At 36.7% G+C, this 72,089-nt stretch overlaps 2 protein-coding genes, 1 long non-coding RNA gene and 1 pseudogene across 8 annotated transcripts; all 4 read right to left on the reverse strand.

Moving 5' to 3' along the window:
- Nucleotides 1-1,438: 1,438 nt before the first annotated feature.
- LOC141408022 (taste receptor type 2 member 46-like) lies at nucleotides 1,439-2,701 on the reverse strand (annotated as a pseudogene).
- Nucleotides 2,702-13,280: 10,579 nt separating this feature from the next.
- Nucleotides 13,281-16,418, reverse strand: LOC141408023 (uncharacterized). The gene is made up of 2 exons (XR_012420034.1): nucleotides 16,367-16,418; nucleotides 13,281-14,958 (listed from the first exon to the last, which is right to left on the reverse strand). It is a non-coding gene; the product is annotated as an uncharacterized lncRNA (long non-coding RNA).
- Nucleotides 16,419-16,990: 572 nt separating this feature from the next.
- On the reverse strand, nucleotides 16,991-19,178 carry LOC102136592 (taste receptor type 2 member 64-like). Its single transcript, XM_045364753.3, has one exon. The coding sequence runs from the start codon at nucleotides 19,046-19,048 to the stop codon at nucleotides 18,149-18,151; it is 900 nt and encodes a 299-aa protein (XP_045220688.2). The 5' UTR covers nucleotides 19,049-19,178; the 3' UTR covers nucleotides 16,991-18,148.
- Nucleotides 16,991-45,339, reverse strand: LOC135964332 (taste receptor type 2 member 46). 6 transcript variants are annotated; one of them, XR_010579289.2, is made up of 5 exons: nucleotides 44,228-45,339; nucleotides 42,276-42,387; nucleotides 41,519-41,655; nucleotides 33,596-33,737; nucleotides 16,991-18,171 (listed from the first exon to the last, which is right to left on the reverse strand). XR_010579289.2 is itself a non-coding variant. In XM_065523763.2 (2 exons), exon 1 carries the CDS (start codon nucleotides 45,194-45,196, stop codon nucleotides 44,273-44,275), a length of 924 nt encoding a protein of 307 aa, XP_065379835.1. In that variant the 5' UTR covers nucleotides 45,197-45,339; the 3' UTR covers nucleotides 18,035-18,171; nucleotides 44,228-44,272. The 6 variants fall into 6 exon arrangements, 2 of the variants coding, with proteins under 2 accessions (XP_065379835.1, XP_045220686.2); XR_010579286.2 differs by having other exon boundaries at nucleotides 41,519-41,732; XR_010579287.2 differs by lacking the exon at nucleotides 42,276-42,387 and having other exon boundaries at nucleotides 41,519-41,732.
- Between the last annotated feature and the right edge of the window lie 26,750 nt (nucleotides 45,340-72,089).

Consider the following 72,089-nt stretch of genomic DNA (forward strand, 5'->3'; position numbering starts at 1 on the left):
CTTTGTTGTATTATTCTGTTGTAAACATGTCAGTCTCGTTTGTTAATTTTGATTGCTGTATAGTATTCCATTGTATAAGTATGCCACAATTTGTTTATCCATTGGGAGGATTTATAGACATTTGGAGGACTTCTCAACTTTAGCTATTGAAACTCAGTGATATGCATGTGTATGTATATGTATTCTAATAAGAGTGAAAATACTGGATGTTAGGATGTAATCCTTCATCTTAATCAGATAATACCATACTCGGCTGAAATGATGGCACAGACTTATAATTTCAGGAGTAGTGTATGAAAATTCCCATTGTGTCATATCCTTTCCAAAATAAGTAATGTCAGGCTAATATATACATTTTTATATTTATATAAAATATTATTAAACAATATTTTCCAAGCCCTTTTCTATTCTTATTCAAAATATATTTTTACTTCAATAAATTACATTAATCTTTTTCCATTCTATGACTGTTATTTCATATACACCTATTAATAATGCTTTATGAATGTGAATATGTCAACACACTTCCATTTCATCACTGACAACAAGCTTACAACGTTAGGGCACATCCTCTAATTAACACATAGATTTCATAGATGCTATTTTAACACTTACAAAAAGTTTCACTGAATTATTTTCCATAATTTCTATACTATTTTCACATTGACAGTATTTTTTAGAAAAGGGAAGATTGGAGTTCTCTTATCTGAAGTTCAGAAGGAATTTGATAAATGGAAGATAAGGATATCATTAGCAATTCAGGGGCTTAGAAGCGCCTTAGAAAAAATGCAAAAATAATTTATATCAGAGCTCAATTCCAAAAAAAGCTTTTCTATAATTCAAAAGCTGGAAGAAATGACTTTTTTAACTTCATATGAAAGCCGATAATCGCAATCAAGATCATGATCATGATTTTTCATCCCTTTTATAGAAGACTTTTTTTTCTAAGCTATTCACATACTTGTATTAAATCTTATATTCTTCAGTACTGTTTATGGTAGACATAGATGAAATTTACTCTACATATGCTTCTCACTCAAATTTTATTGTGTGCATTGTTTTCTAACAACAATTCTGTTTGCCTTTTACTAAACATAAAATAGGAATTCATATTGGAATAAAACCCCAAAGATACATCCTCATTATTGATTTAGAATTGAATGACATTATTTATCCAAAAAGTTATAGGTTAAAACAACGAATTCTAAGCACACTGTGGTATATTTGTGTGGTTCAAATAACAACAAAAAGAGCAATATTTTCCCTGAGATAAGCTGTTAGTTCTTAATAATTACAAATAGACATAAATTCTTCAAATGAAATAAAAAATACATGCATAAAATAAACATGGCTTCATAATTTTGAGGAATTATTTTCTATAGTTTGGCATTTTTTGTGAAAAAACAATAAAAAGCATGTTATTGTCAATGTTCTTCAGTTTTTCATACACACATAAATACACACACACACATATATACTTTTCCAGAATAACATTAGGTAAAAGACTTTTCTAGGTATATATTTGGAAATTATTTACATACATACATTACAGAAAACCCAGTAACAAATATAAAATGTTTCATACACCTCCATTTAGTTTCCTGCTAGAAGACACACAATGCCCCTCTTGTGAATCTATGGAGATGAAGGCTTCTGTCCTTTCACCCAGTACTTTACATTCCTTAAAACTGAAAGAAAAGTCTGCTTTAGTGTCTTGTTTCCCCAAATCAGGATGAATAGGTGGGTTGAAGGATAGCTGAATACAAATAGCTTGGCAGAACATGAAGAAAGGTTTCTTTTCCAGCCTCCCAGAATTCCAAACTGATAGGATCATGGACAGAAAGTAAATGGCACATACCAGGAGAAAACAGGTCACAATTTGCAAAGCTTTTGTGTGGACCTTGGTGCTGGGATCTTGAGATCCTTTGCCATGGACCCACATCTTCTTGAGATGTTTACACAGAGAACAGATTAACAGCAGAAAAGATATCAGGGTCAGAGTGAGGGGTACAAAGTTTGCTAGCATGGTTACAGTTGTATTTGAAAGGTACATTGCACTCTTCAATTTGATCTTCCAAGTCATGTTTCCTTCATATTCTTTTGTCCGTACAATCTGATTCATGTTCATCACAAAAAGTTGACAAACCAAAAACAGCAAAGGCCCTAACAGTGTCACCAGAATGACACTCTTTACTCTCCTATTTAAGTGAAGAAAATAAGGTTGGAGAAAGTGGCAATTCTGAGCAAATAAAACATGCTGAGGCTAGTAGCAAGCCAGTTGCTGAAATGGTTGGTCACTACCCAGACATTATAAGCAGTACTTCTTACTTCTACACTATGAAAAGCTAGATTAAACTCAGTTGCATACCAATGTAGTGATAATACCCAGAGCAAACCAACTCTGGAGACCGCCAGAGCAGTGAGAATTTGGCCAGCAAAGGAGATCTTTTGTCTCTTGACCCACTCAGTGGAATTTATCAATGCTATGAAGCCATTAGCAAAATTTCCAATAACAAATATAACCACTATTAGAATGGAAAAAGTGATGGGCAGAAAAGTTATCATGTCTAAACAGACAAAAAGAAATTTTTTAAATGCCAGTGTAATATCACTGGATGTGATTGCTTGAATATCCTAACCTTAAATTCTATATGCACCTGATTTGTGTATCTCCTGTGACATTCTTTTTACTTTTAACTGTTGTGACCAGTGTAAAGCCAGAAATCACCATGACATGCTAACGGATGAGTTTAATGCTCTCTTTATGGAAAACATTCTTATTTTCAAAACGACTCAAATTAACTCATTCATTCACTGTCTGTTCTTGTTATACACTGGAATTATTCACACTGAAGTTGACATGAAACCTGAATTCTCATTTGCTAGTATGCAAACAAGGACATATTCACTTTCAGTGTTTGCAATTTTTTCTTGTGTAACCTCTCCATCATTTGTCTTTAGCAACTTCAGCTGTTAGGAAAGTTTTACAACCCAATACAGAGATCATATAGTAAATGCCTAAATTCTTAAAGGGAGCTTGGTCATAACTAAGATCATCACCTATATAGTCTTTTTTAAATGCTAGATATAAATACACAGAATTTAAACTTCTCTTATCAAAAGTATCTAAGATTTACTTGAGAAACACAGGCAGGCCAGTACTCCATAAGATCTGGTTGCTGCTAACACTTTTCTGTAACTTCATTATTCACAAGCTCATAAATACACGCACAAACACACACATGTGCACACCACTTATGAATGGAATGAATTATTTTCTTGTAATTTCCAAAATAAAAAATGCATTTCCAGGAGGTTGTCCAGCTGAAATTAGTCCTATTTTCTCACTCAGGGTTTTCAGCCCATGAACAATATTTATTTATCAAACATATCTCTAATTCTTAGACCTTTGGTAAAGTTTCTTTCAAGTCTAATGTTTAAATATTTATTATTTAATTAAAATATTCAGCAATTTTATAAATATTCCTCACTACCAGACTCTTTGATATATATTCTTTCAGCATCCTCCCATCACAGGAAGACTGACTACCTTTCCCCTGAACTTGGAGTTCAATCATTTAACTTACTTTGATGAACAGAAAATTACTACACTTTGCATAAAGATTTGAGATGGCTTTCATACTGGGGATTCTTCCTCTTTCCATTTACCATGAGACTATCACTCGGCTAATACACTGTTCCCAGAAGGAGAATGAGAAGTTAATGAAGAAGGATTGTCCCCACCTGATCCAGATGAAATTGGCCCAACTCTAACGACCTCCAAGATGCAGAAGTTGGCCCACCACAAATCACCGGAGACATTCACCAAACCCAGCTAAGAAAAATGAAATCCAAAACTTGTGACATATAAATATCTAATGTAGTTTTGGAGGTTTTCCTCTTGCAGTAAAACATTAACTGATAAAAGAACTCTGTAAAACCAAGAGTGTGGGAAATATGAACAACCTTGTTGTGTCAGGAATTCGGGAGCTAAACGAAAAAATCGATGGTGAAGGGCAAAGGTTTATTCCTGTGAGGTGGATAATTAAGGCTAGAAGAAATCCTTTGGAAAAATCTGGAGGTGACAGATAACATCATCTCAAATTTCCTCATGTTGCAACTAAATAAGAAAGTTCTTACTTCAACTCTCTTAGAGTTGTTTAAGAATGTATACAAATAGTTTATTTTTTCCCTCAGTATGTAATGAGATGAGTAATAGTAAATTTCTATGAGATATTTCTCCTAATTTAAAATTTTTATATGAAAATTATAATACACACTTAGAAATGAACCAAAACAAAAATGGGAAATACTGCAGTGTATCATAAGCACTCAAGTAACCATGATACAGGGCATAACGTGCAGGTTTCTTACATATGTATACTTGTGCCATGTTGGTGTGCTGCACCCATCAACTCGTCATTTACATCAGGTATAACTCCCAATGCAATCCCTCCCCCCTCCCCCCTCCCCATGATAGGCCCCTGTGTGTGATGTTCCCCTTCCTGAGTCCAAGTGATCTCATTGTTCAGTTCCCACCTATGAGTGAGAACATGCGGTGTTTGGTTTTCTGTTCTTGTGATAGTTTGCTAAGAATGATGGTTTCCAGCTGCATCCATGTCCCTACAAAGGACGCAAACTCATCCTTTTTTATGGCTGCATAGTATTCCATGGTGTATATGTGCCACATTTTCTTAATCCAATCTGTCACTGACGGACCTTTGGGTTGATTCCAAGTCTTTGCTATTGTGAATAGTGCTGCAATAAACATACGTGTGCATGTGTCTTTATAGCAGCATAATTTATAATCCTTTGGGTATATACCCAGTAATGGGATGGCTGGGTCATATGGTACATCTAGTTCTAGATCCTTGAGGAATCGCCATACTGTTTTCCATAATGGTTGAACTAGTTTACAATCCCACCAACAGTGTAAAAGTGTTCCTATTTCTCCACATCCTCTCCAGCACCTGTTGTTTCCTGACTTTTTAATGATCGCCATTCTAACTGGTGTGAGATGGTATCTCATTGTGGTTTTGATTTGCATTTCTCTGATGGCCAGTGATGATGAGCATTTTTTCATGTGTCTGTTGGCTGTATGAATGTCTTCTTTTGAGAAATGTCTGTTCATATCCTTTGCCCACTTTTTGATGGGGTTGTTTGTTTTTTTCTTGTAAATTTGTTTGAGTTCTTTGTAGGTTCTGGATATTAGCCCTTGGTCAGATGAGTAGATTGCAAAAAGTTTCTCCCATTCTGTAGGTTGCCTGTTCACTCTGATGGTAGTTTCTTTTGCTGTGCAGAAGCTCTTTAATTTAATGAGATCCCATTTGTCAATTTTGGCTTTTGCTACCGTTGCTTTTGGTGTTTTAGACATGAAGTCTTTGCCCATGCCTATGTCCTGAATGGTACTACCTAGGTTTTCCTCAGGGATTTTTATGGTATTAGGTCTAACATTTAAGTCTCTAATCCATCTTGAATTAATTTTCGTATAAGGAGTAAGGAAAGGATCCAGTTTCAGCTTTCTACTTATGGCTAGCCAATTTTCCCAGCACCATTTATGAAATAGGGAATCCTTTCCCCATTTCTTGTTTCTCTCAGGTTTGTCAAAGATCAGATGGCTGTAGATGTGTGGTATTATTTCTGAGGACTCTGTTCTGTTCCATTGGTCTAGATCTCTGTTTTGGTACCAGTACCATGCTGTTTTGGTTACTGTAGCCTTGTAGTAGAGTTTGAAGTCAGGTAGCGTGATGCCTCCAGCTTTGTTCTTTTGACTTAGGATTGTCTTGGAGATGCGGGCTCTTTTTTGGTTCCATATGAACTTTAAAGCAGTTTTTTCCAATTCTGTGAAGAAACTCATTGGTAGCTTGATGGGGATGGCATTGAATCTATAAATTACCTTGGGCAGTATGGCCATTTTCACGATATTGATTCTTCCTATCCATGAGCATGGTATGTTCTTCCATTTGTTTGTGTCCTCTTTTATTTCATTGAGCAGTGGTTTGTAGTTCTCCTTGAAGAGGTCCTTTACATCCCTTGTAAGTTGGATTCCTAGGTATTTTATTCTCTTTGAAGCAATTGTGAATGGAAGTTCATTCCTGATTTGGCTCTCTGTTTGTCTGTTACTGGTGTATAAAAATGCTTGTGATTTTTGCACATTAATTTTGTATCCTGAGACTTTGCTGAAGTTGCTTATCAGCTTAAGGAGATTTTGGGCTGATACAATGGGGTTTTCTAAATATACAATCATGTCATCTGCAAACAGGGACAGTTTGACTTCTTCTTTTCCTAACTGAATACCCTTGATTTCTTTCTCTTGCCTAATTGCCCTAGCCAGAACTTCCAACACTATGTTGAATAGGAGTGGTGAGAGAGGGCATCCCTGTCTTGTGCCAGTTTTCAAAGGGAATTTTTCCAGTTTTTGCCCATTCAGTATGATATTGGCTGTGGGTTTGTCATAAATAGCTCTTATTATTTTGAGGTACATTCCATCAATACCGAATTTATTGAGCGTTTTTAGCATGAAGGGCTGTTGAATTTTGTCAAAAGCCTTTTCTGCATCTATTGAGATAATCATGTGTTTCTTGTCTTTGGTTCTGTTTATATGCTGGATTATGTTGATTGATTTGCGAATGTTGAACCAGCCTTGCATCCCAGGGATGAAGCCCACTTGATCATGGTGGATAAGCTTTTTGATGTGTTGCTGAATCTGGTTTGCCAGTATTTTAGTGAGGATTTTTGCATCGATGTTCATCAGGGATATTGGTCTAAAATTCTCTTTTTTTGTTGTGTCTCTGCCAGGCTTTGGTATCAGGATGATGTTGGTCTCATAAAATGAGTTAGGGAGGATTCCCTCTTTTTCTATTGATTGGAATAGTTTCAGAAGGAATGGTACCAACTCCTCCTTGTACCTCTGGTAGAATTCCGCTGTGAATCCATCTGGTCATGGACTTTTTTGGTTGGTAGGCTATTAATTATTGCCTCAATTTCAGAGCCTGCTATTGGTCTATTCAGGGATTCAACTTCTTCCTGGTTTAGTCTTGGAAGAGTGTAAGTGTCCAGGAAATTATCCATTTCTTCTAGATTTTCCAGTTTATTTGCGTAGAGGTGTTTATAGTATTCTCTGATGGTAGTTTGTATTTCTGTGGGGTCGGTGGTGATATCCCCTTTATCATTTTTAATTGCGTCGATTTGATTCTTCTCTCTTTTCTTCTTTATTAGTCTGGCTAGTGGTCTGTCAATTTTGTTGATCTTTTCAAAAAACCAACTCCTGGATTCACTGATTTTTTGGAGGGTTTTTTGTGTCTCTATCTCCTTCAGTTCTGCTCTGATCTTAGTTATTTCTTGTCTTCTGCTAGCTTTCGAATGTGCTTGCTCTTGCTTCTCTAGTTCTTTTAATTGCAATGTTAGAGTGTCAATTTTAGATCTTTCCTGCTTTCTCTTGTGGGCATTTAGTGCTATAAATTTCCCTCTACACACTGCTTTAAATGTGTCCCAGAGATTCTGGTATGTTGTATCTTTGTTCTCATTGGTTTCAAAGAACATCTTTATTTCTGCCTTCATTTCGTTATGTACCCAGTAGTCATTCAGGAGCAGGTTGTTCAGTTTCCATGTAGTTGAGCGGTTTTGATTGAGTTTCTTAGTCCTGAGTTCTAGTTTGATTGCACTGTGGTCTGAGAGACAGTTTGTTATAATTTCTGTTCTTGTACATTTGCTGAGGAGTGCTTTACTTCCAATTACGTGGTCGATTTTGGAGTAAGTACGATGTGGTGCTGAGAAGAATGTATATTCTGTTGATTTGGGGTGGAGAGTTCTATAGATGTCTATTAGGTCTGCTTGCTGCAGAGATGAGTTCAATTCCTGGATATCCTTGTTAACTTTCTGTCTCGTTGATCTGTCTAATGTTGACAGTGGAGTGTTGAAGTCTCCCATTATTATTGTATGGGAGTCTAAGTCTCTTTGTAAGTCTCTAAGGACTTGCTTTATGAATCTGGGTGCTCCTGTATTGGGTGCATATATATTTAGGATAGTTAGCTCTTCCTGTTGAATTGATCCCTTTACCATTATGTAATGGCCTTCTTTGTCTCTTTTGATCTTTGATGGTTTAAAGTCTGTTTTATCAGAGACTAGTATTGCAACCCCCGCTTTTTTTTGTTCTCCATTTGCTTGGTAAATCTTCCTCCATCCCTTTATTTTGAGCCGATGTATGTCTCTGCGTGTGAGATGGGTCTCCTGAATACAGCAGACTGATGGGTCTTGACTCTTTATCCAGTTTGCCAGTCTGTGTCTTTTAATTGGAGCATTTAGTCCATTTACATTTAAGGTTAAGATTGTTATGTGTGAACTTGATCCTGCCATTATGATATTAACTGGTTATTTTGCTCGTTAGTTGATGCAGTTTCTTCCTAGCCTCGATGGTCTTTACATTTTGGCATGTTTTTGCAATGGCTGGCACCGGTTGTTCCTTTCCATGTTGAGTGCTTCCTTCAGGGTCTCTTGTAAGGCAGGCCTAGTGGTGACAAAATCTCTAAGCATTTGCTTATCTGTAAAGGATTTTATTTCTCCTTCACTTATGAAACTTAGTTTGGCTGGATATGAAATTCTGGGTTTAAAATTCTTTTCTTTAAGAATGTTGAATATTGGCCCCCACTCTCTCCTGGCTTGTAGAGTTTCTGCCAAGAGATCTGCTGTTAGTCTGATGGGCTTCCCTTTGTGGGTAACCCGACCTTTCTCTCTGGCTGCCCTTAAGATTTTTTCCTTCATTTCAACTTTGGTGAATCTGGCAATTATGTGTCTTGGAGTTGCTCTTCTTGAGGAGTATCTTTGTGGCGTTCTCTGTATTTCCTGGATTTGAATGTTGGCCTGCCCTACTAGGTTGGGGAAGTTCTCCTGGATGATATCCTGAAGAGTGTTTTCCAACTTGGTTCCATTTTCCCCCTCACTTTCAGGCACCCCAATCAGACGTAGATTTGGTCTTTTTACATAATCCCATACTTCTTGCAGGCTTTGTTCGTTTTTTTTTCTTCTTTTTTCTTTTGGTTTCTCTTCTCGCTTCATTTCATTCATTTGATCCTCAATCGCTGATACTCTTTCTTCCAGTTGAGCAAGTCAGTTACTGAAGCTTGTGCATTTGTCACGTATTTCTTGTGTCATGGTTTTCATCTCTTTCATTTCGTTTATGACCTTCTCTGCATTAATTACTCTAGCCATCAATTCTTCCACATTTTTTTAAGATTTTTAGTTTCTTTACACTGGGTACGTAATTCCTCCTTTAGCTCTGAGAAATTTGATGGACTGAAGCCTTCTTCTCTCATCTCGTCAAAGTCATTCTCCGTCCAGCTTTGATCCGTTGCTAGCGATGAGCTGCGCTCCTTTGCTGGTGGACATGCACTCTTATTTTTTGAATTTCCAGCTTTTCTGCCCTGCTTTTTCCCCATCTTTGTGGTTTTATCTGCCTCTGGTCTTTGATGATGGTGATGTACTGATGGGGTTTTGGTGTAGGTGTCCTTCCTGTTTGATAGTTTTCCTTCTAACAGTCAGGACCCTCAGCTGTAGGTCTGTTGGAGATTGCTTGAGGTCCACTCCAGACCCTGTTTGCCTGGGTATCAGCAGCAGAGGCTGCAGAAGATAGAATATTTCTGAACAGCGAGTGTACCTGTCTGATTCTTGCTTTGGAAGCTTCCTCTCAGGGGTGTACTCCTCCCTGTGAGGTGTGGGGTGTCAGACTGCCCCTAGTGGGGGATGTCTACCAGTTAGGCTACTCGGGGGTCAGGGACCCACTTGAGCAGGGAGTCTGTCCCTTCTCAGATCTCAACCTCTGTGTTGGGAGATCTACTGCTCTCTTCAAAGCTGTCAGACAGAGTCGTTTGCGTCTGCAGAGGCTTCTGCTGTGTTTGTTATTGTTTACTGTGCCCTGTCCCCAGAGGTGGAGTCTACAGAGACAGGCAGGTTTCCTTGAGCTGCTGTGAGCTCCACCCAGTTCGAGCTTCCCAGCAGCTTTCTTTACCTACTTAAGCCTCAGCAATGGCGGGCGCCCCTTCCCCAGCCTCGCTGCTGCCTTGCCGGTAGATCACAGACTGCTGTGCTAGCATTGAGGGAGGCTCCGTGGGCGTGGGACCCTCCAGGCCAGGTGTGGGTTATGATCTCCTGGTGTGCCTGTTTGCTTAAAGTGCAGTATTGGGGTGGGAGTTACCCGATTTTCCAGGTGTTGTGTGTCTCAGTTCCCCTGGCTAGGAAAAGGGATTCCCTTCCCCCTTGCGCTTCCCAGGTGAGGCAATGCCTCGCCCTGCTTCAGCTCTCGCTGGTCGGGCTGCAGCAGCTGACCAGCACCGATCGTCCGGCACTCCCCAGTGAGATGAACCCAGTACCTCATTTGAAAATGCAGAAATCATCGTTCTTCTGTGTCGCTCGTGCTGGGAGTTGGAGACTGGAGCTGTTCCTATTCGGCCATCTTGCTCCGACCCCCCAACTTAATATTTTCAATAAGTCCCTTTACTGGCCAGGCAGGGTCGCTCACACGCATAATCCCAATATTTTGTAAGGCTGGGGCAGGAGCACCCAGGAGTTCAAGACCAATCTGTGCAACACAGCGAAACTCCCTCTACAATGAATGAAAAAGTTAGCCAGGCATCGTGAAGCTACTCACAAGGCTGAGGTGGGAGGATGGTTTGAGTCCAGGAGTTCCAGATTGCAGTAAGCCATGATCCTACCACTGAACTCCAGCCTGGACAACAGAGTGAGACTCCAACTCTACATACAATAATATTAAAAATAACAATTTTTCTATTATCTGAAAAAAATCATTTTAAGTTTCTGTTTATCAAGGTCTATTCTTTTAGAAAAACACTGAAAACATGATTCCATTGAACTCTAGCTTGATTTTGGTCTGTTGAAAATCAGACTGTCATTTAGACAGTTATTTCCTTTAATGTAATCTATCTCTTCCTCTAGTTACTTTTCAGATTTTCTATTGGTATTTGATGTCCTGTCATTTTATGTCAATTTGGTTTTAGTTACCTTGTCTGAAGCTTGATGGTTCCTAAAATATATGAACTGATACTTTTTGTCACTTTTTAAAAAATCTCCACATTGCTTCTGCCCCATTTTCTCTCTTCTAATCTTCCAGAACTGCAGAAGTATGTTACACATTCTGACTGAGCTCAATGTCTCTGACCCTCTAGCCTTATATTTTGTATCTCTTGGTCTCTTTGTGCTTCATTCTAGGAAGCTTTCTTCCAATTCACTCATTATTTCTTCTCTTACATTTAACTGGTTGTTAAATATCAATATTTAACAATTGAGAATTGGACTCCCAATATTGATTACTCTTTTTTTATCATTGTTTTAGTGGTAGAAATAAACTTTTGTTCTCCTTGTATAAATCATTTTTTAATGGAGAAACTAAACAAAGTATTCCTAACACAAATTCTCAAAAAAAATAGTTTTATAAATTTTTAGTACACCGGACATGAAAATGGCAATGATTTTCTACTTTTTGTAATACTTAGGTCACAGAAGAGATTAAAATCATGGTCTAGGCATTCTCCTGCAACTTGGAAGAAACTCGAAATTGATTTCATGTTAGTAGTTTTTTGTTTTTTTGGTTTTTTTTTTGTTTTTGGATAGTAGCTTGTCTGTTGCTGGGTCATCACCACAAACTCTCCTCCCAGGGAAATTTAATGAGCAGTACTTGATCTGAAAATGTCATTACAATTAATAAAATATAGTATCTCAACCACAGCTCCACCATTCTATTCTGTGATTTAAATTTTACTCTATTTCTGTTAGCAGAAATCAAGACTTCTTAGTTTAAAATAATCTTTAAAATATCAAAAATTAAAACAGTACTTACAAGTGTATCAAAGATTGAAGGACTTTAAGTTCCATGGAAACAAAACTGAACTGGTGCTTCTAAGGAATTCCACCATTTATTCCCCACCCATAAATATAGTTTTCATTATAGAAATATAACCTCCAAACTCCATCATCACTCACTCAAATGTGACAGAAGATCTGAGATATTACCTCTGTTTGAAAATTTGGTACTAAAATACTCTCTTTAGAAATAAAAGGTTACTCATAAATTGTGTTTCTATCGTGATCATAGTGAAACAAGGATTATTTTAAACCCAGCTTCATTGGAATGAGTTCATAAGCCAGTAGTTGATGAGGTTTCATAATTGATAAATACTTATAAACCAAGAGCAAAACGGAGCTGAAAAGCTCATTCCTAAGGTCAGCCTTTGAAGTGGAAAATCAAAGAACCTCAACCAGTTGTCAGGACACAGCCAATTCCGAGAACAAGAATTCAATAATTGAAGGGAAGCTTAAGTCCCCTAGATAAAGGATGCTGAAAATTCACTACAAGGATATTCAGGGTGTATTCATATGGTGCTTCCTCAAAGACCTGTAGCCATTTCCCAGATAACAGTACCCAGGGAAAGGACGCACACCCACACCATCTGAGACTTTTAGGTATAGGGCTCTTACAGTAGGTAGATAGTCAGGCATGAGCGGGGCAGAAGACAGCTCCCACCACCCACCAGGAATGTCAGGTGGCCATCAGGTGATGGCCTGGCAGTTGTCACACTGCCTCTCTAAAAATAATAATTGGTCACAGGCACCAGGGAGAGACAATTTCACAATTTAAAAAAGTGCTTAAAATGGGTAGTCAGCAGCTCAGGAACAGGGCGAGTAGGCTGACACATGTGTGTTGAGAGAGAAAATGGTGGAATATGACCTTCTTTGGGCATTCCACCAAAAACGGGAAGAATGCCTCAGGCAAGCATGTGTACAACTCCAGTAAACACACTGTGCGTGCTCACCTCTCCAGTGTTAGCAGGACACCACGCGTGTGAGCAGCCCACCCTAAGAGGCTGAATCATGGAAAAAGGAACACAAGACCCTAAGGGAAGAATCGTGGGAAAAGGAACACAAGACCCCAGAGGTATAACAACATATAAAACCCCAAGTCAAAAGGCCTAACACTGCACTTGACCTCGAAAGTGCCCACTGTGGTCTCTTCCAAGTGTGCTTTCCTTTCTTTCCTGTTCTCTTTTTAATAAACTTCCATTCCTCCTCAGAAACTTCCTTCAGTCTCTTCTGACTTATGCCCCTCAGTTGAATTCCTTCTTCTGAGGAGGCAAGACTTGAGGTTGCTGCAGACTCATATGAAATTGCCACCAGTAAACCAGATATTGACCCCCCCAGCAGAGCCTGAACTAACACTAATGTCTGGGTACCCAAAAGACACTGTGGTCCATGAGATAGAGTGGGAGATATTCTTTTTAATTTTCTTTTGTTTTTTGTGTTATTTGAATCTGGGTTTTTTCAGAGACTCAGTCTCAATCCGTCACCCAGGCTGTATGTAGTACAGTGGCATGATCATTACTCAATACAGCCTTGAGTAATGATTTTACTCAGTAAAGCCTGGGTTTGTAACAGATTGCCCCATTTTTTCCTAAGAAAAAGAGTATGAGTTACTATTTTTTATTATTATTTTATCTTCTCTTCTTTCCTCCTTCCCTTTGTTCTGTGTATCCTGCTTAGCCCTTCATAAATGCAAATGTAACCTTTCACCCCCACTCACTGGACATTACCTGCAGGGCACATTTCTCTAACTATGTGCGCCAAGACAGATCTCCCCTGAGAATTGACAGTCAATTTGCAGACCAAAGCACACCCACCACAGAACTTTTACCTCCAGGAAGTGGACCTGGAAATTCCAGGCTCTGTTCCACTCCAGGAATTGCCTGAGGACTTTCATCCAACAGGAGGGCATATGAAAACCATACCCACTTGGCCACTTTCGTAATGTATTTCTGCAAAAGAAGGCACCAATTCAACTACCTGGTAGTGTAGGGGTTCAGTCAGAATGGTAGGGAAAATTATAAAATAAAACAAAAACCTTCTTGGAAGACCAAGAGGTTGTTGCATAGCTTCAGATAGCTTGGCTGAAGCAGCCAGAGTCTCTTTGCAGGAGCCAGAGAGCTTAGGGCACAGTACAAAGGAATGTAGAGTAGTTTATCTAAAGAGCTTGTTTACTGAGATAGTCCTAAAACTAACCTTTCATCACTCACAGGCAATATTGTTCTCCTGGGGAAAGGTGACCAGGTTGATTACCCTCTAATTGTGTTGACTCAAAGCTTTTGTCATTTAATGTGTGCTAAACAAATGCCAAGAAAGGCCAGCAAGTCTGGGCCAAGACTGACAGCACTCTCCTTAGAGTCTGTAAGTGGCCAGGAGGCTGGGCCGGACTGACAAGCCAAATATATGTGTCAGTGTATGTTATTCCTCTGTCATTGAGTCAGGGTCTGTAGGACAGATCCCCCCACGTGGTAGATAAGGCACCAAGCTTGCAGGAGGACCCTCTACCCTTGCTCGATATCCCCCCTTACCTTGTAAAAGTGTCTGCTTTCTGCTCCAAAGGTGAAGTGCTACACTTAAAGGCAGGACTCTTTGTGCCCCTTCCCCAAACTAGGTTTGGAATAAATTTATTACTTTTGTACCAGGCCTCACTCTTGTTAACTGGACTCTGGATGCAGCCAGCAACTGACTTCATATTGGTTATAGGTTCAAGAGAGTCTCCTGCCTCAGCTTCCTGGGTAACTGGGACTACAGGTGAGCACCACCATGCCAAAATAATTTTTGTTGTTTTTTCTTTTTCTTTTTTTTTTTTAAGTTTTTGTAGAGACAAGCTCTCACCATGTAGCCCAGGGTGGTCTGGAACTCCTGGCCTCAAGAGATATTCCCAACTGTGCCTCCCAAAGTGTGGGGATTGCAGGCATGAGCCATCATACCCACCCTGTACTGGGAGTTTTTGAAGGTCAGATGCTGCTTAGAGTTTTGGCTCATGTCCGTCCCAAGGTGCATCTAATCAGTTTTCTGTTATTACCTCTTCCTGAAGTTGTAATTGAAATGGACACACATGGCAGCTGGCAGGATTCTCACTTTCTTCCTGACCTGTACAGTAAGGGACATTATCAGAGCAAGACCAAGGGGAAACCTGTGAAATTCTCCACTGCAACAATGATTGAAAAATAATAATCACATTCTCCAAGGAATGGAATTGATCACTACCGTGACAAAACACTTGAAAGTTTTGTCACAGGGGATGGTAGTCTTTTTATATCCCTATCCACCTAACCTAACTGACCTCTACCAAAATCAGATACATTACAAAATGAGGTCAGAGTTCCATAAATTTAAATCACTATTTACAAATGCTCTCTAGGATGTGGCATCTTCCCTGAGCAGAGCAGAGCTTCTGGCAGTTTGCATGTGGCTCTTGATTTAGTGAATATTTCTTATTTTACACCCATGGGTGGGTCAGGAGATTATAACAATTGGCCTTTGTGTGTTAAGAATAAAAGTGCTGCTTCACTGTTTTATGTCAAAGCGATGCCACTTCTGCTCTCACTTTAATTTACATTTTGCAAAACATCATGTTATTATATTAATAAAGTTATGGTAATTGGTGCAATAACCAGGAAATGGAACGTTCCCTATAGTAAAATACTTGAACATTAAATAGAAATAAAACACCAGAAGAGAGAGATACACCTGACAATATTTAGAGACCTGAAACACAGATTTTGTTTTAGGAGTCCCATACTCCTGGTCCACATGCCAAAAAAATCCATTTATTTATTTATTTATTTATTTACTTATTTATTTTTGAGACAGAGTCTCCCTCTGTTACCCAGGCTGGAATGCACTAGAGCGATCTTGGCTCACTGCAACCTTCGCCTCCTGGGTTCAATCCGTTCAAATCCTTCAGCCTCCTGAGTAGCTGTGTTTACAGGCTTTTGCTACCATGCCTGGCAATTTTTTTTTTTTTTATTTAAGTGAAGATGGGGTTTCACCATGTTGCCCAGACTGATCTCAAATTCACAGCCCCAAGTAATCTGCCCACCTCTCAAAGTGCTGGGATTACAGGCATGAGCCACCATGACCAACAGAAAAATCCTCTTTAAAGTAAGTGGCCTGTTGCCTTATATGTACTTCCTATGACTAAAAGAGAAGCACAGAGTTTATCGAGCCTCTTGGGGTTTTGGTGTCCACAAGCACCACAGTAGAGGATATGGCTCCGACACGTTACAAAAGTCCTTTTCATATCCCTATTCACTTAACCTACCTAGCCTCTGACAAAATGAGATGGGTTACAGAATGAATGCAAAGACTACTGGTTTCAAGTGAAATCCAGAACATGAGATATCTCTACAGCAGATATAGGCTCTGGCCCAACCTGCTCTGCCCATTGTGTCAGATGATCCAGCAGAATTCAAAGCTGCTAGAGGCATGCATTGTGGGCATTACAGGATTCTGTGCATGTCCCCATCAAGCCCGTAGGAGAAGAGAAAGCAAATACCTAGGGAATTAGTGCAGACTATTCCCTCTTCAGCAGAGGAGTGTCTGCTGTCTGAAAAGCAAAAATACAAGTGCAGAGCATTAATCCAACCAAAAAGCCCCTCAAACACAAGATTCCATGCAACTGCACAAGTCATATGCTTGTAAATCCAGCCACAATTGGAGGGCATCAGCACATCTGAGTGACACAAGGAGGGAACTGTATTATACACACACATGTGCTTTCTCAGATTTCCTTGAATGTCTCCTGAGGGAAAGACGTATGATAAACAAAATGTGTGTGTGTATATATAGATAGATAGATATACAAAATATATATATATACACACACATACACACATATCAGATGTGGATCTGATACATATATATGTGGATCTGATTTGTGCTGGCTTTTTGGTCCTGGGAGTCAAGAGAAAGCAAGACAGATATGACCTCTCTTTTTATGGTGATTACATTGTACTAGGGAAAATGTATGATAAAATGTGTGTGTGTGTGTGTGTGTGTGTGTGTGTGTATATATATATAGATATATAGATATATATCTCAGATGTGGAGCTGACTTATTTTAAGTTTTACATAATAATGTTAAAATGTCATGACACCAAGAATTAACAGTCACACAGAATTTGGTTGTTCAACAAGGCTGTATATTTCCTTCTTATGATAGTACTTGGTATCAATAGATACGTCAACACACTTTGTGTTATTTCACCATTTAAACAATTATAATAAAACAAATCATTAATACATTTCCTATAATCAATATATAGATTTCATATATTTTTAACATTTAAAGAAAGTTTAACATTTAACATTTGAAGAAGGTTTCAATCAATTATCATGTATAGTTTCTATACTCTCTTTTGGCTGGGCCTTTATAAGACAGAGAATATTTGAGTTTTTTTGAGGAATATTAGGAATAGAGGACAAAGGAGAAAATTGGAAATTCAGGGGCTCAGAGGTGGCTAAGAAGAATAAATGGAAATACTTTACATCAGACGTCAACTTCAAAAAAGGTATCCTTTGATTCAAAAAGTGGAAGAAATGACTTTTCTAACTACACATAAAAAATTATAACAGCACTGAAATGATCATCATCATGTTTCTTCACTCCTATTACAAAAATGATTTTTATTCTAAGCTATTCACATACTGGTATTAAATCTAGTATTCTTCTGTACTGTTTTTGGTATACATGTACAAAACTTACTCTACATATGTTTCTCACTCAAATTTTGTTGTGTGCATCATTAGCTAACAATTTGCTTTCTACTAAACATAAAATAAGATTTCCTAATGAAATAAAACCTGCCCCAAAGATACATTATCATCATTGATTTAGAATTGCATGTCTTTACCATCCAAAAAATGAGGGGTTCACCAATGATAGTTAAGTACATATATGTGGTACAAATTACAATGGAAAACAGCATTAATTTCCTCATAAAAGCTGTAAGTTCCTAATTATAAATAGAGATAATAATTTCTTCAAAGGAAATATTATACAATGAGCTATAATAAAATATACATACAATATATATGTGAAATATACTCAGTTTCATAATTTATGGTCAATGTTGTTATTTATACATGCATACATATACACTCATATATATATGTAAGACTTTTCTAGGTATTTTTTTTTAAATTACTCAAATACATACACTATGGAACAATCAATAGAAATATAAAATGTTCCACACACCGTCAGTTTGTTTACTGCTAGAAGACACATGATGCTCCCCTTGTGAATCTATGGAGTTGAAGGTTTCTGTCCTTTCACTCAGCATGTCACCTGCCACAAAACTGAAAGAAAGGTCTGTTTTAGTTTCCTATTTCCCATAATCAGGATGAATGAGTGGAATGAAGGATACATGATTGCAAAAGTTTGGCAAAGCAGGAATACAAGTTTGCTCTGCTGTTTCCAAGGACTCCAGGTTAAAGTGATTAGACACAGAAAGTAAATGGCAAACAACATGAGAAAGGAGATCACGGTTTGCAAAGATTTTACGTGGACCTTGGTGCTGAGATCTTGAGATCCTTTGCCATGGAGCTGCATCTTCTTGAGATGTTTACACAGAGAACAGATTAACAGCAGAAAACATATTAGGGTCAGAGTGAAGGGTATGAGGTTTGCTAGCGTGCTTAGAGTCAAGTTTGAAAGGTGTATTGCATTCTTCAATTTGATCTTCCAAGTCACATTTCCTTCATATTCTTTTGTCCATACACCCTCATCCATGGTTACCACAGCAAGATTACAAATCAAAAATACCAAGGGCCCCAACAGTATCACCAGAACAACACTCTTAATTCTCTTCTGTAGGTGGAGAAAAAGAAGGTTGGAGAAATTGGCAATCTTGAGCAAATAAAATATGCTGAGGCTAGCAGTAAGCCAGATGCTGAAATGGTTGATTATTGCCAAGATATTAGAAGGAAAAATTCTTACTTCTGAACTACATAAAGCCGAATTAAACACAGTTGCATACCAATATAATAATATGGCCCAGAGTAAACCAATTCTGTAGATCACGAGAGCAGTGAGAATTTGGTCAACTAAGGAAATCTTTCGCGTCTTAACCCAGTCAATGACATTTACTAGAGCTATGAAGCCATTGGCAAAATTTCCAACAACAAATGCAAACACTAACAGAATTGATAAAATGATGAACAGAAAATACATCATGTTAGATGTTAGACCAAAAAAATTGCAGGCTTAATAACACTGGTTCTGATTCCTTTAATATCCAGACTTTAACTTCAATAAATACTTGATTACTAACTGTGCAATAACATTGGGCCTTTAAATTCTGTGACTAATGTCAACAGGAAAGCACCAGCATATACTAATGGATGAGTTCAAAGCTGTCTTTACAGAAATAGAAAATATTGTTATTCTCAAAACAGCTCAAATTCACTCCTCTTAATATACTATGTTTCCCTGCTACATGCTGAATTTTTTATACTGATGTTGAAGTGGAAAGTGAATTTTCATGTGTCAGTATGCAAATAAAGGCATATTCTTTTTCATTGTTTTGCAATTTTTTGCCTTGTTTAACTTCTCCATAATTTGTATGCAGCATCCTCAGTTGTTTCATAGGGAAATTTTAAAACCACATACATATATCATACAGTAAATGTCTAAATCATTAAAAGAGCTTGGTCATAACTAGGATCATACCAATATGGATTTATTTTTATGCCAGACTTAAATACCAGATTCTAAACCTTTTATCAAAATCATCCAAGGTTCTCTTGGAAAGCCCTGGGAGGACAATACAACTTAAAATCTGGTTTCTGATAACCAATAAATTTATATGACATCATTATTAATAAACTCCTAAACATATAGACGCATATACACTCACACCCTTAGGAGATGGAAAGAATTGTTTTCTTATAATTCCCCAAATGGAAAACGAGTTTCCAGGAGGTCATCCAGGTGGAATTAGTCCTATTTTCCCACTCACGGCTGTCAGACAATGAATAATATTTATCAAGCGTGTTTCTCATGCTTAGGTCTTTGGTATAATTACACTCAACTCTGTTTTGTTTAAATATTAATTATTTAATTAAAATGTTCAGCAATTTTGTAAATATTTCAAAGTACCCTACACTTTGTCATATAACCTTGCACTACCCTCCCACCACAGGCAGGGTGACTACCTTGACCTTGGACTCCACATTCCTTCCTGTAATTTGCTTCAGTCAACAGGAAATCAGTAGACTTTACAGAGATTTAAGACGGCTTCCATACTGGAGTTTCTCGCTCTTTTCCATTTACCATGAGGACATCATTTGGCTAGTACACTGTTCCCAGAAGAAGAATGAGAAACTAATGGAGTCAGAATGCCACTGCCTTTTCTAGCCTAAATCAGCTGAACTAGCTTCAAGATGCAGTACATGACCCATCTCCAGTAACCAGAGCCATCCACCAAACCTAGCTTAGAAAAATGAAATCCGAAGACATGTGAAGTACAAACATTTAAAGCAATTTTGGAGGATTTTCTCTTGCAGAAAAACATAACTGATATAGGCATTCTGCTAAACCAAGAGTGTGGGAAACATGTCCACACTTGTTGTGTCAGGAATTCGGGATTCAAGGGAAAAACAGACTGAGAATGTCAAAGTTTTGTCACATGAAGTGGATAATTAAGCCTAAAAGAAAAGTCTATTGAAAAATCTGCGGTTGGCAGGTAACATCATGTCAACTTTCAGAAAGTTGTAACTAAAATCAGAAAGTTTCTACTTAAAATTTCTTAGAGTTATACATAAATGTATACAAATAGTGAATTTTTTCCTTCAGTGTATAATGAGCAGAGTAATAATAATTTTCATGGAACATTTCTTCTAATTAATTTTTATATTATAACTAGACTGCACACTTAGAAATTAGCCAAAAGGAAAACATAGCAATGTGTCATAAACACTCATGTAACCATCATGTAGGGCTAAACATGGAACATTGCTAAGAGCCTAAGTTTACCTCAATGCCACTTTCCAAGTCCCTACACCTTTCTTCACATCTCCTGTGATAAGCAACATCCATAATTTATGATGATCTTTTAAAAATTTTCTTTATACTTTACTAACAAGGAATATGACCCTAAACTCAATAGCTCGGTTTGTCCTGCTTTGAACTGTGTGTAGGTGCTATCCTATATGTTCTTATTCATGGCTTCCTGGAATCAATATTATGTATCTGAAATTTAACTCCATAGTTGCATGTACATGTGATCCATTTCTTTTTGCTTCTTTATAATTTTTCATTTTATGATTTTACTGTAATTATTTATCCATCCTTATTTGATATATATTTGGGCAGCTTATTTCTGAGCTATTATGAATAATGCTACAGTGAGCATTCTTTCACATATCATTTGCTACAATTCTTTTGCATATAATATACCTGGGTGTGCAATTACAGGGTCCTTGATTATGATGTTCACATTCTCCTTACAGACATAAAAAAGCCCAAAACATAGTTTGACTAAATTTATTCCTGTCACTTTTATCTCCAGTCTCCTTATTCCTATTTGCATATATCTTATCAATTATACATTCAATCCAAGAAGACAGTATTGTTTTACTCAGTCAATATTTATTTAGAATTACACATTTTTCATTGTCATTAATTTTTATTGCTCCTTGCCTGTTTAACTTTGTATTTTCAGTAATTTTATTTTATCTGACAAATATTACTTTCAAATTCTGTTTTTGAAGGTCTACTATTCTTTGGAAATACACTGAAGACACGATTCCCATGATTCCATTGAATTCCTGCTTCCATATTTTCTGTTAAAATCAGGTTGTATTTAGAATGCAGTTCTTTTCAACATTATCTTCTACCTCTAGCTACTTTTCAGATTTTCTATTGGTCTTTGCTGTCCTGTATTATTTTATGTTACCTTGATTTTAGTTATCAAGCCTGACATTTGAGATTACAAAAAATAAATGGAGGCATACATTTTATCACTTTTAGAAAAATCCTTGCAACATTTCTCTTGCTCTATTTTCTCTCCTGTTATCTTACAGAACTCCAGAAATATGTTAGGTGTTCTGACTGTAGCATCAATGTGTTACCCTCTAGCTTTGTATATTGCCATTTCACTCTCTGTGCTTCATTCTTTGTAGCTATCTTCCAATTCACTTATTATCTCTTCTACTGCATCTAACTGGTTAACTCTGTCTATTGGATTCTCAATATTGATAATTCATTTTTTTCAGTCTTATTCTTTTAGTGTTCGGAATAATCTTTTATTCTCCTTCCATAAATCATTTTCTATGGGGAAACTGAACAAACTACTGTTAACAGCATGTTCTTTTTAAAAGTGCTTTTGACTTTTGGGGTTTTTTGTGTTTTGTTTTAGTATGTTAGAAATGAAAATTGTAACAATTGTCTTTGTTTCCCAACACTTTGGTCAGAGAATAGAATAGAAATGTTGTTCTGGAATTTACCTTCAATTTGAAAGAAATTGGAAATTAAGTTGATGTGAGTAGCTTTTTTTGGATACTAGCTTGTCTGTTGCTGGGTCCTCACCACAAATTCTGCTCACAGGCAAACTCAATGAGCAGCACTCAATCTCAAAATATCATTGCAATAGATAAAATATATTTCACCAACCACAGCTACATTGTTGTAGTCAGTGAATTAATTTTCACTTTGCTTATGTTGTAGAAATGGGGCTCTCTGCCTTTGAACTCCATCATTACCTAATGAAATAGAGAAGATGTGGGGGAGGGATTACTTCTCTTTGATTTTTTTAGCCCTAAAATCCTCTCTTTATAAATAAGAGCTTGATTGTGAAATGGTTTATTTATTTTTCATATTAAGCAATTTTATTTATACTAAAATAATAATCTTTTTGTAATGTTACTTGGATTAGTTTAATATAATCTGTAACTGTTTCCTTAAGCAATGTATTTTAAACTACACTACACTTAACTTTCTAAATCTAAATGTATTCGGCCTGACTTGAACTTTATTGTTTACTAATATAACTTTCTTACAATGATGTCTCTTAGAAATTACATAGACTTTACCCAAATTATGTGTGTAAATATTTCAGAAATAAATCATTTAATAAGATAGATGTAAATGTAGATGATGATAATAATGATGATGATGTCAGCTAAAAGGTAGAATGTTATGTAATAAATGTGATTTTGGTCTTCTTTTCAAAGCACTACAGTTAATGGTGGTGGGAGAACACTATTATTCTTCCTCATAGATTCACATTTTTTTTTTTTAAGACAGAATTTCTCTCTTGTCACCCAGGTTGGAGTGCAATGGCACAATCTCGGCCCACTGCAACCTCTGCCTCCCTGGTTCAAACAATTCTCCTGCCTCAGCCTCCTAGTAGCTGGGATTACAGGTGGCTGCCACCACACCCAGCAGTTTTTTTTTTTATTTTATTTTTTGTAGAGATAGAATTTCACTATGTTGGCAAGGTTGGTCTGGAACTCCTGACCTCAGGTGATCCACCAGCCTTGGCCTCCTAGAGTGCTGGGATTACAGGCATGAGCCACTTTGCCTGGCATGATTCATATATTATTCCCAGAATCAGGCCTAGACAAATACCCTCACATGGCATTTCATCAGGAATAACATAGAAACAACATATTTCCAATGATTTACTTGCTATTTCTTTTCTTTTACCACATTCTAAAAATTATGCCAAAAGTGACCTCTAGTAAAGAATAATCTCTTTTTGGCTGTTTAATTTTGTTCTACTTTCATATGAACTGACACAAATACTCTGTGCAATTATAGAGTGTATAAGTTTCATTTCACCTTTTAATAGCATCACTAACAAGTTAAATTCTCAAAACTCCTTATTTACATTGTCAGTTATAGTCACAAAATCTGGGTGATTTTATTAAAGCAGTCAAAGTAGTTACACTACATACGTTATAAGCCTTAACAAAATTATCTTTCTATGAATTTTTCTCTAATATTCAAAAAATGTGTAGTATCAAAATATTTTTTCACACGTGTACACATGCATGGTATTAAAATATTTTAATAGCATCATTAGCAACCCAAATTCTTCCAAATGCTTTTTCGGATTCTTAGCTATGGTGACTAAATCTGGATTATTTTACTATAGCAGTCAAAGTAGCATTATACATGCACAAACATACTCAAAGATCATGCTAATATGTTTGATTCCCTAACAAATTTGCCTTTCTATGATTTTTTTCTCAACGTAGAGCCAAAAAATTTATAGTAACAAGATATTTTACCCAACACTCAGGTGTACACATGAATAGTATTGTGAAATTAGAATGCTAACAATATGAATATACATATTTCATTTCGAGACACATTTTGGATATATTTAATTTAATATATTTAATATCCATCTTATGATAATTAATTGGAAATTCATGAATTTCTGACACTTTCAAATGTGTATCATAAGTAATTTAATTGTAAATAAGAAAAAAGTGTCTATCAATAATAAATATTCAAATTTTGACGTTTAAATTCATATTAGCATTAAGAAGGTGGATTTACAGTTCTTGCTTATGTCTCCTTTTTTTTTAATTAACTTAAGAAAAGTTTTGGGCCAGGTGTGGTGGCTCACATCTGTAATCCCAGCAGTTTGGGAGGCTGAGGCAGGAGGATTGCCTGAGCACAAGATTTCAAGCCCAGCCTGGGCAACATGGCAAAACCCTGTCTCTGCAAAAAATAGAAAAAATTAGCAGGGTGTTATTGAGGGATCTGGCCAGCAGCCCGCAATGCATTGGGGCTCTCTCTCTGTTCCCAGGTGGATCGTCAAGTAGAGAAATAATAGACACACACAAGATAGTGAAAGATGGGTCCAGAGGGGTCACCGCCTTCTGGTCCCGCAGTGCCAACAATGCTCTGGATATGCTAGCATTTATTATTAAGTTTAGTGAGGGCGGGGGTAGATTAGTGAGGGATTCAGTGTCATTTGATTATGAGGTGAGAAGGTCACATGGGGATGAAGTAATTCTTTAACATAACATCTGTATGCAGAAGTACCGTATACAGTGATAAGAATTTACAACATAGTGTGTGCATCAGTAATTTCTTTTTTTTTTTTTTTTTTTTTTTTTTTTGAGACGGAGTCTGGCTCTGTCGCCCAGGCTGGAGTACAGTGGCCGGATCTCAGCTCACTGCAAGCTCCGCCTCCCGGGTTCACGCCATTCTCCTGCCTCAGCCTCCCGCGTAGCTGGGACTACAGGCGCCCGCCACCTCGCCCGGCTAGTTTTTTTTGTTTGTTTGTTTTGGTTTTTTTTTTGTATTTCTTAGTAGAGACGGGGTTTCACCGTGTTAGCCAGGAAGGTCTCCATCTCCTGACCTCGTGATCCACCCGTCTCTGCCTCCCAAAGTGCTGGGATTACAGGCTTGAGCCACCGCGAGCGTTAAAACAGAAACAACAATAAGTTACAGCAAAAGTTGGTTACAATTCATAGAAACAGGACGTGAAGTTTAATTGCTAACAGAGCCTTAAAACAGGAATACAGTCTTTCCATAACCTATGATTAGCAAGCTATTAATCAGCAGTAACAGTTGCAGCAAAAGCTGGTGAGAAACAATTCATAGAAATAGGATGTGAAGTCAGACAACTGGTTAGACCAGAAATTCTCAGAAGGGAGAATGCCTTAACCCTAAAGAGAACTAGAACAGCCGCGCAAGGTGAAAGGGTTTATAGCCGTATCTTATTCAAATGGACAGGCGCCCCCCATGCATCCGTTTATAAGCTTTCCACAAGGGTTGCATTCCATTCCCAGAGCTATGAGCATCTGCTTTTCTGGGATAGGAATCTTGGTGATGTGAAACCTCCCTGACTGTACGCCCATTCGTAGGCTCTCTGCAGGGGGACGCACATCACATGCCATTAGCTCCTTCTGGCAGTCCAACCTGGCATTGCCTTTACACAATCCTGCATGAAATTTTGTATTTACAATAATCAGGAGCATTTCATCTTTTATTCCATAGCAATAGTTTCAGGGGTCTCCCTACAGGGTGTGGTAGTGCACACCTGTTGTCCTTGCTACTCTGGAGGCTGAGGTGGGAGAATCACTTGAGCCCAGGTGGCGAAGGTTGCATTGAGCCAAGATTTTGCTTGTGCACTCCAGCCTGGGCAACAGAGTGAGACCCTGTCTCAAAATAAAAAACGAAAAGTTTTAAATTTTAACTTGGATTTCTTAGTACCATAATGCTCTATTCTCCTTTATTCAGCAAAACTCTAATTACAATGGTATCTATGAGAATATGCTGTATCACCCTAATTTTACACTTAGAAATGTATTTTATGTTTCTGCTTTTTTAACATTTTTTATTGTGGAGCATAACATACATATGGAGAGTAATACTACCCAATAAACAGAAAGAGAAAAAATTATAACGTTAACATCGATGTTACCACACCTTTGTCAGAAAATAGAATTTGCCAGCAATCTAGATAATCCTAATATATGTCTTCTTGCTGATAATTTCCTCCCTCCTGACTATTCCAATTGTTATGATGATCACTCATATGTTTCACTGTGGAGTTTTATCACCAATGTAATAAATTACAACTATTAAAATTAATGTTTTTCAAACTTTATGTAAATTAGATTATACTAAATGTATTTTTCCATCTTGATAATTCCTCTCATATCTGTATTATTATCTATGTAGCTCAAATTTGTTCATTTCCTTTGTTGTATTATTCTGTTGTAAATTGTGAGTCTTGTTTGTTAATTTTGATCACTGTATAGTATTCCATTGTATAAGTATGATGCAATTTGTTTATCCATTTGGAGGAATGATAGACATGCCAAGGACTTCTCAACTTTAGCTACTGAAACTCAGTGATATGTATGTGTATGGATATTAATTCTGATAAGAGTGTAAATACTAGGTCTTAGGATGTTATCCTTAATCTTAATCAGATAATGCCATACTCGGTCGAAATGATGGCACAGATTCATAATTCTAGGAGTAGTGTATGAAAATTCCCATTTTTTCATATCCTTTCCAAAATAAGTAATGTCAGGCTAATATTTACACTTTCATATTTGTATAAAATATTATTAACCAATAGTTTCCAAGTCCTTTTCTATTCTTATTCAGAATGTATTTTTACTTCAAAAAATTACATTAATATTTTTTCATTCTATGACTGTTTTCATATATACTTATTAATAATGCCTTATATATTATACATATTTATTTATATTTCATTATAAATTTGTCTAACCTTTTTTCTTCTAGTTTCAAATACTCTTTTGTTATAAGCAAGTGTAATTATACTGGAGATGCTTCCTTTAATCAATCATTATGTCAAATGACTTTGAAAAAATATAATTAGTTAATAGTATACTGTCAGGGAAATTTCAGGATTGTTTAACAACTCTTAAAAGGACTCAAAGAAAAAAAATGTTGAAATATAAAAATAGTTTACAAGTTTAAAGTAGGCATCTATAGTAAAATATAAATATATTATTATTGTTAAAAACTGATTGGTAGTAAGTTTATTATATCTGAATCTTTTTAAAGGCAGGACAGATATCATTGGTCAAGATTCTCTTTAAGGTCCTGACCTTAACTTCTATGTGTACCTGATTCCTGAATGTGCAGTAATGTTCTTGTTCCTTTTAAATTATGTGACCAATGTCAAACAGGAAAGCATATGTTAATGGATGAAATCAATGCTGCCTTTATGGAAAACACGATAATTTCCATAACAGCTCAAATTAACTCCTATTCAAACACAATATCCTTGCTGTAAGATAAAGTTTTCCATATTGGTGTTAAAGTGAAAGGTGAATTCTCATCTACTAGCATGCCAAGGAAGAGTTTTTTAATTGTTCTGCAATTTTTTCCTTGTTTAACCTCTCCATAATTTGTGTTAAGCAACTTCAGTTGCTAGAGAAATTTTACAACCCAGTACATAGGTGAAACATGGGTTGCGTAACCCGGTAAAGGGAGCTTGGGCATAACTAGGATCATCACCAAAGTAGACTTAATTTTTCAACACCAGTAACATGTAGAGTGAATCCCAACTTTTCCTACCAAAAGGATTCAAGGTTTTCTTGGGAACCTCAGAAAGGACAATAATTCTTAAAACTTGGTTGCTACTAATACTTTTGTATAACTTATTGTTAACAAGCTCATTAATGCAAACACACTCACACACATACACACATACTCACCCCCTCGTGGATAGAAGGAATTGTTGTCCTATAATTTCTAAAATGGAAAATTAATTTCAGGGAGATCATCCAGATAGAAGTAGCCCAATTTTCCCATTTGGGCTTTTCAACCCATTTTCAATATTTATCAAACTTATCTCTCATGCTGAGGCCTTTGACTAAGTTTTTCTCTTTAGTTAATTTTTAAATGTTAATTTTTTAGTTAAAATTCTCAACAATTGTATAAATATTGTGGGGTACTTTTAAAACACATGCTTTTCATTGAACAGTCTGTATTTCTTTGCATATGAATATTTAGTTTTATTTTTCTCTAATTTATTTTTGATTACTTAATGGTTTAAGAGGAATAGATGTTAAACTCAGTATCCAATCTTGGATTTTATTTCTTTTCCATTTTTTAGTATAATTGTTCTAAGGAAGGATTTTGGAGTCAGACTGCCAAGACAGGAAACCAGATTTTCTGCTTCATATAGTTATGGTCAGACTTCATTTCACAACTACTCTCTGCCTCAGTATAATTATCTGTAAAACTCAGATGATAATAATATTCTCTTTTGGTAGTCTTTATTAGGAGTTAGTATACTATTTGTATAACTGCTTTCAATTTGACCTGTCTAGTACTAGCAGGAACCAAGAATTATTAATTTTTCATACAATCATGTGTTACTTGATACATAAAAGATACCAGCGAGAACTTCCTCTTTTATGGGTGAGGGCAAGGAAGACAGGGTCTTGCTCTGACACCCTGGCTGGAGTGCAGTGGCTTGACCACAGCTCACTGCAGCCTCAAACTTTTGGGCTCAAGTGGTCCTCACACCTTAGCTTCTGGAGTAGCTGGGTCTACAGGCATGCACCACAACATCTAGATAATTTTTTAAAATTTTTTTGTAGAGACAGAGTCTCCCTATGTTGCCCAGTCTGGCCTTCAACTCCTGTTCTCATGTGGTCTCCTCATCTTGATCTCCCAATGTGCTTGGATACAGGCATGAACAACAGCACCTGACTGAGAACTTCCATTTTTGAGTAGAAGACAGAAGTCTCAGAAAAGCATGATATCCTTCTGCTACAACTAAGATAAGATAAATAAAAGGCCAAAATTATATTTTATTTTATTTTATTTTTATTTATTTATTTATTTTTTGGATGGAGTCTCACTCTCTCGCCCAGGCTGGAGTGCAGTGGCACAATCTCGGCTCACTGCAAACTCTGCCTCCTGGGTTCATGCCATTCTCCTGCCTCAGCCTCCCAAGTAGCTGGGACTACAGGCTCCTGCCACCACGCCTGGCTAATTTTTTGTATTTTTAGTAGAGACGGGGTTTCACCACGTTAGCCAGGATGATCTCAATCTCCTGATCTCATGATCCACCCGCCTCAGCCTCCCAAGTAGCTGGGATTACAGGTGTCGACCACCGTGCCCGGCTAATTTTTGTATTTTTAGTAGACAGTAGGTTTCACTATGTTGGCCAGGCTGGTCTGGAACTCCTGACCTCAGGTGATCCACCAGCCTCAACTTCCAAAGTGCTGGGATTACAGGCATGAGCCACTGCGCCCAGCATGATTCTTATATTATTCTCAGAATCAGGCCTAGACAAATACCCTCACATAGTATTTCATCAAGAGTAACATAAAACCAACATATTTCTAATGATTTATGAGATACTTTTTTCTTTTACCACATTCTAAAAATTGTGCCAAAAGTGACCTCTAGCAAAACATACTCTCTTTTTGGCTGTTTAATTTTGTTCCACTTTCATATGAACTTACACAAATACTCTGTGCAAAGATAGAGTGTAAAAGCTTCATTTCATCTTTTAATAGCATTATTAACAAGTGAAATTCTCTCTACTGCTTACTTTCATTCTCAGCTAATGTCACAAAATCTGGGTGATTTTATTATAGCAGTCAAAGTACTTACACTGAATATGCTTTATGCCTTAACAAAATTATCTTTCTACTAATTCTTCTTTAATATTCAAAAAATTTGTAGTATCAAAATGTTTTTCCTCACACATATGTATACATGTGTGGTATAATCTTTGGTAAAAATATGTGCATTATTATTTCATTTAGGATAAATTTAGAAAAATTGTCCTGTATATTTAATATCTATATTACTATAATTTATTGGAAATTCACTAATTTCTGCCACTTTGAAATGTTGTTATCATAAATAATTAAATTGGAAATAAGAAAAAATGGTGTCTTGTATAATACAGATGCTCAAAATCTGATGTTTCATAGTAAGAATAACATTAAGAATGTGGAGGTAGACTTCCTGCTTATCCCTTTCCTTTTTAAATGAAAGAAAAGTTTAAAATTTTATCTTGTATTTCTTACTATCATAATGCTCTATTCTTTCTTCAGCAAAACTCTAATTATCATGATATGTATGAGAATATGTTTTTTCAGCCTATTTTATATTCATCATTGTTTTTGCTTTATAAGTATTTTCATGATTGTGAAACATATTTATAAAGTAATAATACCTAAATGTATAGTAAATAAAAAAATTATAGCATTAAGAGTCATGTTACCACATCTTAGTCCTAAAGTGGAATTTGCCAGCAATCCAGACACTCCTCATATATGCCTTCCTATTGATATCATTTCCCTTTTGTTTCTTCTGTCCCTACTATCCCAATTGCTATAATAATCACTCTTATGTCTCACTTTAGAATTTTGCCACCAATGTAATAAATTGCTACTTATTAAAAATATATTTTTGTAAACTTTATATAAATGGAATTATACTGAATCTTTTTTCAATTTTCATAATTCCTCTCGTATCCATGTTGTTCAAATATGTTCATTTTCCTATTTATTTATATTCTTTGTAAACATGTCTCTCTCGTTGGTTCATTTTGATTGCTGTATAGTATTCTATTGTGCATGTATGCCATAATTGATTTATACATTTTATCACTTATGGAAATTTGAGAGACTGCTCACCTGTAGCTATAAAAACTCAGTGATATGAAAGTTCAAGACATAGGCATAGGCAAGGCCTTCATGACTAAAACACTAAAAGCCATGGCAGCAAAAGCCAAAATTGATGAATTGGGTCTAATTAAACTAAAGAACTTCTGCACGGCATAAGAAACTACCATCAGAGTGAACGGGCAACCTACAGAACAGGCGAAAAGTTTTGTAATCTATACATCTGACAAAGGGCTAATGTCCAGAATCTACGAAGAACTTAAACAAATTTACAAGAAAAAAACAGACAACCCCATCAAAAAGTGGGCAAAGGATATGAACAGATACTTCTCAAAAGAAGACGTTTATGCAGCCAACAGACACATGAAAAAATGCTATCATCACTGGTGATCAGAGAAATGCAAATGAAAACCATGATGAGATACCATCTCATGCCAGTTAGAATGGCAATCATTAAAAAGTCAGGAAACAACAGATGCTGGAGAGGATGTGGAGACATAGGAACTCTTTTATACTGTTGGTGGGAGTGTAAATTAGTTCAACCATTGTGGAAGACAGTGTGGTGATTCCTCAAGGATCTAGAACCAGAAATATCATTTAACCCAGTGATTCCAATACTGGCTACATATGCAAAGGATTATAAATCATGCTACTATAAAGACACATGCACACGTATGTTTATTGCAGCACTATTCACAATAGCAAAGACTTGCAACCAACCCAAATGTTCATCAATAACAGATTGGATAAAGAAAACGTGGTACTATTTCCTGGACACATAAAAAACATGTTTTGCATTGAAGAATCTACACTTCTTTGTGTAAGAATATTCAGTTTTATTTTCCTCTATTTAATTCATTTTTATTTACTTAATGGCTTAGATGAATAGATGTTAAAATCAGTCTCCAATGTTGGATTTTATTTCTTTACAGTTTTATAGTATAATGGTTTCTAAGAGGGGATCTTGGAGTCAGACTGCCAGGACAGGCAACCAGATTCCCAGCTTGGTATAGCTATGATGTGAGACTCCATTTTCCAACTACTCCCTATCTCAGTATAATCACCTATAAAAAGCAGATGATCGGCCAGCTGCAGTGACTCACACCTGTTATCCCAGCAATTTGGGAGACTGAGGCAGGTGGATCACCTGAGGTTAGGAGTTCCAGACCAGCATGGCCAACATGGTGAAACCCTGTATCCACTAAAAATGCAAAAATTAGCCAGGTGTGGTGGTGTACACCTATAATCCCAGCTACTCAGGTGGCTGCAGCAAGAGAATCATGTGAACCCAGGGGGTGGAAGTTGTAGTTAGTCGAGACCACTGCACTCCAGCCTGAGAGACAGAGCTAGACTCCGTCTCAAATAAACAACAAAAAAAGATGATAATAAAACTGTCTTTGGCTAGTTTTCTTAGGAGTTAATATACTATTTGTGTAACTACTTTCAATTATACCTGTTTGCTATAGGCAGGAATCAAAGATTGTTATTTATTGATTCGAACCTGTTTTACTTGATATTTAAGACACAAGTAAGAACTTTCACTTCTTCTTTTTATTTCTTCATAGACAGAGGCTCCTTCTTTTACCCAAGCTGGATTATAGTGACAGGATCATAGCCCACTGCAGCCTTGAATGCCTGGGCTGAAGCAATCTTTCTGCCTCAGCTTCCCAAGTATTTGGAACTATAGGCATGCACCACCACATCAGCTAATTTTTTAATTTTTGTAGAGATGGAGTTTCCCTATGTTTTAAAGAGAACTCCTGCTCTCAAGGGATCCTCCCAATTGGCCTCCTACCTTGGCCTCCCAAAGTACTAGGACTACAGGCAGGAGCCATCACATCCAGCCTGCAGTGGGAATGCTTGAAGGTCAGATGCTACCTAGAGCTTCGGTTCATGTCCATCCCCAGGTGGATCTAATCAGTTTGTAGTTATTACCTCTATTAATACCTATTAGAAGAAAAAACATTTCTTCTAATTAATAATTTTTATATTATAACTACACAGCACACTTAGAAATAGGCCAAAACAAAAATGAATAACGTAGCAATGTGTCATAAACACTCATGTAACCATCATGTGAGGCAAGACATGGAGCATTGCTAAGAGCCTAGGTTTACCTCAATGCCAATTTCCAATCCCCTACACCTTTCTTCACACCTCTTGTGATAGGCAACACCCATAATTTATGATTATCTTTTTTTAATTTTCTTTATACTTTACCAACTAGGTATGTGACCCTAAACTCAATAGCTTGATTTGGCCTGCTTTGAACGGTGTATTGGTGCAATCCAATATGTACTTATTCATGGCTTCCTGGATCAACATTGTGTATCTGAAATTTAATCCCATAGTTGCATGTACATGTGATTCATTTCTTTTCACTTCTCTAGATTTTTCCATTTTATGATTACATTTCTAACATACTAAAACAAAAAACAAAAAGTCAAAAAAATCAAAAACATTTTTAAAAAGAACATGATGTTGGCCAGGCACGGTGACTCATGCCTGTAATCCCAGCACTTTGGGAGGCCAGCATGGGTGGATCACGAGGTCAAGAGCTCGAGATCATCCTGGCTAACACAATGAAACCCCGTCTCTACTAAAAATACAAAAAATTTACCAGGGCATGGTGGCGGGCACCTGTAGTCTCAGCTAGTCAGGAGGCTGAGGCAGGAGAATGGCATGAACCCAAGAGGCAGAGCTGACAGTGAGTGGAGACTGCGCCATTGCACTCCATCCTGGGTGACAGAACGAGACTCCATCTAAAAAAAAAAAAAAGATCATGATATTAAGAGTAGTTTGTTCAGTTTCCCTGTAGAAAATGATTTATGGAAAGAGAATAAAAGATTATTCTGAACACTAAAACAGTAAGACTGAAAAAATGAATTATCAGTATTGAGAATCCAACAGACAGAGTTAGCCAGTTAGATGCAGTAGAATAGAGAATTAGTGAAATGGAATATAGCTCACAGAATGAAGCGTAGTGTGAAACAGATGGAAATATACAAAGCTAGAGGGTAACACATTGATGCTACAGTAAGAACACCTAACATACTTCTGGAGTTCTGTAAGATTAGAAGAGAGAAACTAGAGCAAGAGAAATGTTACAAGGATTTTTCCAAAAGTGATAAAATGTATCCCTCCATATATTTTTAGTAATCTCAAACTTCAAGCATGATAACTTAAACCAAATTAACACAAAATAATGCAGGACACCAAAGACCAATCGCAAATATGAAAAGTAGCTAGAGGTAGAAGATAGAGTATGTTGAAAAGAACTGCATTCTAAATACCACCTGATTTTAACAGAAAATATGGCAGTAGGAATTCAATGGAATCATGTCTTCAGTGCATTTCCAAAGAGTAATAGACCTTCATAAACAGAAACTGAAAATGATATTTTTCAGATAAAATAAAAATGACTGAAAATACAAGGTTGAACATGCAAGGAGAAATAAAAATTAATGACAATGAAAAATAAGTGTGTAATTCTAAATAAATGCTGACTGTGTAAAACAATATTGTCTTATTGGATTAAATTTATAATTGATAAGATATATGCAAATAGCAATAAAGAGACTGGAGATAAAGGTGACAGGAATAAATTTAGTCAAACTATGTATTGGGCTTTTTTATGTCTGTGAGGAGAATTTAAACATCATAATCAAGGACCCTGTAATTCTACACCGAGGTATATGTATGCAAAAGTACTGTAGCAAATGATGTGAAAGAAAGCTCATTGAAGCATTATTCATAGTAGCTCAAAAAATAAGCTGCCCATATGTATATCAAATAATGATAAATATTTGCAATAGATAAAATATAGTTCATCAACCACAGCTACATTGTTGTATTCCACGAATTAATTTTCACTTTGCTTGTGTTGTAGAAATGGGGCTCTGTGCCTTTGAACTCCATTATTACCTAAATGAAATAGAGAAGATTTTGGGGAGGGATTACTTCTCTTTGATTTATTTAGCCCTAAAATCCTTTCTTTATAAATAAGAGCTTGATCATGAAATGGTTTATTTATTTTTGTTATTAAGCAATTCTATTTATACTAAAATCAAAATCTTTTTATAGTGTTCCTTGGATTAGTTTAATACCATCTATAATTGTTTCTTAAGCAGTGTACTTTAAACTACACTACACTTAACTTTCTAAATCTAAATGCATTCAGCTTGACAAGAACTTTGCTGTTTACTAATATAACTTTCCCAGAATATCTCTTAGAAATTACACAGACGTTACCCAAATTATGTATGTAAACATTTCAGAAATAAATCATTTAATAAGACAGATGTAAATGTAGATGATGATCATGATGATGATGTCAGCTAGAAGAGAGAATGTTATTTAATAAATGTGATTAGGGTCGTCTTTTTGAAGTACTGGAGTTAAGGGTGCTGGGAGAACACTCTTATTCTTCCTCTTGGATTTATGAGGTTTTTTTTTTTTTTCGAGACGGAATTTCTCTCTTGTTACCCAGGCTGTAATGCAAGGGTGCAGTCTCAGCTCACTGCAACCTCTGCCTCCCTGGTTCAATCAATTATCCTGCCTCAACTTCCCAGGTAGCTGGGATTACAGGTGCCCACCACCTCACCCAGTTAATTTTTGTGTTTTTAGTAGAGACAGGGTTTCACTATGTTGGCCAGGCTAATCTGGAACTCTTGACCTCAGGTGATCCACTGCCTTGGCCTCCTAGATTGCTGTGATTTTATGCATGAGCCACTGTGCTTGGCATCATTCTTATATTATTCTCAGAATCAAGCCTAGACAAATACCCTCACATAGTATTTCATCAAGAATAACATAAAGCCAACATATTTCAATGATTTACTTGCTATTTTTTTCTCTCAGCACATTCTAAAAATTATGGCAAAAATAACCTCCAGCAAAGAATACTCTCTTTTTGGCTGTTTAGTTTTGTTCCATTTTCATATGAACTTACACAAATACTCTGTGCAATTATATAGTGTACAAGCTTCATTTCATCTTTTAATAGCATCATTAACAAGTTAAATTCTCTCGACTGGTTATTTACATTCTCAGCTTCTGTCACAAAATCTGGGTGATTTTATTATAGCAGTCAAAGTAGTTACACTACTTGTTATATGCCTTAATAAAATTATCTTTCTACTAATTTTTCTCTAATATTAAAAAAATTTGTAGCATCAAAATATTTTTCCTCACACATGTGTACAATGCACACACATGCACAGTATTATCATCTTTGAATTTCAAAAATATGTGTGTAATTATTTCATTTAGGGATAAATTTTTAAAAAATTGTTGTATATATTTAATATTTATACTACTGTAATTTATTGGAAATTAACTAATTTCTGCCACATTGCAATGTTATCATAAATAATTAAATTGTAAATAAGCAAAAAAGGTGTCTAGTAAAACACACTCAAAATCTGATGTTTCAAAGTAAGAATAACATTGAGAATGTGGAGGTAATTTTCCTGCCTATCTCTTCTTTATAAAATTAATTTAAAGAAAAGTTAAAAACTTTATCTTGGATTTCTTACTATCATAATGCTCTATTCTTCTTTATTCAGAAAAAAACTCTAATTGCAATGATGTCTATATGATTATGTCTTTTCAGTCTATTTTATATTCATTTATTTAGTATATGTTTCTACTTTTTAAACATTTTCATTATTGTGAAACATAACATATATATATATATAAAAAGTAATAAGGCTTAAAGGTACAGTAAAGAAAAAATATATAGCATTAAGAGTCATGTTACGGCATCTTGGTCATACAGCAGAATTCACCAGCAATCCAGGCACTCCTCACACATGCCTTCTTGTTGATATCATTTCCCTTTTGTTTCCTCCATCCCTACTATCCCAATGTTATGATAATCACTCATATGTCTCACTTTAGAATTTTGCCACCAATGTAATAAATTGCAATTTATTAAAAATATATTTTTGTAAACTTTATATAAATGGAATTATACTGAACCCTTTTTCAAACTTAATTCCTCTCATATCTATGTAGCTCAAATTTATTCATTTTTGCTTTTATTTATATTCTTTGTAAATATGTCACTCTAGTTAGTTCTATTGGGACAACTAAGTTCCTCTTCAAAGACTCAGCTTTCCAGCCATAAGTTGTAAATGTAAATGAATCCTACCTCTCACCCCTCCTTCTTTTTGAAAATCATGCATTTACCCTATTTGGAAAAGTTTAAGTCTAAGCCATTCAGGATCAGCTTAGACTGTGCAGTCCAACTCCAACCAATAGACGAAGGACATAGAAACAGGAACTGTGTTAGGATTAAAAACTCCTTCCCTCCTTTGTTAGGTGTGCTCTTGGGATTGTAACAGGTGCAAGCAGCACCCCTCCGCCAATGTAAAGGTGCCTTGCTGAGAAATTTTCTGTCCAAGTGCTGATTTCTTTTGGCTACTCCAAGCACATGTTTCCGACAGTTCATTTTGATTGTTGTATAGTATTATATTGCAAAAGTATACCATAATTAATTTATTCATTTTATCACTGATGGACATTCAATAGACTTCTCAACTTTAGCTATTAAAACACAGTGATATGCATGTGTGTGTATATGTATTCTGATAAGAGTGCAAATACTGGGTCTTCGGATGTGATCCATCATCTTAACCAGATAAAGCCACACTCATACAAAGTAATTGCTGTGATTTACCATTCTAGGAGCAGTGTATGAAAATTCCCATTAGTTCATACGCTTTCCAAAATAAGTAACAACAGGCTAATTTTTACACTTTTATATTTATATGAAACATTATTAAACCTAATATTTTTGAAGCCTTTTTCTATTATAATTCAGAATGTATCCTTAATTCAAAAATTGTTTCTATTTTTAAATTCTATGACCATGATTTCACACACATTTATTACTAATGAATTATATATTTCATCTATTTATTTATTCAAATTCCTTTAATAGTTTTTCTAATATTTTTTCTTAAAGTTTTAAATACTTTTTGTTATGAAAAGGTATAATTATGCTAGACATATTTCCTTTAATCAAATATTATGTCAAATGACTTCAAGAAATATAATTAGTTAACAGCATACTGTAAGGCAAATTTCAACATTGTTTAACAACTCCTTAAAAGGATTCAAAGAAAATAATAGGCTAAAGTATCAAAATAGTCTATAAATATAATGAAGGTGCCCATGGGAAAATACAAATTCGACCATTACAGTTTTGGAAAAACAAAATGATTAATGGTAAATATACCATGTCCGAAATTTTTTAAGGCAGGCCTAATGTCAATGGGCAAGATTCTCTTTAAGGTCCTGTCCTTAATTTCTATGTGCACCTGATTTCTGGTTGTGCAGTATGTTCTTGTTCCTTTTAAATTCTCTGGCTAATATCAAGCAGGAAAGCACCAGGGCATGCTACTGAATGAGTTCAAGTCTGTCTTAATGGAAAATATGATAATTTCCAAAACAGCTCAAATTAACTCCTATTCAAATACTATGTCTTTGTTATAAGATAAAATTTTTCATACTGATGTTGAAGTGAAAGCTGAATTCTCATTTGCTAGCATGCAAATCAGGTCATATTCTTATTCATCAATTTGCAATGTATTTCCTTGATTTACCTCTCCATCATTTCTGTTCAGCAATGTCAGTTGTGAGGGAAATTTTCCAACCTAATACATAAATCATGCATCGGATGCCTACACTGTTATATGCAGCTTGGTCAGAACTAGAATCATGACCACTGTTGATTCACTTTTTCGATCTCAGATTTTATGGAGAGTGAATCCCAACTTTTCCTACCAAAAGCATCCAAGGTCTTCTTGGGAAGCCCAGAAAGGCCAATATTCCTTAAAATCTGGTTGCTGCTAATTAATAATTTTATATAACTTATTGTTAACAAGCTCATTAACATAAACACATTCACACGCACACAAACATACACATCCTTCACGGTTGGGAAAAATTATTGTCCTATAATTTCTAAAACAAAAAATTAATTTTCTTACTCGGGCTTTTAGTGCATTTTCAATGTTTAGCAAACAATCTCTCTTAATTCTCTTGAATCTAATACTTAAATCTTTGTTATTTAATTAAAATACTCAGAAATTTTATAACTATTCCTTGTACTCTTAAAAAACATGTTTTCCATTGAAGAATCTGCACTTCTCTGTGTATGAATATTCAGCTTTGTTTTTCCCTATTTAATTTATTTTTACTTACTAAATGGTTCAAGATGAATAGATATTAAAATCAGTCTCCAATCTTGGATTTTATTTCTTTTCCGTTTTTACAGTATAATGGTTTCTAAGAGGGAATCTTCTAGTCAGACTGTGAAGACAGGAAACCAGATACCCTGCTGGTTAGCGTATAGCTATGATGTGAGACTGCATTTTACAACTACTGCCTGCCTCAGTATAATTACCTATAAAAAGCAGATGATAGGCTGGGCATGGTGGCCCAGGCCTGTAATTCCAGCATTTTGGGAGGCCAAGGCAGGTGGATCACCTGAGGTCAGGAGTTTGAAACCGGCATGGCCAACACAGTGAAACCCTGTCCCCACTAAAAATACGAAAATTAATCAGGTGTGGTCACACACACCTATAATCCCAGCTACTCAGTTGGCTGTGGCAGGAGAATCATTTGAACCCAGGAGATGGTGGTTGTAATTGGTCAAGATCACGCCACTGCACTCCAGCAGGGAGACAGAACAACACCCTGTCTCAAAAAAAAAAACAACAACAACAACAAAGAAAGGAGATGAAAATAAAATTGTCTTTGGTTAATTTTGTTAGGAGTTAATATCCTCTTTGGATAACTACTTTCAATTTTACCTGTTTGCTACAGGCAGGAACCAAAGATTATTAATTATTGATTTGATCCCATTTTACTTGATATTTAAGATACCAGTGAGAACTTACACTTATTTTTTTCTTCTTCTGAGACAGAGTCTCCGTCTGTTACCCAAGTTGGAGTACAGTGGCAGGATTATAGCCCACTGCAGCCTCGAATGCCTGGGCTCAAGCAATCCTCCTGCCTCAGCTTCCCAAGTATTTGGAACTATAGGCATGCACAACCACGCCAGCTAATTTTTCAATTTTTTGTAGAGATAGAGTCTCCATAGACTGCACAGGAAACTACTGCTCTCAAGGAATCCTCCTATCTTGGCCTCCCAAAGTACTAGGACTATAGGCTTGAGTCATCATATCCAGCCTGCAGTGGGAGTTTTGAAGGTCAGATGCTACCTAGAGCTTCGGCTCATGTCCATCCCAAGGTGGATGTAATCAGTTTGTAGTTATTACCTCTTCCTGAATGTGTAATTGAAATGGATACATATGGCAGCTGTCAGAACTCTCACATTCTTCCTCAACTGTAGAGTAAGGGATATTATTATAGCAGGACCAAGGGGAAGCCTCTGAAATTCTCCTCTACTGGCAACACAATGTATAAAATATAGTAACTGCATTCCCTAAAGAATGGAATTGGTCACTGCCATGACAAAGTACTTTAAAGTTACAGGGAATGGTAGTCTCTTTATATCTCTATTCACTTAACCTATCTGGCCTCTACCAAAACCAGATGGGTTATAGAATGAATGCAGACTACTATAAACTTAAATCAGCACTTACAAAAGCTTTCCAGGATGTGCTATCTTCACTGAGCAGAGCAGAGCTTCTGGTACTTTTTACGGGGCTTGTGATTTGGTTAATGTTTCTTAATCTACACCCATTATGAGGGAAAATCAAAACAATTTGCCTTGTAAAAATAATAGCACTGCTTCACTGTTTTATGTCAGGGTTATGTCACTTCTGTTCTCAGTTTAATTTACATTTTTAAAAAAATATTCTGCTAATTTAACATATTAATAATGTTACAGACCGGGCCCTGTGGCACATGACTGCAATCCCAACACTTTTAGGAAGCTGATACAGGCAGATCACCTGAGCCCAGAAGTTTCAGACCAGCCTGGGTAACACGGTGACATCCCAGCCCAACAAAAAGTACCAAAATTAGCCAGGTGTGGTGGTGCGCCTCTGCAGTCCCCACGGCTAGCAATGCAGAGGCGAGAGAATCACTTGAGCCCAGAAGGTTGAGGCTGTAATGAGCTGTGATCCTGCCCCTGCACCCCAGCCTCAGGGACAGAATGAGACTCTGTCTCAAAATAATAGCAATACTAATAATATATAACTTGGTACAATAATCAGGAAGTGACAAGTTTCTTAAATATAATAAAATACTATAACACTGAGCAGAAGTAAAATACCAGAAGGAAAGAGAGAAATAGGAGAAGATTCAGGAACATAAACATAGGTGATGTTTTAATGCGTTCGAGTGTCCCCTGTCTATATGTTAAAACAATCTTTTTTTTAAAGAAAATGGCATGTTGCTCTCTCCATATATTTCCTATCACTACAAAAGAGGCACAATGTTTTGGAAGCCTATTGGGATTTTGGAGCTAACATATTCCACATTTGAGAATATTGCTCTGACCCATGAATGAAGTTTCTAAAGGCTACTGCTCTCAAGTGGAACCTAGAACAAAAGAGGGCTCTACCGCAGATACAGGCTCCAGTCCAAGCTGCTGTGGTCCAAGCTGCTCTGGTCACTGTGCCAGATGATCCAGCGGAATTCAAAGCTGCTAGCGGCATGCATAGTGGACATTATAGGACACTATGCATGTCACTGAGAAGCCTATAGGAGACGGGAGAGCAAATCCTTATGGAATTAGTGCAAGAACATTCCCTATTCAGCAGATAAGTATCCTCTGTCTGAAAAACAAAACAGCAACTGCAGAACATTAATCCAAGCATAGAGTTCATTTAAGCACACACTCCTCTAGGCACAAAACCCTGTGCAACTCTGCAAGTCATATGCTCTGAAAGCCAGCCATGACTGGAGGACATGAGCACGTCTGAGTGGCAAAAAGATTGGACTGCACTGGACACAGACATGTGCTTTCCTAGATTCCCTTCACTATCTCCCATTCCCCTCATCAACGCCTTGCCTGATGCAGATCGTCCTTCCATTTGGAACTTGAATGCATCACCACACTGTGGGCATGAGGTCTGACATCCATAACCTCCAGCAAGGGACTGGATGATGTAAGGCAGAACAACAGAGATGGTTGTTCTGCCTCAGGAATACCATGGCCAATGGGAAGTACAACACTAATGACAGCTGAGCAGATTCATTCTCTCTCCTCTCTCTCTTCCATGCACTAATGCCGGCTGCGGTTTGCCCTTGTAGCCTGTCTGGAAAAGTGCTAGGAGCCAAGTGCATGCATCTGATGACCACCGTGCTGTCTCTCTCACCTCACTGTGAAGTGGCTGCCAGCAGAGTCACACCAGACATCACGACACATTGTTTCACATTTGTTCTTGTGTCAATTTCCATATTTCCCTGCCATTTTTGTCTTGAACTTGCCTTCCAAATAAATGTCATCGCTTTAATATAAGGTATTACATTAAAAATATTTTAGCAAAGTAGCTGATTACTAACTCAATTTTTTGAAAGGAAATGAATTATTTATATGATAACCAACAAGAAAATATCGTAATACAAATATATAATTCACAGTAAAAAAATACATATGCAAGTAGATCAAAGTATTTTATATGCTTCTTAAAAATATTGTCATAGGTGCTATCTAATTTTGATGTTCTACCTTATCTCCAATTCAGACATCTGATACAGCTGCATCAAGACTATATTAGTATGATATTTCCCCTAAAATTGTGGAATAGCCAAATTTTTCCTCTGAGGAATGATTCTTCTTGGATAAGCCGGTAACCTCAACCTGAGACCAGAACAGAGGAATTCATGCAACTGCAGATTTTGTGATGGGTTTCCTTTTCATTGGTTTACCACATCAACTTATGTGTTTTATCCACCCATTTATTTGTTTATTAAAATATCATTTTTGACCATCTATTCTTGGTGCTGGGTTCTAGGTCCTGGGATTCAACAGAGAGCCAGGCAGACACGATTTCTTCCTTTAGCGTACTTACATTGTACAGAGGATGATACATGATTTTAAAAAGTACATAAATCAGGTGTGGGGATGATCTATCTTAAGGTTAAAACAACATTGTTAAAATTTCATAACACCAAGAATTAATACAGTCATATAGAATTTAGCTGTGAACAAGACTGTACATTTCCTTCTTATAATGGAACTTCCTATTAATGAATATGTCAACACACTTCCATTTCACCACTGACAACAAAATTACAACACTAGGGCACATCCTATAATTAATACATAGATTTCATAGATACTATTTTAACATTTACAAAAAGTTTCACTGAATTCTTTTCCATAATTTCTGTAGTAGTTTCACGTTGATAGTTTTTTTTAGAAAAGGGAAGACTGCAGTTCTCTTATCTGAAGTTTAGAAGGAATTTGATAAATGGAAGATAAGGATATAATTAGCAATTCAGGAGCTTAGAAGTGCTTTAGAAAAAATACTAAAATAATTTACATCAGAGCTCAATTTCAAAACAAGCATTTCTTTAATTCAAACCTGAAAGAAATGACTTTTCTAACTGCATATGGAAGCTGATAACAGCAATCAAGATCATGATAATGATTTTTCGATCCCTCTTATAGAAGAGATTTTTCTCTAAGCTATTCACATACTTATATTAAATCTAACATTCATCAGTAGTTTATGGTAGACATAGACAAAATTTACTCAACGTATGCTTGTCACTCGAATTGTTTTGTGTACATTGTTTTCTAACAATAATTCTGATTGCTTTTTACTAAGCATAAAATAGAAATTCGTCATGGAATAAAACCCTGAAGATATATCCTCATTATTGATTTAGAATTGAATGACCTTATTATCCAGAAAGTTGTAGGTTAAAACAACGAATTCTAAGCACACTGTGGTATATTTGTGTGGTTCATAACAAAAGAAAAAAGCAATATTTTCCTGAGCTAAGCTGTTAGTTCTTAATAATTATAAATAGACATAAATTCTTCAAATGAAATATAAAATACATATATAAAATAAACATGGCTTCATAATTCTAAGGAATTATTTTCTATAGTTTGGCAGTTTTTGTGGAAAAATAATAAAAAGCATGTTATTGTCAATGTTCTTCAGTTTTTCATACACACATAAATACACACACACACATATACTTTTCTAGACTAACTTTAGGTAAAAGACTTTTCTAGGTATACATTTTGAAATTATTCATATACACATACATTACAGAAAACACAGTAAGAAATAGAAAATGTTTCATACACTACCAGTTTGTTTTCTGCTAGGAAACACACAATGCCCCTCTCGTGAATCTATGGAGATGAAGGCTTCTGTCCTTTCACCCAGCATCTCACGTTCCACAAAACTGAAAGAAAAATCTGCTTTAGCTTCTTGTTTCCCCAAATCAGGATGAGTGGGTGGGATGAAGGATAGCTGAATACGACAGCTTGGTAGAACATGAAGACAGGTTTCTTTTCCAGCTCAAAATTCCAAACTGATAGGATCATGGACAGAAAGTAAATGGCACATAACAGGAGAAAGGAGGTCACAGTTTGCAAAGCTTTTATGTGGACCTTGGTGCTGGGATCTTGAGATCCTTTGCCGTGGACCTGCATCTTCTTGAGATGTTTACACAGAGAACAGATTAACAGCAGAAAAGACATCAGGGTCAGAGTGAGGGGTATAAGGTTTGCTAGCATGGTTACAGTCACATTTGAAAGGTACACACTCCTCAATTTGATCCTCCAAGTAATGTTTCCTTCATATTCTTTTCTCCACACAATCTGATTCATGTTCATCACAAAAAGATGACAAACCAAAAATAGCAAAGGCCCCAACAGTGTCACCAGAATGACACTCTTAACTTTCCTCTTTAAGTGAAGAAAAATCAGGTTGGAGAAAGTGGCAATCTTGAGCAAATAAAACATGCTGAGGCTAGTAGAAAGCCAGTTGCTGAAATGGTTGGTCACTACCCAGACATTATAAGCAGTGATTCTTACTTCTACACTATAAAAAGCTAGATTAAACTCAGTTGCATACAAATGTAGTAATAATACCCAGAGCAAACCAACTCTGGAGACAGCCAGACCAGTGAGAATTTGGTCAGCAAAGGAGATTTTTTGTCTTTTCACCCACTCAATGGAATTTACCAATGCTATGAAGCCATTAGCAAAATTTCCAATAACAAATATAACCCCTATTAGAATGGAAAAAGTGATGGACAGAAAAGTTATCATATCTGAACAGACAAAGAGAAATTTTTTAAATGCTAGTGTAATATCACTGGTTGTGATTGCTTGAATATCCTGACCTTAAATTCTATATGCACCTGATTTGTGTATCTGCTGTGACATTCTTTTTACTTTTGATTGTTGTGACCAGTGTCAAGCCAGAAATCACCATAGCATGCTAATGGATGAGTTCAATGCTCTCTTTATGGAAAACATTCTTATTTTCAAAACAACTCAAATTAACTCATTCATTCGCTGTCTGTTCTTGTTATACACTGGAATTATTCATACTGAAGTTGACATGAAACCTGAATTCTCAGGTGCTAGTATGCAAACAAGGACATATTAACTTTCAGTGTTTGCAAGTTTTCCTTGTGTAACCTCTCCATCATTTGTCTTTAATGACTTTAGTTGTTAGGGAAGTTTTATAACCCAATACAGAGATCATATAGTAAATGTCTAAATTCTTAAAGGGAGCTTGGTCATAACTAAGATCATCACCTATACAGTCTTTTTTAAACGCCAGATTTAAATACACAGAATCCAAACTTATTTTATCAAAAGCATCTAAGATTTACTTGAGAACCACAGGCAGGCCAGTACTCCATAAGATCTGGTTGCTGCTAATACTTTTGTGTGACTTCATTATTCTCAAGCTCATAAATACACACACAAACACACACATGTGCCCTCCACCTATGAATGGAATGAATTATTTTCTCATAATTTCCAAAATAAAAAATGAGTTTCCAAGAGGTTGTCCAGCTGAAATTAGTCCTGTTTTCCCACTCAGGGTTTTCAGCCCATGAATAATATTTATTTATCAAACATATCTCTAATTCTTAGGTCTTTGGTAAAGTTTCTCCGAAGCCTAATGCTTAAATATTTATTATTTAATTAAAATATTCAGCAATTTTATAAGTATTCCTGACTACCAAACCCTTTCATATATAATCTTGCAGCATCCTCCCATCACAGGAAGATTGCCTTTCCCCTGAACTTGGAGTTCAATCATTTACTTACTTTCATGAACAGAAAATTACTACACTTTGCATAGAGATTTGAGATGGCTTTCATACTGGGGATTCTTCCTCTTTCCATTTACAATGAGAATATCGCCTGGCTAGCACACTGTTCCCAGAGGAGAATCAGAAACTAATGAAGGCAGATTGTCCCCACCTGATCCAGACTAAATTGGTCAAACTCTAAGGACCTCCAAGATGCAGAATCTGGCCCATCTCAAATCACCACAGTCATCCACCAAACTCATTTAGAAAAATGAAATACAAAACATGTGATATATAAATGTCTAATGTAGTTTTGGAGGGTTTCTCTTGCAGAGAAACATAACTGATAAACGAACTCTGCTAAACAAGAGTGTGGGAAATACATACAACCTTGTTCTGTCAGGAATTCAGGAGCCAAAAGAAAAAATGGATGGGGAATGGCAAATATTTGTTCCTGTGAGGTAGAAAACTATGGCTAGAAGAAATCCTTTGGAAAAATCTGGGGGTGGCAGATAACACGGTCTCAAATTTCCTCACGTTGCAACTAAACAAGAAAGTTCTCACTTCAGCTCTCTTAGAGTTGTATAAGAATGTATACAAGTAGTTTATTTTCCCCTCAGTATATAATGAGGTGAGTAATGATAATTTCTATGAGACATTTCTCTTAATTAAAAATTTTTATATTAAAATTATAATGCACACTTGGAAATGAACCAAAACAAAATGGGAAATACCGCAGTGTATCATAAACACTCAAGTAATCATGATGCAGAGCAAGACAAGGAACACTGAAAACAGCCCAGGTCCACCTCCATGCCACTTTCCAAGCAACTAAACCCTTCTTCACACCTCCTGAGATAAGCAATATCCATAATTTATAATGATTATTTCCTTAATTTTCTTCATACTTTACCACCTGGGTATGCAACCCTAAACTGCATAGCTTGGTCTGGCCTGCTTTGCACTGTGTGTAGATGAAATCCTACATGTGGGGGCGGAGCAAGATGGCCGAATAGGAACAGCTCCAGTCTCCAACTCCCAGCGCGAGTAACACAGAAGACCGGTGATTTCTGCATTTTCAACTGAGGTACTGGGTTCATCTCACTGGGGAGTGCCGGACGATCGGTGCTGGTCAGCTGCTGCAGCCCGACCAGCGAGAGCTGAAGCAGGGCAAGCCATTGCCTCACCTGGGAAGCGCAAGGGGGAAGGGAATCCCTTTTCCTAGCCAGGGGAACTGAGACACACAACACCTGGAAAATTGGGTAAATCCCACCCCAATACTGCGCTTTAAGCAAACAGGCACACCAGGAGATCATATCCCACACCTGGCCGGGAGGGTCCCACACCCACGGAGACTCCCTCATTGCTAGCACAGCAGTCTGTGATCTACCGGCAAGGCAGCAGCGAGGCTGGGGGAGGGGCGCCCGCCATTGCTGAGGCTTAAGTAGGTAAACAAAGCTGCTGGGAAGCTCGAACTGGGTGGAGCTCACAGCAGCTCAAGGAAACCTGCCTGTCTCTGTAGACTCCACCTCTGCGGACAGGGCAATAACAAACAAAGCCGAAACCTCTGCAGACGCAAAGGACTCTGTCTGACAGCTTTGAAGAGAGCAGTGGATCTCCCAACACGGAGGTTGAGATGTGAGAAGGGACAGACTCCCTGCTCAAGTGGGTCCCTGACCCCTGAGTAGCCTAACTGGGAGACATCCCCCACTGGGGCAGTCTGACACCCCACACCTCACAGGGTGGAGTACACCCCTGAGAGGAAGCTTCCAAAGCAAGAATCAGACAGGTACACTCGCTGTTCAGAAATATTCTATCTTCTGCAGCCTCTGCTGCTGATACCCAGGCAAACAGTGTCTGGAGTGGACCTCAAGCAATCTCCAACAGACCTACAGCTGAGGGTCCTGACTGTTAGAAGGAAAACTATCAAACAGGAAGGACACCTACACCAAAACCCCATCAGTACATCACCATCATCAAAGACCAGAGGCAGATAAAACCACAAAGATGGGGAAAAAGCAGGGCAGAAAAGCTGGAAATTCAAAAAATAAGAGCGCATCTCCCCCGGCAAAGGAGCGCAGCTCATCGCCAGCAACGGATCAAAGCTGGACGGAGAATGACTTTGACGAGATGAGAGAAGAAGGCTTCAGTCCATCAAATTTCTCAGAGCTAAAGGAGGAATTACGTACCCAGCGCAAAGAAACTAAAAATCTTGAAAAAAAAGTGGAAGAATTGATGGCTAGAGTAATTAATGCAGAGAAGGTCATAAACGAAATGAAAGAGATGAAAACCATGACACGAGAAATACGTGACAAATGCACAAGCTTCAGTAACCGACTCGATCAACTGGAAGAAAGAGTATCTGCGATTGAGGATCAAATGAATGAAATGAAGCGAGAAGAGAAACCAAAAGAAAAAAGAAGAAAAAAAAATGAACAAAGCCTGCAAGAAGTATGGGATTATGTAAAAAGACCAAATCTACGTCTGATTGGGGTGCCTGAAAGTGAGGGGGAAAATGGAACCAAGTTGGAAAACACTCTTCAGGATATCATCCAGGAGAACTTCCCCAACCTAGTAGGGCAGGCCAACATTCAAATCCAGGAAATACAGAGAACGCCACAAAGATACTCCTTGAGAAGAGCAACTCCAAGACACATAATTGCCAGATTCACCAAAGTTGAAATGAAGGAAAAAATCTTAAGGGCAGCCAGAGAGAAAGGTCGGGTTACCCACAAAGGGAAGCCCATCAGACTAACAGCAGATCTCTCGGCAGAAACTCTCCAAACCAGAAGAGAGTGGGGGCTAATATTCAACATTCTTAAAGAAAAGAATTTTCAACCCAGAATTTCATATCCAGCCAAACTAAGTTTCATAAGTGAAGGAGAAATAAAATCCTTTACAGATAAGCAAATGCTTAGAGGTTTTGTCACCACTAGGCCTGCCTTACAAGAGACCCTGAAGGAAGCACTCAACATGGAAAGGAACAACCAGTACCAGCCATTGCAAAAACATGCCAAAATGTAAAGACCATCGAGGCTAGGAAGAAACTGCATCAACTAATGAGCAAAATAACCAGTTAATATCATAATGGCAGGATCAAGTTCACACATAACAATCTTAACCTTAAATGTAAATGGACTAAATGCTCCAATTAAAAGACACAGACTGGCAAACTGGATAAAGAGTCAAGACCCATCAGTCTGCTGTATTCAGGAGACCCATCTCACACGCAGAGACACACATAGGCTCAAAATAAAGGGATGGAGGAAGATTTACCAAGCAAATGGAGAACAAAAAAAAACGGGGGTTGCAATACTAGTCTCTGATAAAACAGACTTTAAACCATCAAAGATCAAAAGACACAAAGAAGGCCATTACATAATGGTAAAGGGATCAATTCAACAGGAAGAGCTAACTATCCTAAATATATATGCACCCAATACAGGAGCACCCAGATTCATAAAGCAAGTCCTTAGAGACTTACAAAGAGACTTAGACTCCCATACAATAATAATGGGAGACTTCAACACTCCACTGTCAACATTAGACAGATCAACGAGACAGAAAGTTAACAAGGATATCCAGGAATTGAACTCATCTCTGCAGCAAGCAGACCTAATAGACATCTATAGAACTCTCCACCCCAAATCAACAGAATATACATTCTTCTCAGCACCACATCGTACTTACTCCAAAATCGACCACGTAATTGGAAGTAAAGCACTCCTCAGCAAATGTACAAGAACAGAAATTATAACAAACTGTCTCTCAGACCACAGTGCAATCAAACTAGAACTCAGGACTAAGAAACTCAATCAAAACCGCTCAACTACATGGAAACTGAACAACCTGCTCCCGAATGACTACTGGGTACATAACGAAATGAAGGCAGAAATAAAGATGTTCTTTGAAACCAATGAGAACAAAGATACAACATACCAGAATCTCTGGGACACATTTAAAGCAGTGTGTAGAGGGAAATTTATAGCACTAAATGCCCACAAGAGAAAGCAGGAAAGATCTAAAATTGACACTCTAACATCGCAATTAAAAGAACTAGAGAAGCAAGAGCAAACACATTCGAAAGCTAGCAGAAGGCTAGAAATAACTAAGATCAGAGCAGAACTGAAGGAGATAGAGACACAAAAAACTCTCCAAAAAATCAATGAATCCAGGAGTTGGTTTTATGAAAAGATCAACAAAATTGACAGACCACTAGCAAGACTAATAAAGAAGAAAAGAGAGAAGAATCAAATCGACGCAATTAAAAATGATAAAGGGGATATCACCACCGACCCCACAGAAATACAAACTACCATCAGAGAATACTATAAACACCTCTACGCAAATAAACTGGAAAATCTAGAAGAAATGGATAATTTCCTGGACACTTACACTCTTCCAAGACTAAACCAGGAAGAAGTTGAATCCCTGAATAGACCAATAGCAGGCTCTGAAATTGAGGCAATAATTAATAGCCTACCAACCAAAAAAAGTCCAGGACCAGATGGATTCACAGCTGAATTCTACCAGAGGTACAAGGAGGAGTTGGTACCATTCCTTCTGAAACTATTCCAATCAATAGAAAAAGAGGGAATCCTCCCTAACTCATTTTATGAGGCCAACATCATCCTGATACCAAAGCCTGGCAGAGACACAACAAAAAAAGAGAATTTTAGACCAATATCCCTGATGAACATCGATGCAAAAATCCTCAATAAAATACTGGCAAACCGGATTCAGCAACACATCAAAAAGCTTATCCACCATGATCAAGTGGGCTTCATCCCTGGGATGCAAGGCTGGTTCAACATTCGCAAATCAATAAACATAATCCAGCATATAAACAGAACCAAAGACAAGAACCACATGATTATCTCAATAGATGCAGAAAAGGCTTTCGACAAAATTCAACAGCCCTTCATGCTAAAAACGCTCAATAAATTTGGTATTGATGGAATGTACCTCAAAATAATAAGAGGTATTTATGACAAACCCACAGCCAATATCATAGTGAATGGGCAAAAACTGGAAAAATTCCCTTTGAAAACTGGCACAAGACAGGGATGCCCTCTCTCACCACTCCTATTCAACATAGTGTTGGAAGTTCTGGCTAGGGCAATTAGGCAAGAGAAAGAAATCAAGGGTATTCAGTTAGGAAAAGAAGAAGTCAAATTGTCCCTGTTTGCAGATGACATGATTGTATATTTAGAAAACCCCATTGTCTCAGCCCAAAATCTCCTTAAGCTGATAAGCAACTTCAGCAAAGTCTCAGGATAAAAAATTAATGTGCAAAAATCACAAACATTCTTATACACCAGTAACAGACAAACAGAGAGCCAAATCAGGAATGAACTTCCATTCACAATTGCTTCAAAGAGAATAAAATACCTAGGAATCCAACTTACAAGGGATGTAAAGGACCTCCTCAAGGAGAACTACAAACCACTGCTCAGTGAAATAAAAGAGGACACAAACAAATGGAAGAACATACCATGCTCATGGATAGGAAGAAATCAATATCGTGAAAATGGCCATACTGCCCAAGGTAATTTATAGATTCAATGCCATCCCCATCAAGCTACCAATGACTTTCTTCACAGAATTGGAAAAAACTGCTTTAAAGTTCATATGGAACCAAAAAGGAGCCCGCATCTCCAAGACAATCCTAAGTCAAAAGAACAAAGCTGGAGGCATCACGCTACCTGACTTCAAACTCTACTACAAGGCTACAGTAACCAAAACAGCATGGTACTGGTACCAAAACAGAGATATAGACCAATGGAACAGAACAGAGTCCTCAGAAATAATACCACACATCTACAGCCATCTGATCTTTGACAAACCTGAGAGAAACAAGAAATGGGGAAAGGATTCCCTTTTTCATAAATGGTGCTGGGAAAATTGGCTAGCCATAAGTAGAAAGCTGAAACTGGATCCTTTCCTTACTCCTTATACGAAAATTAATTCAAGATGGATTAGAGACTTAAATGTTAGACCTAATACCATAAAAATCCTAGAGGAAAACCTAGGTAGTACCATTCAGGACATAGGCATGGGCAAAGACTTCATGTCTAAAACACCAAAAGCAACGGCAGCAAAAGCCAAAATTGACAAATGGGATCTCATTAAATTAAAGAGCTTCTGCACAGCAAAAGAAACTACCATCAGAGTGAACAGGCAACATACAGAATGGGAGAAACTTTTTGCAATCTACTCATCTGACCAAGGGCTAATATCCAGAACCTACAAAGAACTCAAACAAATTTACAAGAAAAAAACAAACAACCCCATCAAAAAGTGGGCAAAGGATATGAACAGACATTTCTCAAAAGAAGACATTCATACAGCCAACAGACACATGAAAAAATGCTCATCATCACTGGCCATCAGAGAAATGCAAATCAAAACCACAATGAGATACCATCTCACACCAGTTAGAATGGCGATCATTAAAATGTCAGGAAAAAACAGGTGCTGGAGAGGATGTGGAGAAATAGGAACACTTTTACACTGTTGGTGGGAGTGTAAACTAGTTCAACCATTATGGAAAACAGTATGGCGATTCCTCAAGGATCTAGAACTAGATGTACCATATGACCCAGCCATCCCATTACTGGGTATATACCCAAAGGATTATAAATTATGCTGCTATAAAGACACATGCACACGTATGTTTATTGCAGCACTATTCACAATAGCAAAGACTTGGAATCAACCCAAAGGTCCGTCAGTGACAGATTGGATTAAGAAAATGTGGCACATATACACCATGGAATACTATGCAGCCATCAAAAAGGATGAGTTTGTGTCCTTTGTAGGGACATGGATGCAGCTGGAAACCATCATTCTTAGCAAACTATCACAAGAACAGAAAACCAAACACCACATGTTCTCACTCATAGGTGGGAACTGAACAATGAGATCACTTGGACTCAGGAAGGGGAACATCACACACAGGGGCCTATCATGGGGAGGGGGGAGGGGGGAGGGATTGCATTGGGAGTTATACCTGATGTAAATGATGAGTTGATGGGTGCAGCACACCAACGTGGCACAAGTATACATATGTAACAAACCTGCACGTTATGCACATGTACCCTACAACTTAAAGTATAGTAATAATAAATAAATAAATAAATAAATAATAAAAAATAAAAAATAAAAAATAAAGAAATCCTACATGTTTTTCTTGTTTGTGGCTTCTTGGACTCAACATTATGTTTCTGAAATTTAGTCACATAGTTGCAAGTACATGTGATTTTTTTTCACTTCTCTATATTGTTCCATTGTATGGATTTACTGTAATGATTCATCCATCCTTAATATATATTTGGCCAGCTTCTTTTTTGAACAGTTATTAATAATTCTACTATAGTATTCTTTCATATATCATTGATTCAATTTCTTTGTATATATGCTTTTGGATAGAAATACAGGGTCATTGTTCAAAGTCTCCTCATAGACATAGAAAAGTTCAAAAACTACTTTAACTAAATTTACTCCTGTCACCTTTACCTCCAGTCTATTTTTTGCCATTTGCATATGTCTTATCAATTATATAATTACCCAAACAAGACATTATTATTTTATACAGTAAACATTCATTTACAATTATACACATATTTACCACTTTCATTAATTTGTTTTCCTTCTTGAATATTCAACTGAATATTTTCAATAAGTACCTTTATTGGCCAGGCAGGGTGGCGCACACCCATAATCCCAACATTTTCTAAGGCTGGAGCAGAAGCACCCAGGATTTCAATTCCAGCCTGTGCAACACAGCAAAACTCCCTCTACAACAAATGAAAATCTTAGCCAGGCATCGTGAAGCTACTCATAAGGCTGAGGTGGGAGGATGGTTTGAGTCCAGGAGTTCCAGACGGCAGTAAGCCATGATCCTACCAGTGAACTCCAGCCTGGACAACAGAGTGAGACTCCAACTCTACATACAAAAATAATAATAATTTTTCTTTTATCTGAAAAAATATCATTTTAAGTTTCTGTTTATCAAGGTGTATACTACTTTTGAAATACACTGACGACATGATTCCACTGAACTCTAGCTTCATTTTTGTCTGTTGAAAATCAGGCTGTCATTTAGACTGCTATTCCCTTTAATGTAATCTGTCTTTTCCTCTTGTTACTTTTCAGGTTTTCTATTGGTCTTTGATGTCCTATCATTTTATGTTAATTTGATTCTAGTTATCTTGTCTGAAGTTTGATGGTTTCTAAAAATATATGAACTGATACATTTTATCACTTTTGGAAAAACATCCACATTTCTTCTGCCCCATTTTCTCTCTTCTAATCTTCCAGAACTCCAGAAGTATGTTAGTTGTTCTGATTGTAGCTTAAATATCTCTGACCCTCTAGCCTTATATTTTGTATCCCTTGGTCTCTTTATGCTTCATTCTGGGTAGTTATCTTCCAATTCACTAATTCTTTCCTCTTATGTTTAACTGGTTGTTACCTCTGTCTATTGGATTCTCAATGTTGATTACCCGTTTTTATCTTATTGTTTTAGGGGTAGAAATGAACTTTAGTTTTCCTTCTATAAATCATTTTTTTAATGGAGAAACTAAACAACGTATTCCTAACGCGAAGTTCTTAAAAAAGGAGTTGTTATAAATTTTTAGTATACCTGAAATGAAAATGGTAGTGATTTTCTTCTTTTTGTAATACTCAGGTCACAGAAGAGATTAAAATCATGGTCTAAGCCTTCTCCTGCAACTTGGAAGAAACTGGAAATTGATTTGCTGTGATAGCTTTTTTTGGATAGTAGCTTGTCTATTGTTGGGTCATCACCACAAACTCTCCTCACAGGGAAATTCAGTGAGCAGCACTGGATCTCAAATGTCATACAATTAGTAAAATATAGTATCTAACCTCAGCTCCACCATTCTATTCCATGACTTAAATTTTACTCTGTTTTTATTAGCAGGAATCAAGTCTTCTTCGTTTATAACATCTTTAAAAGATCAAATTGTAAAACAGTACTTACAAGTTTATGAAAGATTGAAGGACTTTTAGACCCATGGAAACAAAACTGAATCTGGTGCTTCTATGGAATTCCACCATTTAATCCATATCCTTGAATATAGTTTTGGTTATAGAACTATAACCTTCGAACTCCATCATCACTCACTCAAGTGTGACAGAAGATCTGAGGTCTTACTTCTGTTTGAAAATTTGGTCCTAAAACCCGCTCTTTAGAAAAGAAAAGCTTGCTCATAAAATGTGTTATTTGCTTTGTCTTTCTTATTAGGGAGTTTTAGCTACACTAAAATCTAAATTATTTCTACCGTGATCATAGTGAAAAGAGGATTACTTTAAGCTCATCCATAAATAATTATTTGCTTAAGCAATGTATTGTAAAATAAACTACACTTAATTTCTAAATCTAAATGTATTGAGCTTGACTTAAACTTTGCTGTTTACTCCTGTAACTTTCCAACAATTATGATCTTTTTAAAATTACTTACTTTCCAAATTATGTGCTTAAATATTTCAAAAATAAATCATTTAATGAGATAGACGTGGATATACATAATGATGATAATGATGATGGCAGGTGAAAGGAAGAATGCTTTTTGATAAATGTGATTTCAGTCTTGTTTCTAAGTACTGGAGTTCAGGGTGATGAGAGAACACTATTATTTTTCCTCATGGCATCTTGATTCTTCTATGATTCTCAGCATCAGGCCTAGGCAAATACCCTCACATGGTATTTCATCAAGAATAAAGTAAAACCAACATATTTTCAATGATTTATTGGCTTTTTTATTTTATTACACTTTAAAAATTCATAGCAAAAGTGATCTCCAACAATTAGGATTCTATTTTGGTTTTCTTTTGTGCAGTTTTCAATATGAACATAGGCAAATACTGTATGTAATATACAGCATATCAACTTTATTTCATCTTTTAAAAGCATCATTAGCAAGCCGAGTTCTTGTAAATGCTTTTTTACATTCTTAGGTGTAGTGACTAAATCTGTATTATTTTACTATAGCAGTCAAAGTAGCATTATATATGCACAAACATACTCAAAGATCATGCTAAATAGGTTTTATACTTTAACAAATTTGCCTTTCTATGATTTTTTTTTCTCTAATGCAGAACCAAAAAATTATAGTAACAAAATATTTAACCCAACACACAGGTGTACACATGAATAGTATTGTGAAATTAGAATGCTAACAATATGAATATTCATATTTCATTTAGAGACACATTTTGGGATAATAGGTCTATATATTTAATATCTATCTTACTATAATTTATTGGAAATTCATGACTTTCTGACACTTTGAAATGTGAATTATAAATAATTAAATTGGAAATAAGAAAAAAGGTGTATAGCAATCATAAATATTCGAATTTTGATGTTTCAAATTCATATTAGCATTAAGTAGGTGGATTTACAGTTCTTGTTTATCTTTTTTTTAAAATTAATTTAAGAAAAGATTTGGGCTAGGTGTAGTGGCTCATAACTGTAGTCCCAGCATTTTGGGAGGCTGAGGCAGGTGGATTACCTGAGCACGGGAGTTCAAGACCAGCCTGGACAACATGGAAAAACACCATCTCTACCAAAACCAGAAAAATTTAGCAGGGAGTGGTTGTGCACACCTGTTGTCCTAGCTACTCTGGAGGCTGAGTTGAGAGAATCACTTCAGCCCAGGTGGCAGAGGTTGCACTAAGCCGAGATTGCGCTTGTGCACTCCAGCCTGGACAACAGAGTGAGACCTTGTCTCAAAATAAAAAAAGAAACGTTTTAAATTTTAAATTGGATTTCTTAGTACCATAATGCTCTATTCTCCTTTATTCAGCAAAAAAATCTAATTACAATGGTATCTATGAGAATATGCTGTATCACCCTAATTTTATACATAGAAATGTACTTTATGTTTCTGCTTTTTTAATGTTTTTTTTTATTGGGGAGCATAATATACAGATAGTAATAAAACCTAATAAACAGTAAGAGAAAAAATTATAACATTAACATTGATGTTACCACACCTTGGTCAGAAAATAGAATTTGCCAGCAATCCAGATACTCCCAGTATATGTCTTCTTGTTGATATTTCCCTTTTATCTCCTCCCTCCTGACTATCCCAATTGTTATGATGATCACTCATATATTTCACTGTAGAGTTTTATCACCAATATAACAAGTTACATTGTATTAAAACCATGTTTTTTCAAACTTTATGTAAATGAGATTATTCTAAATGTATTTTTCCATCTTAATAATTCCTTTCACATCTGTATTATTATCTATGTAGCTCCAATTTGTTCATTTTCTTTGTTGTATTATCCTGTTGTAAACATGCCAGTCTTGTTAATTTTGATCACTATATAGTATTCCATTGTATAAGTACGCCAAATTTGTTTATCCATTTGGAGAACTGATAGACATTCCAAGGAACTTAGCTACTGAAACTCACTGATATGCATGTGTATGTATATGTATTTGCATAAGAGTGTAAATACTGGGTCTTAGGATGTGATCCTTCATCTTAATCAGATAATGCTATACTCAGCCAAAAAGACTGTACAGATTTATGATCCTAGGAGTAGAATATGAAAATTCCCATTGTGTCATATCCTTTCCAAAATAAGTAACATCAGAGTGATATTTACAGTTTTATATTTATGCAACATATTATTTAAAAACATTTTCTAAGCCCTTTTCTATTCTAATTTAGAATGTATTTTTACTTCAATTAATTACATTAATATTTTTTCATTCTATGATGGTTATTCATATATATTTATTAATAATGCCTTATATAGTATACATATTTATTTATATTTCATTATAAATTTGTCTAACCTTTTTGCTTCAAGTTTCAAATACTCTTTTGTTATAAGCAAGTGTAATTATACTGGAGATACTTCCTTTAATCAATCATTATGCCAAAAGACTTTGAAAAAATGTAATTAGTTAACAGCATACTGTAAAGGAAATTTCAGGATTGTTTAACAACTTTTAAAAGGACTCAAAGAAAAAAATGCTGAAATATAAAAATAGTCTACAAGCTTAATGCAGGCGTCCATGGGAAAAATAAATATATCATTGCTGTTATTGAAAAAATGATTGGTAGTAAATTTATTATGTCTGAATGTTTTAAAAAGTAGGCCTAATATCACTGGACAAGATTCCCTTCAAGGTCCTGACCTTAACTTCTATGTGTACCTGATTCCTGAATGTGCAGTAATGTTCTTGTTCCTTTTAAATTCTGTGACCAATGTCAAACGGGAAAGCATCTCAATATGCTAATGGATGAAATCAATGCTGTCTTTATGGAAAACATGATAATTTCCAAAACAGCTCAAATTAATTCCTATTCAAACACAATGTCCTTTCTGTAAGAAAATTTTCCATTTTGATGTTGAAGTGAAAGCTGAATTCCCATCTACTAGCATGCCAAGGAAGAGTTTTTTTAATTGTTCTGCAATTTTTCCTTGTTTAATGTCTCCATAATTTGTGCTCAGCAACTTCAGTTGTTAGAGGTATTTTACAACTCAATACATATATGACACATTGGTTGTATAGCCTGGTGAACGGACCTTGAGGACACCTAGGATCATCACCAAAGTAGATTTATTTTTTTTCAACGCCAGTAATACATAGAGTGAAGCCCAACTTTTCCTACCGAAAGCATTCAAGGTTTTCTTAGGAACCTCAAAAAGGCCAATAGTCCTTAAAACCTGGTTGCTACTAAGTAATATTTTTGTATATGTATACACACACATACACACATACTCACCCCTCATGAATAGGAGGAATTATTGTCCTATAATTTCCAAAATGGAAAATTAACTTCAGGGAGATCATCCAGGTGGAAATAGACCTATTTTCCCATTTGGGCTTTTTGGTCCATTTTCAATATTTATAAAACTTACCGCTCATGCTTAGTCCTTTCACTAAGTTATTCTCTTGAGTCTAGTTAATACTTACATATTTATTGTTTAATTAAAATATGCAGTAATTATGTAACTATTGTGGGTCACTTGAAAAACACGTTTTCATTGTAGAGTCTAGACTCCTTTGTATATGAATATTTGGTTTTATTTTTCTCTGTTTAATTTATTTTTGATTGTTTAATAGTTTACTCAATGGTTTAAGATGAATAGATGTTAAAAATCAGTCTCCAATCTTGGATTTTATTTATTTTCCATTTTTATAATATAATTGTTTCTAAGAGAGAATTTTGGAGTCAGCCTGCCAAGACAAGAAACCAGATTTTCTGCTTCATACAGGTGTGGTCTGAGACCTCATTTAACAACTAGTCTCTGCCTTGGTATAATCACCTGTAAAATACAGATGATAATAATATTCTCCTTGGGAAGTCTTTAAGAGGAGTTAATATACTATTTGTATAACTGCTTTCAAATTTACCTGTCTGGTACAGGCAGGAATCAAGGATTATTAATTTTTCATACGATCAGGTGTTACTTGATACATAAAAGATACCAGTGAGAACCTCCTTGTTTCGGGTGGAGGGAGGGAGACAGGTTCTTCCTCTGTCACCCAGGCTGGAGTGCACTGGCTACATCACAGCTCACTGCAGCCTCAAACTTTTGGGCTCAAGTGGTCCTCCCACCTCACCTTGTGAGTAGTTGGGACTACAGGCATGCACGAAAACACCCATATATATATTTTTTTTATTTTTTTGTAGACAGAGTCTCCCTATGTTGCCCAGTCAGGTCTTCAACTCCTGTGCTCAAGTGGTCCCCTCATCTTGGTCTCCCAAAGTGCTTGGATACAGGTATGAACAACCACACCTGGCTGAGAACTTCCATTTTTGAGCAGAACACACAAGGTTCAGAAAGGCATAACGTCCTTCTGAAACAACTAGGATAAGAAAAATAAAAGGCTGAAATTATATTTTCAATTCATCACAGAGTTGTACAAGCAAGGATGACCAGCTGAACTGAAATCTAGCACAAGAAGAGTGTTTATAGGTGAAGAGTCAACTTATATATATTCAGTGCAATCCCTATTAAATCCCAGAAGACTTTTTTTTCACAGAAAGTGGAAAACTACTCCTAAAATATATCTGGAAATGCCAAGTGAACAGATCACAAAAAGAAATTGTTAAAAAATAAGAAATTTGGAGGATTACACTTTCTGATTTCAAAGCTTACTTCAAAGCTGCACTAATCAGGATTCTATGGTACTCGCATTACAGTAGACAGAAAAAAACAATGAAACACAACTGAGAGTCCAGAAACTAACACCAATAGTCATGGTCAATTGATTTCAAAAAAAGGTACTGTTGCAATTCGAAAGGAATTAATCGTTTTTCTCAACAAACAATGCTGGGAAAACTGAAGAAGACTACCTCAAGGAATTTAATAATCAATTTCCCTAAGGTCAAGGATAAAGAAAGGATTCTAAAGCAGCAAAAGAAAAGAAACAAATAATGTACAATGGAGCTCCACTACATCTAGCAGCAGTCGACTTTTCAGTGGAAAAAGGCCAGGAGACAGTGGTATGACATATTAGAAGTGCTGAAGGAAAAAACTTTTAGCCCAGAATAGTGTTACTGGAGAAAATATTCTTCAAACATGAAAGAGAAATAAAGACTTTTCCAAACCAACAAAAGCTAAGGGATTTCATCAACACCAGATCTGTCCTATAAGAAACGTTAAAAGGATTACTTCAGTCCGAAAGAAAAGGGCATTAACGAGCAATATGGAATCACCTGAAGTTATGAAACTCACTGGTAATAGTAAGGAGACAGAAAAACACAGACTAGTATAACCCTGTGCATAAACCTCACTAAAGTACAAAAATTAAATCATGAACCGATAAAAAAAAAAAAATAGTTCCCACAACCTTTGAAGATATAGACAGCACAATGAGATATAAATAGTGACAGCAAAAAGTTAAAAACTGAGAAGATGGTGTTAAGGTGTAGAGTCTTCATCTGTTTAGTTTTTGTGCTAGTTTGTTTGCTTATGCAAACAGTGCTAAGTTGTAATCAGCTTGAAATAATGGGTTACAAGACAGTATTTGCAAGCCTCATGGTAATCACAAATCAAAAAACATAATACAATGGATACACAAAAAAATAAAAAGCAAGAAGCTATATCATATCACCAGAGAAAATAACCTTCACTAAGAAAGATAGGAAGGAAAGAAAGAAGAGCAGACCACAACATAACCAGAAAACAAATAACAAAATATCAGAAGTAAGTCCTTACTACCAATAATAACATTGAATGTAAATGGACTAAACTCTCCAAGCAAAAGGTATACGCTAGCTAATTGGAAAAAAAAAAAAATCACTAATCAGTTACCTATAAGAAACACAATTCACCTATACAGACACGCAAAGATAGAAAATAAAGGGATGGAAAAGATATTTCATGGCAATGGAAACCAAAGAAAGAGGAGTAGCTATACTAATATTAGACAAAATAGATTTCAAGAAAAAACCTATGAAGAGACAAAGAAGGTCAACATACAATGATAAATGTGTCAATTCATCAAAAGGATATAACAATTGTAAAGATATATTCACTCAACACTGGAGCTCCCAGGTATATAAATCAAATATGATTAGAGCAAATATTATAATAGATGGAGACATTAACATTCCATTTTCAGCATTGGACAGATCCTCCAGACAGAAAATCAACAAAGAAACATTAGACTTAATCTGTACTATAGAACAAATTGACTTTTATATATTTACTTAACATTTCATCCAACAGTTGCAGAATAAACAATTTTTTCCTCAGCACATGGATTATTCTCAAGGATAGACCATATGTTAGATAACAAAACAAGTCTTAAACAATCAAAAAAATTGAAATAATACCAAGCATCTACACTAACCACAATGGAATAAAACAAGAAATCATTAACAAGAGGAATTTTGGAAACTACACAAACATGGAATGAAATAAAATACTCCTGAATGACCAGTAGGTCAACAAAGAAATTTAAAAGGAAATGGCAAAAATGCTAGAAACAAGTGATAGTGGAAACACAACATACCAAAATCTATGGGATACAGCAAAAGCAATACTAAGAAGGAAGTTTATAGCTATAAGGGCCTACATCAGAAAAGAAGAAAAACTTCAAATAAATGACCTAAATGTGTATCTTAAAGATCTAGAAAAACAAGAGTAACCCAAACCCAAAATTAGTAGAAGCAATTACAAATTACTGATCTTTATTACAAAAGTAGAAATAAATGGAATTGAAATGAAGAAAACAATACAAAAGATCAATGAAACAAACCTTGTTTTTTTGAAAAGTTAGACAACATTGACAAACACTTAGGCAGACTAAGAAAAAAAGATACAAATTAATAAAATCAGACATGAAAAAGGAGATATTACAACTGATACCACAGAAATTCAAAAAACTATTAGTGACTACTATGAGCAACTATATGCCAATAAACTGGAATCTCTAGAAAAAAGTGGACAAATTCCTAGGCACATACAACCTACCAAGATTGAACCATAAAGAAATCTAAAACTTGATAAGACCAAAAACAGGTAATGAGATTGAATCTGCAATTTAAATCTCCCAGTTTATTAAAAAAAAAAAAAAAAAAACAGCCTGGCAGCAGATGGCTTTAGAGCTGAATTCTACCAAACATTTAAAGAAGAACTGATACCAATCCTACTCAAACTATTCTGAAAAACAGAGGAAGAGGGACTACATCCAGGCTCATTCTTGAAACTCTTATTACCCTGATACCAAAACCAGACTAAGACACATCTGAAAAGAAAAACAACAAGCAAATATCTCTGATGAATATTGATGAAAAAGTCTCAATAATATACTAGCAAACCAAATTTAATAATACATTAAAAAGACAATTCCCTATGGCCAAGTGGGATTTATCCCTGGGATGCAAGGATGGTTCAACATATACAAATCAATCAATGTGATACATCGTATCAACAGAATGAAGGACAAGAACCATATGATCATTTACATTAATGCTGAAAAAGCATTTGATAAAATTCAACATTCCTTCATGATAAAAGCACTCAAAAAAACTGGATATAGAAGGAACATCTCAACATAATAAAAACCATATAAAGAGACCCACGACTAGTTTCATACTGAATGGGAATCACTAAAAGGCTTTCCTCTAAGATCTGGTACATGACAAGAATGCTCACTTTCACTACTGTTATTCAATGTAATAATACGAGTTCTAGCTAGAGCAATCAGACAAGAAAAATAAATAAAGAGCATCCAAATAGGAAAGGAATAAGTCAAATTATCCTTGTTTGCAAACAGTATGATCTTATATCTGTAAAACTTGAAGGCTGTACCAAAAAACTATTAGAACTGATGAACAAATTCAGTAAATTTGCAGGATACAAAATCAAAATACAAAAATTAGTATATTTCTATATGCCAATAGTGAACAATCTGAAAACAAAATCAAAAAAGTAATCACACTTACAAATGCCACACACTAAATTAAATACCTGGGATTTAACCAAAGAAATGAAAGATCTCTATAATGAAACCTATAAAACACTAATGAAAGAAATTAAAAAGGACACCCAACAAATGAGAAAATACTCCAAGTTCATGGATTAGAAGAATCAACATTGTTAAACTGGTTATACCACACAAAGAATCTACAGATTCAATGCAATTCCTATCAAAATACCAAAAACATTCTTCACAGAAATAGAGAAAGCAATCCTAAAATTTATATGGAGCCACAACAGACCAAAAATAGCCAAAACCATCCTAAGCAAAAAGAACAAAACTGGAGGAATCAAGTTACCTGACTTCAAATTATACTACAGATGCTATAGTAACCAAAACAGCATGGTACTGACATTAAAACAGACACATAGACCAATGGAACAGAATAGACAACTTAGAAACAAATCCACACACCTATAGTAAACTCATTTTTGACAAAGCTGCCAAGAACATAAACTGGGGGAAAGACAGTCTCTTCAATAAATGGTGCTGGGACAACTGAATATCCATATGTAGAAGAATGAAACTAGACCCATATATCTATACAAAAATCATACAAAAATGGATTAAAAAATATATATCTAAGGCCTCAAACTATGAAAATACCATAGGAAAACATCAGAGAAACTCTCCAGGACATGGGTTTGGGCAAAAATTTCTTGAGTAGTAATATCCCCCAAGCACAAGCAACCAAGTCAAAAATGCGCAATTGGGATCACATCAAGTTAAAAAAAACCTTCTACACAGCAAAGGGTATGATCAACAAAGTGAAGAGACAACCCACAGAATGGGAGAAAATATTTGCAAACTACTCATCTGACAAGGGATTAATAACCAGAATATAAAAGGACCTCAAACAACCGTATAGGAAAAAACATGCTAACAATCTGATCAAAAATGGATGAAAGATTTGAATAGGCATTTCTCAAAAGAAGATACGCAAATGTCAAACAGACATATGAAAAGATACTTAACATCATGGATCATACAGAGAAATGCAAATCAAAACTAAAATGAGATATCATGTCATCCCACTTAAAACACTTTATATCCAAAAGACAGGCAGTAACAAATGCTGGTGAGGATGTGGAAAAATGGAAACCATTGTAGACTGCAGGTGGGAATGTAAATTACTACAACCACTATGGAAAACAGCTGAAAAGTTTCTCAAAAGACTAAAATTAGAGCTACCATATGATCCAGCAATCTCACTAGTGGATATCTCTACCCAAAAGAAAGGAAATAAGTTTATCAAAGAGGTATCTACACTCCCATGTTTGTTGTAGCACTGTTCACAATAGCCAAGATTTGGAAGCAACCTAAGTGTCCAGCAACAGATGAATAGATAAAGATAATGTGGTACATATACACAATGAATTACTATTCAGCCATTTAAAAAATGAGATCCTGTCATTTGCAGCAATATGAGTAGAATTGGAGATTATTGTGTTATGTTAAATAAGTCAGAAATAACTGCAATGTTTGCACAGAAAGGCAAACACTTCTTTCTCTTTCTGTGCAAATATTGCACTTTCTCACTTATCCGTGGGATCTTAAAATCAAAACAATTGAACTCATGGATATAGAGAGGGAAGGATGGTTACCAAAGGCTTGGAAAGGGAGTCAGGGCTAAAGGGAAGGTGTGGCTGGTTAATGGTTACAAAAAAAACCCAAACAAACAACAACAACAACAAAAACCAGAAAGAATGAATAAGACCTACTATTCAATAGTCAATAATTTAATTGTACATTTTAAAACAACTGAAAGACTATAACTGGATTGTTTGTAACAAAAAAAGGTAAACGTTCGAGGGGATGGCTACCTCATTCTTCATTATGTGATTATTACACATTGCATGCCTGTACCAACACATCTCATGTACCCAATAAATATATACACCTACTCTGTACCTATGAAACTTACAAATAAATTTAAAAAAAAAGAATTCCTAAATTCCTATATCTGTTTACTGATAAGGTAAACTAATATGCCCACATAATGTTAAAATACCAAAAGAATGTAAAATCATGTTTTCAAATAAACTGAATACAAATTATGAAAAATTCCACATATTGACAGTAATTATTTTCTGTAGCCTATCAGCTTACATTTAATTTCCAAGATTCCTAAGTCAATTAAGGGCTTCAAAGTAATATTAAATTCAGTGAGTTCATGAAAATCTTTAGAAAATTTCTAGGTAGGATGGAATACTGAATGTGGTCATCAATCACAGTTTATATAAATAATAAATATATATGTAACTTTTATTCTTATTTTATATATTATGGAGTGGCTATTTCTTTGAATTACATTAACAAACTGAGGGTTTTCTATGCCAATTCAAGTAAGTATATAATAAAGGATGTATATGACTATAGAAAGCTGTAATATATGTGCTTGAGAATTTTGCGCATCTGCTAAAATAGTTATTTTTAACATTCCTCGATTACCTAACTTCCAGTTTTCTCTATGAAAGAGAATTACTTTGATTAATGTAATGAATAAAAGTAGGAGTTAGAACCATGGTAGGAACAAGAATGGACAAGGAATATGACTGTTATGTAAGGTATTGGAATGTAGTTTGAGTTTTCAAGCAGAGTATCTTTGCCGAAAGTAATGTGTTTTGTTGATAGCTCAGCCTTCACTGTACTTGATGATAACTGAAATCTCAATTTAATTATTTTAGCTGGACTACGTGAAGTCTGCCCTATACAAGTGTGGTGTAGGTACCAGCCAAAGCTTTGAACAGCTCATTTTCAAAAGTTGGGGCTCCCCTTCTCAGACCTCCTCCTTTCTCAGATTTTCCTCTGACCTCCTGCAGCTCTTGTTACCCTAAACTCAGTCCTCTGTTACTTCAACCCAGTAAGGCTACAGCTTTTCTACTGACGTTTTATTCCTCTGCATGGTGTATACTGGAGCATGCAATAAAATCAGGAAACTCACTCCTTGCTATTCCCTTCTTCCAACTGTTGATCGCTCTCCAATATCTGCCTATTTTGTTCATTCTCCATTGCCTTCAGATGGTTGTTTTTTAAAATATTTTATCCAGAATTTATAGAAAGCATTTATAGGATGGTTGGTCCTACGGGTGTTATTTGATCCTTAGTGTAAGTGAAAAATGTCGTGTATACATTTTTACTGCTTATCAAGTTTTCTTCCCTCTTTTGCCCACTATTTCATGTAGAATAGCTTGGCAGTCATTAGTTTTACAGCATCATCTACAGATTCTGAATTATGGAGAAAGGCTCATGATGAAACTGAGGGGAAAATTGGCATCGTCCAAAGATAATGCATTTGTATCAGGATGAAATTGGAAAGTGGAGCACATTTCTGAATCATCAAGATTGGTGGTTTGAAAACATGTCCAAGTGCTTCGACATACCTCATAAGAACAGATGGAGTCTTATTCCCCTCTCTCTTCAAAACGAGCCTTCATGATGTGTTTTAGTAAATTATATGTCACAGAACTGACACAGAAGAACTTCCAAGGTTTAAAAAGCTGGCGCCGTCTTGTCACATGTGCCCTTGGAGCCTTGAGCCAAATGCTGGAGAAACTATGTAGAGAAACAAAATGAAAATAGAAAGAGATACGTGAGGAGCCTCAGTTCACTGCCCACCCCCAACTCTTGGAGTCTTCCTGGTGTAGGCACTCAGAAGAGGCCTTTAAGGTGACTGGAGCCACTGTTTGACCACAACCACGTGACACACCCAGAGCCAGAAAACACAGCCAAGTCATCCCTGAATTCTTGATGCACAGGGACCTGGTAGGTAATAGTGTATATTCCTGTTTTGAGCCACTATATTTTGAGGTGATTATTAAGGCAAACTGAATACTAAATGTAGGGAGGGATAATTTCATCTGTTAGATAGGAGCAGATTTTTGTTGTTCCTGTTAATTTTAAACATGGAATACAGGGGGTGGGCACGGTGGCTCATGCCTGTAATCCCAGCACTTTGGGAGGCCGAGGCGGGCAAATCACGAGGTCAGTAGATGGAGACCATCTTGGCTAACCCGGTGAAACCCTGTCTCTACTAAAAATACAAAAAATAAGCCAGGCGTGGTGGCGGGCACCTGTAGTCCCAGCTATTCAGGAGGCTGAGGTAGAAGAATGGTGTGAACCCGGGAGGGGGAGCTTGCAGTGAGCCAAGATTGTGCCGCTGCACTCCAGCCTGGGAGAGAGAGCAAGACTCCACCTCAAAAAAAAAAAAAGACAAAAAAAAAAAAAAACATGGAATACAGGGTGAATGTTGGGGACCTAAAAACACTGACTTATTTTCATTACTTTTAATCATTCACCAACTAAATTTCATTCCTGGAACGATCCCAGCCTCCACTGACATTATGACAGCTTCTGAGATGGCTTTTTAATGTGTCAGTTTGGCTATAATGAAATGCATTCCTTAAAATTGCCTCCATAGTGTGTTTCCAGTTAGGGTGTCCTGCAAGGGAGATTCTCTTAGGAGAGCTCAAAGACAGAGGGGAACCAGCAGCCATTTCATAGCACACACACCTTCCCCACTTACTGACTTCAGTTGAGGTACCGATGGAAAGGGAATCCTAGAATACAGTATTCTAGGATGTATGTCTGTATTCTAGGATGTCAGCACTCACTTCATTGTTGCTGATCTGCTGATTCACCTCTTGACCTGAAACAGCAGCTGTGCCTGCCATTGCTCTCCCATTCCTCTGGATCTTCTTTCAGTTTCTTTATCTCCTGTGTGTTCAGCTCCACAACAAATGGCCCTGGTTTCTGTAGGACACCTTTGTTGTGAAGGTAAGCAGCAGCAAGAACAGATGCAGTTTCAGTCCATCTTTGTGGCATTCTAGCTCATGCCTGTGGGGTTCCAGTCTGCTAATGAATTGTGTTCCCATAATTCCCACATGTAGTGGGAAGAGCCCGGTGAGAGATAATTAGAATCATGGGGGCGGTTTCCCCTATACTGTATTCCTGGTAGTGAATAAGTTTCGCAAGATCTTATGGTTTTATCAAGGGATTCTGCTTTTGCATCTTACTCATTTTCTCTTGCTGCCACCATGTAAGAAATGCCTTTCACCTCCTGCCATGATTCTGAGGCCTCCTCAGCCATGTGGAACTATAAGTCCAATTAAACCTCTTTCTCTTCCCAGTCTCAGGTATGTTTTTATCAGCAGCATGAAAACAGACTAATACAATAAATTGGTAGCAATAGAGTGAGGCATTGCTGAAAAGATACCCAAAAATGTGGAAGCGACTTTGGAACTGGGTAACAGGCAGAGTTTGGAACAGTTTGAGAGGCTCAGAAGAAGAAAGGAAAATGTGGGAAAGTGTGGAACTTCCTAGGGACTTGTTGAATGGCTTTGACCAAAAGCCTGATCGTGATATGGACAGTAAGGTCCAGGCTGAGGTGGTCTCAGATGGAGATGAGTAACTTGTTGGGAACTGGAGCAAAGGTGACTCTTGGTATGTTTTAGCAAAGAGACTGGCAGCATTTTGCCCCTGCCCCAGGGATTTTTGGAAGTTTGAATTTGAGAGAGATGATTTAGGGTATTCGACAGAAGAAATTTCTAAGCAGCAAAGCATTCAAGAAGTGACTTGGGTGCTGTTAAAGGCATTCAGTTTTCTTTTTCTTTTTTTTTTTTTTTTGAGACTGAGTTTCACTCTTGTTGCTCAGGCTGGAGTGCAATGGCACAATCTTGGCTCACTGCGACCTCTGCCTCCCAGGTTCAAGCAATTCTGCCTCAGCCTTCTGAGAAGCTGGGATTACAGGCATGCACCACCACACTCAGCTAATTTTTTTTTTTTTTTTTAGTAGAGATGGGGTTTCTCCATGTTGGTCAGGCTGGTCTCAAACTCCCGAGCTCAGGAGATCCACCTGCCTCAGCCTCCCAAAGTGCTGGGATTACAGGCATGAGCCACCATGCCCAGCCAAGCATTCAGTTTTATAAAGGAGGCAGAGCATAAAAATTTGGAAAATGTGCAGCCAGACAATGTAACAGGAAAAAAAAAAAAAAATCAGCCAGGTGTGGTGGTTCACTCCTGTAATCCCAGCACTTTGGGAGGCCAAGGTAGATGGATCACGAGGTCAGGCATTTGAGACCAGCCTGGCCAACATAGTGAAACCCCACCTCTACTAAAAATACAAAAATTAGCCAGATGTGGTGGCAGGCACCTGTAATCCCAACTACTTGGGAGGCTAATGCAGGAGAATCACTTGAACCCGGGAGGCAGAGGTTGCAGTGAGCTGAGATCATGCCACTGCACTCTAGCCTGGGTGACAGAGCAAGACTCCATCTCAAAAAAAAAAAAAAAAAGAAAGAATAAAAGAAAAATAAAAAACATTTTCTGAGGAAAAATTCAAGCAGGCTGCAGAAATTTGCATAACTAACTAGGAGCTGAATGTTAATCCCCAAGACAATGGGAAAAATGTCTCCAGGGTATGTCAGAGGTCTTCACAGCAGCCCCTCCCATCACAGGCCCAGAGGCCTAGGACAAAATTGTTTCAAAGTCTGGGCTCAGGGTCCCTGTGCTGTGTGCAGCCTAGGGACTTGGTGCCCTGTGTCTCAGCTGCTCCAGCCATGGCTGAAAGGGTCCAATATAGAGCTCAAGTCATGGCTTCAGAGGGTGCAAGCCCCATGTTTTGGCAGCTTCCATGTGGTGTTGAGCCTTCATCTAAGTCAAGAATTGGGGTTTGAGAACCTCTACCTAGATTTCAGAAGATGTACCAAAGTGCCTGGATGCCAGGCAGAAGTTTGCTGCCACAGCGGGGGACACTCATGGAGAAACTCTGCTAGGGCAGGTTGAAGGGAAATGTGGGCTCAGAGCCCTCACACAGTCTCTACTGGGGTACCACCTAGTGAAGCTGTGCGAAGAGGGCCACCATCCTCCAGACCCCAGAATGGTAGAGCTACCTACAGCTTGCATTGTTCACCTGGAAAAGCCACAGATGCTCAATGCCAGCACATGAAAGCAGCTGGGAGGGAAGCTGTACCCTGCAAAGACACAGGGTTGAAGCTGCCAAAGACCATGGGAACCCACCTCTTGCATCACGGTGACCTGGATGTGAGATCTGCAGTCAAAGGAGATCATTTTGGAGCTTTAAAATTTGAATGCTTGCTGAATTTTGGACTTGCATGGGCCCTGGAAACCCATTGCTTTGGTCAATTTCTCCCATTTGGAATGCCTGTATTTACCCAATACTTGTTGCATCTAGGAATTAACTAGCTTGCTTTTGATTTTACAGGTTCATAGGTGGAAGGGATTTGCCTTGTCTCAGATGAGACTTTGGACTCTGGACTTTTAATGTTGAAATGAATTAAGACTTTGGGGGACTGCTGGGAAGGCATGATTGGTTTTGAAATGTGAAGACACGAGATTTAGAGGGGCCAGGGGCAAAATTGTATGGTTTGGCTGTGTCCCCACCCAAATATCATCTTGAATTCTACTCCCATAATTCCCAAGTGTTGTGGGAGGGATCTGGTGAGAGATGATTTGAATCATTGAGATAGTTTCCCCCATAATGTTCTCGTGGTAGTGAATAAGTCTCATGAGATCTGGTGGATTTATCAGAGGTTTCTGCTTTTGCATTTTACTCATTTTTTCTTGCCACAACCATGTAAGAAATGCCTTTCACCTCCTGCCATGATTCTGGGGCCTCCCAGCCATGTGGTACTGTAAGTCTAATTAAACCTCTTTTTCTTCCCAGTCTCAGGTATGTCTTTGTCAGCAGCATGAAAATGGACTGATACACAAATGTACTTCTGCATCCCCAAAGAGATGACTTTGGTAAAACAAGGAAGAAAAAAATTACATCTCAAAAGCACACAGCTGGGATTTCAGGCCTAAATATTGTACCATTATTTGCCCAAACCAAGGAAGAAGGGTGTATCTAAAGGCCCAATTAAGACAAGTTGGTCAATAAAACTGCCTTAAACAAAGATAAGACTTGCTTTGTAAATTTAAACAAATAGTAAAAAGTTTCTAGTGGCTTAGCTCTCCCTCTCTCTCAGGTGCACAGAGGCAGGCACCTTTTTAATTGGAGATTTCCTTTATAGATGTAAGTTAATTTCAAAAAAGAATTTCAGAACTTAGCCAGCTAAATGCCAGAAAAGTGTATTTTGGAAACTGATCTTGTTCGAAATTTAGCCAAAATTACTGAGCTCAGTGGGGAGCTTATCAAGGAATAAGGCAAATAAAGCATTCTCCATGTATGAACTCAGCATGGCTAGATCTGAAAAAGAAGCAAGCTTACTTTACCAGAGGTCCTACTGTTACCGAAAAGGGGTCCCAATCCAGACCCCCAGAAAGGGTTCTTGGATCTCATGCAAGAAAGAATTTAGGGTGAGTCCACAGAGTAAAATGAAAGCGAGTTTATTAAGAAAGAAGAGGAATAAAAGAATGGCTAGTCTATAGACAGAGCAGT

Source organism: Macaca fascicularis, chromosome 11 (genome assembly GCF_037993035.2).
Source record: "Macaca fascicularis isolate 582-1 chromosome 11, T2T-MFA8v1.1".
Lineage (NCBI taxonomy): Eukaryota > Metazoa > Chordata > Mammalia > Primates > Cercopithecidae > Macaca > Macaca fascicularis.

Bases quoted from the DNA above. Each gene is read 5' to 3' on its own strand.
- LOC102136592 (XM_045364753.3), bottom strand. From the start codon at position 19,048: ATGATGTATTTTCTGTTCATCATTTTATCAATTCTGTTAGTGTTTGCA.
- LOC135964332 (XM_065523763.2), bottom strand. From the start codon at position 45,196: ATGATAACTTTTCTGTCCATCACTTTTTCCATTCTAATAGGGGTTATA.